General features: G+C 46.1%; 1 protein-coding gene across 1 annotated transcript; it reads right to left on the reverse strand.

Annotated features, from left to right (window-relative positions):
• Positions 1 to 25,965: 25,965 nt before the first annotated feature.
• LOC106607273 (SH3 and cysteine-rich domain-containing protein 2) lies at positions 25,966 to 41,815 on the reverse strand. Its single transcript, XM_045720595.2, has 10 exons — positions 41,465 to 41,815; positions 38,444 to 38,538; positions 37,078 to 37,168; positions 35,853 to 35,971; positions 35,287 to 35,365; positions 34,968 to 35,056; positions 34,764 to 34,852; positions 32,633 to 32,684; positions 32,094 to 32,231; positions 25,966 to 31,525 (listed from the first exon to the last, which is right to left on the reverse strand). Exons 1-10 carry the CDS (start codon positions 41,778 to 41,780, stop codon positions 31,427 to 31,429), a joined length of 1,167 nt encoding a protein of 388 aa, XP_045576551.1. The 5' UTR covers positions 41,781 to 41,815; the 3' UTR covers positions 25,966 to 31,426.
• Positions 41,816 to 60,948: the final 19,133 nt, after the last annotated feature.

The following is a 60,948-nucleotide window of genomic DNA, read 5'->3' on the forward strand; positions in this document are numbered from 1 at the left end:
CCTCACTAACTTTAAGCACCAGCTGTCAGAGCAGCTAAGAGATCACTGCACCTGTACATAGCCCATCTGTAAATAGCCCATCCGACTACCTCATCCCCATACTGTATTTATTTATTTTGCTCCTTTGCACCCCATTATCTCTAATTACACATTCATCTTCTGCACATCTATCACTCCAGTTTTTAATTGCTATATTGTAATTACTTCACCACTATGGCCTATTCATTGCCTTACCTCCCTTATCTTACCTCATTTGCACACACTGTATATAGACTTTTTCTACTGTATTATTGACTGTATGTTTGCTTATTCCATGTGTAACTCTGTGTTGTTGTATGTGTCGAACTGCTTTGCTTTATCTTGGCCAGGTCGCAGTTGTAAATGAGAACTTGTTTTCAACTGGCCTACCTGGTTAAATAAAGGTGAAATAAATAAATAAATAGATTAGGGCCTAATGCATTTATTTCAATTGACTGATTTCCTTGTATGAACTGCAACTCAGTAAATTCTTTGAAATTGTTGCTGTTGCGTGTATATTTTTGTTCAGTATATTTTTGTTCAGTGTATTTTTGTTCAGTATATTTTAAACAGTAAGTTTTTCTCTGTTGCCCCAGGCTGTGGCACATGCTGTTTCCACTAGCGTCATCGCATTGGCACAGCAGCTTCATCTCCCACGAGAATTAGACTAGCCAAGCTTTGTTTCAAGCGCAGGACACAGCTGGCTGGTTTGACCTGCACGTTTGGTTTTGTAGCGCAGACAAGAGCAACAGCGCAGATCAGAATCACACACGCTGTTAGTTGCAGCCAGCCCTTCTCCCATCAGACCAGGCTAAAATGCCACACTAATTGTTCCAGCCAGTCATGACCTTTGAAATAACATGCTGGATCTCATTACTTCCCTATTTACCTCACACAGTGCCGTGGAGGAACAGAGCTTTATACTCTGCTCTGGATCCATCTCAGCATCGAAGAATAGAATGGTGGGGTCAAATTCATTTTTTATTTTTTTTATTGTCTCCCTCCCAATTGCAGTTTTGCCAATTATATGGATTGAAATGAATTGCATTCAATAGCTAAGTGTTGGAGTGGAGATTAGAGCAATTTGTCATGGTGGCCTCACACATGGGAATGCGTAAGCAGTGCTGTTTCTGTATGAGATGTAGCGAGAGATACAGACAGACACAGTAGATGGAAGGAGCTGAATCCTGATTTGTGGTCAACTCAATATACTGAATGAATTGCTGCTGGCTTGTCGCCATGGTTCCATCCCTCACTCACACTAGATTCTTTGTAGAGATGTCCAGCAGGCAGGACAGCTGTCGTTGCACTAGATGAGTAGCTGGCTTGGCTTACAGAATGGCTGAGTGAGTGTGCTGAAGTAGTAGTCGGTTTAATATCCTGGTTGGGTGTAAGGATCCCTGAGTGAATAGATTGTACATTGACCAGTTGGTGAATTGATTGATTGGGTTATCTGGTACCACTAGGACTGACCTGAGAGCTGTAACAGAGGTGAGGAGGAGAGAGTGGGTTAGTGGGTAGCCTATAGTCAAATCCTCAATCCTCTTTGCTCAACTACACCAAACAGGTCATCTACATTATGTAACAAGACTCTACTGAACCAGCTATTCACTGCAGTAGTGGAGCAGCACTGGGATATTATGTGAAGGTTTAAATAACTTTGTCCCACATCCTTCTGTCTCAGTTGGAGGTTGATTAAGGAGAAATATGACAATCAGAGGAGGGTAGTGGCTACGGTAGAGTCGAGCATACATTTGGAGAACCCTGTGAAACGGACAGGGACTTAAAGTGAAGTAGGTTAGCCGTCACTCCTCCTCACCCTGATATAGCCCTACTACCTCCAGAATAGATGACCCACAACTGTGAGAGACCTCTTCTCCCCCTCCCTTTCTACCTCCATCCCTGGCCCAGTTTGAGAATATAGCAGCTGTAGCTGTCATGAGTAATAACATTGCTTCCTAACTAGAACCCAGCTTTAGTACTATTTAGACCGATTACCAGCCCCCCCCAAAAAATGTATCCTACTTAGTTCCCCCTGAATTACGATGTTGTCGTTTTCTGGTCCTATATACCATAATGGAAATATCGATTGCCTGGAAATGAAGATGCATTCCTGGAAATGTACAGTATAGATTTATATTATTATTTATATTATTACACACACACACACACACACACACACACACACACACACACACACACACACACACACACACACACACACACACACACACACACTGTCAAAATTATAGCTTTAACCATGTTTTGAGGCTATATAGTGTTTGTTTACAAACATTGGAGTGAAACAAACTTATATTTGGGGTTTTGATGGAGTAACGACAGTTGAACTAAGCTCCTGAGGCACCTCTAAGTTATATTCTTCAAGAATCAATGGGTCCATTTAATTCATATGTCCAACAATGTATGAAGCAACTGCAGATTGCTCCTTGAAATAAAGTGTTGCATTTTCAGGAATTGCTTTTAATGATCCATATGTTCAATCCATAAGTTTAAGATGGAGAAGTTCATACTTCTGTCACATTCCATGACGCTCAGTTAGGAAGTTAGGAAGCCAAACTGTTGAGAATAATCCCTCATATCAACAAGCTATAAAAGACAGTGATGTAAACCAATGGAGAGGCAGAGTAGCAGACGCTTCATGTTGGCATTCAGAGTCAATATAAACCCTACTTCCTTCCTGTATGTGAAATTGGCTTAGATGATTGGATATCTAGGCAGGGGGGCTGGGTTCCTAGGAAACAGGAGCCAGCATCACAGCAGGGGTCAGGAAACTGAAACCCACCAAGAAGGGGGCAGAGGTGCAGGGTGATGATTTACTGGGGAACAGTCAATCACGTCCCTTGGAGGGGTAAATAGTGAATTTGAAAGAAAATGTTGTCCCAATAGAATTTTGTGGATGAAGTTGTTTTTGTCTGTGCTGACTCACCACTCACTTCCATTTCCTACGTCACTTTTCTGTTTTGGTGCGTTTGTTTTTCTGTGGTTGTCTAGTGGCTCTGGATCTTGGATGGTGCTCACATTGTTCAGCTGTATTCCTGTTATAACAAACAAACAAACTCTCCTTGTCTTTCTGTCTCTGTCTCTGTCTACACTATCTTTCTCTCTGTGTCTTACTCTCCCTGTCTACTAATTTACTTCTGCCAAGGTCATAGCAAGGGCTTGTCAATCTCTTCTCTTCTTCCCTCTCATCATATCACATCTGACACTTCACTGTCACAGCCTTGTCTCTGCCCCTCTCACTCCTTGTTATTTTGCCAATATTTCTCTACTTGCACTTTTGCTTTCTCTGTTTGTGTCTGCTCTTCCATTCCTCCTGTGCCAGAGTTTATCTTCACAGTTCCCCCTCAGTCTGTATCCAGTTTACTCGTTCTCCTTCCTGCCCCCAACTTTTCATCCCCCTCTCATTGAAGTACTGTCAAATGCTTCATGAATATATGAAAAGGGCACCATACATCTCAGTTCCTCCCTCTTTCTCTCTCTCTCTGCCTCTCTCTCTCTGCCTCTCTCTCTTTCTCTCTCTCTGCCTCTCTCTCTCTCTCTGACTCCCCCTCTCTCTGCCTCTCTCTCTGCCTCTCTCTCTCTCGCTGCCTCTCTCTCTCTCTGCCTCCCTCTCTCCCTCTGCCTCTCTCTGCCTCTCTCTCTGACTCTCTGTCTGCATCTCTCTCTCTTCCTGCCTCTCTCGCTCTCTCTGCCCCTCTCTCTCTCGCTCTCTGCCTCTCTCTTTCTCGCTCTCTGACTCTATCTCTCTCTCTGCCTCTCTCTCTCTCTGCCTCCCTCTCTCTCTGCCTCTGTCTGCATCTCTATCTCTCTCTTCCTGCCTCTATCTCGCTCTCTCTGCCCCTCTCTCTCTCTCTCTCTCTCTCTCTCTCGCTCTCGCTCTCACTCTCTGCCTCTCTCTTTCTCTCTCTCTGACTCTCTCTGCCTCTATCTCTCTCTCTCTCTGCCCTCTATCTCTCTCTCGCTGCATCTCTCTCTCGCTCTCTGACTCTCTCTCTCTGGCTCTCAATACATTTTTTTATTTCAATTTCATTTCAATTCAAGGGGCTTTATTGGCACCAGAAACATATGTTGACATTGCCAAAGCAAGTGAAATAGATAATAAACAAAAGTGAAATAAACAATAAAAAATGAACTCTCTCTCTTTAGCTTAAAGCAAATATATTATAATTCTATATTTCTACTCAACTAGCGGAGGGAGACTATGAGGATGATATATATATATATTTGATTGTCTGGGTAATTGTGTGGTGTTGCCACTTCAGTTCACAGCACGGGTCAGATATCACAGGTAGCAATGCAATCCCTGATTAAATTGTGAGTGAATAGCAATGAGTTTTGACGTCGCCAAACTCCATGCATTGACAAGGGATTGATGGTGTAGGTTGAGGGGAACCCTATTATGCATTCTCTGTGGACCGGTATTTGCATAATATAGTCATTAATATGAAACTAGATTTTATGAAAGGACACAGTGACATTATTGATCTCGGCAGTGTATCGGGTTAATTTATGTCTGATTAGACTTGAGTTACTCTGCCATGGAGGACTGTTACCTGTGCTGCAACTGACATCTTTGTTGTGATTAAAAAGTGGGAGCAATTTCGGTTTGATTACATTTAGTTGGTTTGATTACATTAACTTTGGTCGTGATCCAGTGAATAATTTCCAAATAATATTTTTGGTACTCAATCAACGTCCCCTTCCTTATTCTCTCTGTTGTTCTGAATTGGAAACAAAAAACGGACAAATTTCAGTCTGTTGCAGTCAGTTCTGCAGAAGATACAATCAATGAATTACTCATGCATAGCCTATCCTCCTCTACCAAATGCTCTCTGTCTCAGCTTCCTCCTTTCCTATGCTTTATCTGCTGGGGTGTCTGTGGTAGCGCTATCTACTGGGGTGTCTGTGGTAGCGCTATCTACTGGGGTGTCTGTGGTAGCGCTATCTACTGGGGTGTCTGTGGTAGCGCTATCTACTGGGGTGTCTGTGGTAGCGCTATCTACTGGGGTGTCTGTGGTAGCGCTATCTACTGGGGTGTCTGTGGTAGCGCTATCTACTGGGGTGTCTGTGGTAGCGCTATCTGCTGGGGTGTCTGTGGTAGCGTTATCTACTGGGGTGTCTGTGGTAGCGCTATCTACTGGGGTGTCTGTGGTAGCGCTATCTGCTGGGGTGTCTGTGGTAGCGTTATCTACTGGGGTGTCTGTGATAGCGCTATCTGCTGGGGTGTCTGTGGTAGCGCTATCTGCTGGGGTGTCTGTGGTAGCGCTATCTGCTGGGGTGTCTGTGGTAGCGCTATCTGCTGGGGTGTCTGTGGTAGCGCTATCTACTGGGGTGTCTGTGGTAGCGCTATCTGCTGGGGTGTCTGTGGTAGCGCTATCTGCTGGGGTGTCTGTGGTAGCGCTATCTACTGGGGTGTCTGTGGTAGCGCTATCTGCTGGGGTGTCTGTGGTAGCGCTATCTGCTGGGGTGTCTGTGGTAGTGCTATCTGCTGGGGTGTCTGTGGTAGTGCTATCTGCTGGGGTGTCTGTGGTAACGCTATCTGCTGGGGTGTCTGTGGTAGCGCTATCTGCTGGGGTGTCTGTGGTAGCGCTATCTGCTGGGGTCTGTGGTAATGCTTTCTGTTGGGGTGTAGGTGGTAACTGGAGACATGCCTCGTTATCTCCCAGTGGCGAGTGTGTAGAGGGGAACCCTAGAGGTGTGTGTTTGACATGACCACCAAGGTGAGAGAAAGGAGAGGAGACAAGTATACAGGAGGCTGGTAAACTGGATTTGAAAATAACATTGTGAGAAATGTAGTAAGGATGACAAAAATGCCAGATACAGTGAGGGAAAAAGTATTTGATCCCCTGCTGATTTTGTACATTTGCCCACTGACAAAGAAATGATCAGTCTATAATTTTAATGGTAGGTTTATTTGAACAGTGAGAGACAGAATAACAATACAAAAATCCAGAAAAACGCATGTTAAAAATGTTATAAATTGATTTGCATTTTAATGAAAGAAATACGTATTTGACCCCCTCTCAATCAGAAAGATTTTCTTTTTTTATACAGGTAACGAGCTAAGATTAGGAGCACACTCTTAAAGGGAGTGCTCCTAATCTCAGCTCTGAGAAATGATTGCTGTATTTATTTTTGCTGTTGCATTATATCTCTCTGGTATTCCGTCACTATGTCAGTGAGGTGGTCAGGAGAAAGAAAAAATGAGGAGAGGAGAGAGACAAATGTAGTGTTTGTTGAGGTGTATCATTAATCTGAAATGAGGCGAGGAGGAGAGAGCGATGGAGATGGATATAAATGGTCTTTGTAAACAGAAGGAAAGAAGAGTGTAATTAATGGATAGAAGGAGAGGGTGAGAGGCAGAGAGATAGTCTGGAGTATTTGAAGAGTAGACTGATAAATGATTAGTGGAGGACAGAGAGGGACTTTGTGAGAGAAAGGTCATTTACAGCGAGACAGAAAAGGGCTTGACGTGTATTGTTCACTCAGAGAGTTCCGCAGTATAGCAGATTTCAAAGTGTTTTTGACACCCTGGGTTGACTCCTCCTGCTCCGTATCGTTCCGTTTCTCGAAACGTCAAATTTTGAAATTGCTCCAAATGTAAAATGTAGAAGGTTAAGGGTTAAGGTTTTGGATTGGGTTAAAACAAACATTTTTTAAAACGAGTGTCCACCACTGGGATTAAACACACAACCATGTGATCCAGAGTCATAGGATCACACCATCCGCCACCGATATCCACAACTGCCACAGCAAAACCCAAGCTTACGTGATGGTAATAGTGCTCACTGTTTCCCCTAAAGGCCGGTTTTAAAAGGCCTTTCCTGACGTCCTCAAGTCTTTTAAAAATATTTTTTTTAAATTGAACCTTTATTTAACTAGGCATGTCAGTTAAGAACAAATTCTTATTTACAATGATGGCTTACATGGATAGACGTCCAATTTCGAAGTCACTCTTGAGTGATCTGCATGGTACGCTACAGCCTCATGAGGAGGCTGAGGCTGAAGCTCATGTTTCATTAATACAGCGCAGCACGCAGGGAGAGAGGAGGCCGGGGCACCTCAGCTTAATTCGAGGAATGTGTTAAACAAATTCTATGCAGGGTAATAATAACACACCTAAAAAATACTGCCCCTGGACACCACCACTACTGATTCTGAACCAGTCTGTATCAGACCTACCACACCTAACACGGTCCCTGGACACCACCACTACTGATCATGGACCAGTCTGTATCAGACCTACACAGTGGCGACCCGTCATTTAAATATACTGTATATATTTTGAGGGGCTTGCCTATTTTGCATGTTATTTTGGCATTAATAGGTGTCACATATCAGTTTGCAAACAATGTAAAAAAAAATCTATATATCATTGAGTTAATAAAGCTGCATACAAACATGGTCTATTTTTTGTTTTCTTGAGTAAGGCAGCTCCAAAATGCAGGTGTTTCAGCCTAGCTCAGTGCTTTCTGTGTTGGTGGGTGAGACAGCAAAAAATAGGAGCATTGCGCCATGATTGGCTCAGTGTTCTGTCACTCATGGGGACACTACGTCATCGTGAAGTTTATGTCCTTAGTATGGGTAGACATCCAAAATTTCAGCCCTTTGGGTCCTGCCATGGAGTTATATGACAAGTGCCCTTCCAAGAAGGCTCAAGGTCATTGGCCACAGATAAAATGACATCAAATCACGTAACACACAATACCGTTCAAAAGTTTGGGGTCACTTAGAAATGTCCTTGTTTTTAAAAGAAAAACAACATTTTTGTCCATTAAAATAACATAAAATTGATCAGAAATACAGTGTAGACATTGTTAAGTTATGTTGTAAATAAATATTGAAGCTGGAAACACTCCTGTGTTCCAATGCCACGTTGTGTTAGTTAAACCAAGTTTATCATTTTAAAAGGCTAATTGATCATTAGAAAACCCTTTTGCAATTATGTTAGCACAGCTGAAAACTGTTGTCCTGATTAAAGAAGCAATAAAACTGGCCTTCTTTAGACTAGTTGAGTATCTGGAGCATCAGCATTTGTGGGTTCGATTACAGGCTCAAAATGGCCAGAAACAAAGACCTTTCTTCTGAAACTCATCAGTCTATTCTTGTTCTGAGAAATGAAGGCTATTCCATGCGAGAAATTGCCAAGAAACTGAAGATCTCGTACAACGCTATGCACTACTCCCTTCACAGAACAGCGCAAACCGGCTCTAACCAGAATAGAAAGAGGAGTGGGAGGCCCCAGTGCACAACTGAGCAAGAGGACAAGTACATTAGAGTGTCTAGTTTGAGAAACAGACGCCTCACAAGTCCTCAACTGGCAGCTTCATTAAATAGTACCCACAAAACACCAGTCTCAACGTCAACAGTGAAGAGGCGACTCCGGGATGCTGGCCTTCTAGGCAGAGTTGCAAAGAAAAAGCCATATCTCAGACTGGCCAATAAAAAGAAAAGATTAAGATGGGCAAAAGAACACAGACACTGGACAGGAAGATTGTAAAAAAACGTGTTATGGACAGACAAATCTAAGATTTAGGTGTTCAGATCACAAAGAAGAACATTCGTGTGACGCAGAAAAAATGTAAAGATGCTGGAGGAGTGCTTGACGCCATCTGCCAAGCATGGTGGAGGCAATGTGACGGTCTGGGGGTGCTTTGGTGGTAGTAAAGTGGGAGATTTGTACAGGGTAAAAGGGATCTTGAAGAAGAAAGGCTATCACTCCATTTTGCAACGCCATGCCATACTCTGTGAACGGCGCTTAATTGGAGCCAATTTCCTTCTACAACAGGACAATGACCCAAAGCACAGCTCCAAACTATGCAATAACTATTTAGGGAAGAAGCAGTCAGCTGGTATTCTGTTTATAATGGAGTGGCCAGCACAGTCACCGGATCTCAACCCTATTGTGCTGTTGTGAGAGCAGCTTGACCGTACAGTACTTAAGAAGTGCCCATCAAGTCAATCCAACTTGTGGGAGGTGCTTCAGGAAGCATGGGGGGAAATCTCTTCAGATTACCTCAACAAATTGACAACTAGAATGCCAAAGGTCTGCAAGGCTGTAATTACTGCAAATGGAGGATTCTTTGACAAAAGCAAAGTTTGAAGGACACAATTATTATTTCAATTAAAAATGATTATTTATAACCTTGTCAACATCTTGACTATATTTCCTATTCATTTTGCAACTCATTTCATGTATGTTTTCATGGAAAACAAGGAAATTTCTTAGTGACCGAAAGAACATGGTGTCACAGCTGTCGTCATGGAGAGAAGTGGACCAAGGTGCAGCGGAGTTAGTGTTCATCATTTTAATTCAAAAACGGAACACTATACACTTACAAAACAATAAACAACCGACAGCTAAACAGTACTGACAGCATATCACACTGAACAGAAACAATTACCCACAACCCCAAAGAAAAACACACACTACTATATAGGATTCCCAATCAAAGGCAACTCAACACACCTGCCTTCAATTGGGAGTCCAATAACCAACTCACACGTAACACAAACCCCTCTGCCACGTCCTGACCAAAACTAATACAATTGCTCCCTCTGCTGATCAGGACGTGACAGTACCCCCCCCCCCCCCCCCTAAAGGTGCAGACCCCGGAATGCACCTTAAAAAAGAAAACACAAAAAATCCCCAATACCCCAACAAAACCAATAAACAATACCCCCTAAACAATAAGGGAGGGAAGGGAGGGTGGCTGCCATCAACGACGGCACTGTGCTACACCCTCCCTCCCCAACCCACCTATCCTGGAGGTGGCTCAGGTGCGGGACGTGAACCTTGCTCCACCTTCGGCGTCGCCTACTTCGGTGGCGCCGATAGCTGCGCCGGGCAGACGGGCCACTCGTGCTGACCCTGGCAGACGGACCACTCTGGCTGGGCCGGAGGACAGGCGGGCCACTCGGGCTGGGCCGGAGGACAGGCGGGCCACTCGGGCTGGGCCGGAGGACAGGCGGGCCACTCGGGCTGGGCCGGAGAACAGGCGGGCCACTCGGGCTGGGTCGGAGAACAGGCGGGCCACTCGGGCTGGGCCGGAGGACAGGCGGGCCACTCGGGCTGGGCCGGAGGACAGTCGGGCCACTCTGGCAGACCCGGAGGACAGTCGGGCCACTCTGGCAGACCCGGGCAGTCGGGCCACTCTGGCAGACCCGGGCAGTCGGGCCACTCTGGCAGACCCGGGCAGTCGGGCCACTCTGGCAGACCCGGGCAGTCGGGCCACTCTGGCAGCTCCGGGCAGTCGGCCCACTCTGGCAGCTCCGGGCAGTCGGGCCGCTCTGGCAGCTCCTGACTGGCAGGCGGCTCTGGCGGCTCCTGACTGGCGGGCGGCTCTGGCGGCTCCTGACTGGCGGGCGGCTCTGGCGACTCCTGACTGGCGGGCGGCTCTGGCGACTCCTGACTGGCGGGCGGCTCTGGCGACTCCTGACTGGCGGGCGGCTCTGGCGACTCCTGACTGGCGGGCGGCTCTGGCGACTCCTGACTGGCGGGCAGCTCTGGCGACTCCTGACTGGCGGGCAGCTCTGGCGACTCCTGACTGGCGGGCAGCTCTGGCGACTCCTGACTGGCGGGCAGCTCTGGCGACTCCTGACTGGCGGGCAGCTCTGGCGACTCCTGACTGGCGGGCAGCTCTGGCGACTCTTGACTGGCGGGCAGCTCTGGTGACTCCTGACTGGCGGGAAGCTCTGGCAGCTCCTGACTGGCGAGGCTGGGCTGACACACTAGACGCCTGATGCGTGGGGCTGGTACTGGACGTGCCAGCCTGGAGACACGCACCTCAGGGCTAGTGCGGGGAGCTGGCCTGGGGCTCCATTCTTGCCCCGCAATACTGCCCTTGTGCCCCCCCAAAAAACATTCTTGGGGCTGCCTCTCGAGTTTACTTAACTCTTCCATAGCAATGGAAACGCTCACCCTTATCTCCGCCCACGTCCATCCTTCTTCCTCGTTCCTCCGCTGCTTGGTCCTTTGGTGGTGGGTAATTCTGTCACAGCTGTCATCATGGAGAGAAGTGGACCAAGGTGCAGCGGAGTTAGTGTTCATCATTTTAATTCAAAAACGGAACACTATACACTTACAAAACAATAAACAACCGACAGCTAAACAGTACTGACAGCATATCACACTGAACAGAAACAATTACCCACAACCCCAAAGAAAAAAACACACTACTATATAGGACTCCCAATCAAAGGCAACTCAACACACCTGCCTTCAATTGGGAGTCCAATAACCAACTCACACGTAACACAAACCCCTCTGCCACGTCCTGACCAAAACTAATACAATTGCTCCCTCTGCTGATCAGGACGTGACACATGGACTGATCACGTCAACGTCTTACTTTCAAAGTCTTAGCTAGCGATCAATATCATGAATCAAGTTGACAATCTACTGGAAATCCTTTTTAATCCTTGTCATACGAAGAGAAATTAAAGATAAAACGTATCGGTGCTCATCAGCTATTGGACATAAAGATTACACAACAAGTTGGAAATTGCAAATTCAACAATGAGTCGTTTGAAAGGAATCAGTGGCTAACTGCATGCAGTGCAAAGCAACCAGTAGCCTGCTATTCAATGGAGTGGCTGTGTGTGTTTTTTTCAGAATTCCCACCATAATTCCAGAGAACGCCAGACGTTGATGACAGTTTGATGACAAAACCACCGCGCCACCTTCATGTTTAAGTGAGCACAAGACAAGCCAAGGTGAGTCCAAAAATGTATTGTATGCTGCCACATAAATGATGTAATATGCAAGGGAGATATGTATACTGTAGCTAAGAAAGTAATACTAAGTGTATGTTGTGTAGTAAGCTGTTAGTAGCCCATGTGCCTCACCCTAATAGTTTTGTCTATTTTACATTTTTACATTTTAGTCATTTAGCAGACGCTCTTATCCAGAGCGACTTACAGTAGTGAATGCATACATTTCATACAATTTCATACATTTTTTTTTTTGCTGGCCCCCCGTGGGAATCGAACCCACAACCCTGGCGTTGCAAACACCATGCTCTACCAACTGAGCTACAGGGAAGGCTATCACCTCTTAATTTCACCTAACGTTACTGTTCTGACTCAGTGGTGCTGCATATGTAACCTATAACCTGTTTTTGAGAAATGTCATAATCTAATATTGTAAGAGGTTTCATTGTCTGCTTATATGCCCCCTTTATTTATCCTACGGTTCTGACTTGGTGTACAGGGAAAATACTGTAAGAGCAGCTCATGTTCTGCATTCTGTTGCTGTACATTTCAAAAGTGCTGAACACGTAGTTATATTGACTATGTCCGTCGTCGCTTGCTCATTAATGTCTTAATCGAAATTACGGAATGCCTCTTATCCGCTTGTCGTTCCCTTATGCCATAGTTTGTACATCTCAATAGTCAGTAGAAAGCACATTTGTTTAAGTAAGTCAGCGACATCAGCTATGTTATTTAAAAGGCAGTAAATGAGGCTGAATGGACTGTTTTGCTGCCAGACAAGGCTCCGCTGATAGCCAGGTGTAGCGGTGGTAAGGATTCACTTCATGGTGCTGAAAAGAAAGCTCTGCTGTTGGGACATGTAGGCACTAACAGTTTGTGGCAACCGCTTGTCACCGTTATGGTGCAATTCATGTAATGTTTAGTGCTGTGTTGTGTAGTGTCTTTTCTGGCATCCATCAAAAAACGTTTTGGGGAGTTTGCCACACCAAGAGTGAAATGCTAAAATCACCACTGGCCCTACAACACCCAACACTGTCCCTGGACACCGGCACTACTGATCCTGGACCAGTCTGTATTAGACCTACAACACCCAACACTGTCCCTGGACACCGGCACTACTGATCCTGGACCAGTCTGTATTAGACCTACAACACCCAACACTGTCCCTGGACACCGGCACTACTGATCCTGGACCAGTCTGTATTTAGACCTACAACACCCAACACTGTCCCTGGACACCGGCACTACTAATCCTGGACCAGGGACAAACCTTAAGGAACTAGGGTTAGGGTTATGGCTATGGTTAGGGTCGAGCCGGGATGTGGACAATACATTTTTTTACTGAGCTGATCTGTATCCTTACACTGAAAACAATCGCCATAGATTACACTTAATTATTGTCTGTCGTTATTTGATTGTCAGTGGATCAATTCAGTAGGTAGGCGGACAGGTCGTGACAGACCAAAAAGACAGCCACCAAACTGAAACCGCAACACACCGAGCCCAGTCACATCCATTCAGGATGTCTGATATAACCTGTGACTTGTGTCCATCCAAGGTATGACTTCTCCCCTGGCTACTGGCCTTGGTGTGACTCCTGCTGTTCACAGCTACAGTGGGAGTCAAAGTCAAAGGGACAGTCTGCCGTGAGACGTTCGTTTTTCTGTCGGTCTGTCACACAATACTACCACCACCACATACTCTAACATAACATTGTTAGACAGCAACATATATCTACTGTCTACAGAGTATAGGGGGTCTGTGTGGCTGGTACAGAAATAGACAAAATAACGTATGTACTATAATCTAATCTGTTTGTTATACAGTTTCAGTGTTGCTGTGTAACTGAGCTGTGCTGTGCCTCTTCCTGTGCGACACAGAAATTGGTCCCTGCGGTGTGTGCTTGGAGGTCCGGTGTCACGGTCATTTCATTCCCTTTGTCCCCTGCGGCTTGTCTCTCCTCCATAAAGTTAACATATCATGGTAATATTTGTCTTTGATCAAAAATAGATGTGCGACAGGACCAGAGGAGAGGGGAGGCAGAGCCACGATCAAAAGATACAACTATCCATTTCTTCCACTGACTGAGATGAGATCTGATTACTTTTATAGATTCACTTATTGGAGAATTAAATTATGGTGTGTGTGTGTGTGTGTGTGTGTGTGTGTGTGTGTGTGTGTGTGTGTGTGTGTGTGTGTGTGTGTGTGTGTGTGTGTGTGTGTGTGTGTGTGTGTGTGTGTGTGTGTGTGTGAGAGAGATCAAAAGAGAGAGAGAGAGATACAGGATTGTGAGAAATACACATACTGCATTGCATGTGTTACTGTGTGGGTGAAATATGGGGATAGCCTAATGGTATGTTGTACAGGAAGAACTCTTTATGCTCCTGTCAGCAGGTGTCAGCCATACAGGCCTGTGCGTGTATGTGTGTGTGTGTGTATGCCAGTATTTATGTGTGTACGTGTGTGTGTGTTTGTGTTTGTGTGTGTGTTTTTATGCCCGGGTGTGCCTGTGTGTGTAACCTCCGATTACCTGCTATATTTAGAATAGAAACTAATTTAACCAGCATTTAATTGTTGCGTGTGCTTTGAATCTCTGACAAGTTGTTGTTTGCATTGTCTATTGATTGTGCTTCCTCCTTTTCAGAGAATGGAAACAGAGAAAATTACATCAAGGACTATTAGCAGCACCATGCAGGACTGTAGTTGGTCGTTTCCAATTTTAAATTACCCATGAGCACCAACATGTGAAGTTCATAGGAGCTTGTCAAATCTGGTGTCAAATGAAAGATAAGAGTCTGTATTTTTGAGAAATTAAGGCATATATACATTAAACCCCGAGGGTCGAATACATCTAATTAGCATAATACACAAATCCCCATGTTTTTTTCCCGTTGGACATGTCTCAATCCTCTGCATCCGCCTATGTCGCACTCCCGCATCTGCGGTGAAAAGTGACAGAGCTAGAGCAGTGTTGGTCCCGAAATCGGTCTTCTCACAAAGCGTATGAATGGTGGCCTACAAACAATTATGACCCCTCTGTGCAAAGGTGAGACTCTGACGAACATGTGCATGTCGGTTGGTTTGCTCTAGGACCCCCACAGGCCTAACAAGGCTTGTCTGAAGTTCCCCCGGTACCAGAAAAAATGAATGGAAGTACATATGGAGACTGTTCAATGCCAAAAATATGGGATTAAATACATGTCAAAAAACAAACAAATGTTTCCTGATCTTTCTTATACACCACTTGACCAAAAGTATGTGGACACCTGCCCATTGAACAACATCTCATTCCAAAAGCATTGGAATTAATATGGAGTTGGTCCTCCCTTTGCTGCTATAAAAGGCTTTCCACTGGATGTTGAAACATTGCTGCGGGGACTTGCTACCATTCAGTCACAAGAGCATTACTGAGTTCGGGCACTGATGTTGGGCGATTAGGCCTGGCTCGCAGTCGGTGTTCCAATTCATCCCAAAGAGGTTCGATGGGGTTGAGGTCAGGGCTCTGTGCAGGCCAGTCTAGTTATTCCACACCGATCTCGACAAACCATTTCTGTATAGACCTCGCTTTATGCATTGTCTTGCTGAAACAGGAAAGGGCCTTCCCCAAACTGTTGCCACAAAGTTGGATGCACAGAATCGTCTAGAACGTGATTGTATGCTGTAGCGTTAAGATTTCCCTTCACTGGAACTAAGGGGCCTAGCCCGAACCATTGGAAAACAGCCCCAGACAATTATTCCTTCTCCACCAAACTTTATAGTTGGCACTATGCATTCAAGCAGGTAGCATTCTCCTGGTGTTCGCCAAACCCAGATTCGTCTGTCGGACTACCACATGGGGAAGCGTGATTCATCTCATCCGGAGTTCACGTTTCCACTGCTCCAGAGTCCAATGGCGGCAAACTTTACACCACTCCAGCTGACGCTTGGCGTTGCGCTGTCACGCCCTGACCTGAGAGAGCCTTTTTATGTCTCTATTTAGGTTTGGTCAGGTTGTGATTTGGGTGGGCATTCTATGTCCGTGTTTCTATGTTTGGGATTTCTTTGTTTTGGCCGGGTATGGCTCTCAATCAGGAACAGCTGTATATCGTTGTTGCTGATTGGGAGTCATACTTAGGCAGCCTGTTTTTCCTTTGGGTTTTGTGGGTAGATGTTTTCTGTATAGTTACTTTGCCTTATGGAACTGTGTAGTCGTTGTTTTGTTTATTTTGTTAAGTGTTCACTTTTGTTAATATTAAAAATATCAGCATTCATATTCCCGCTGCGTTTTGGTCCTGTGTTCACGACGACCGTTACAGATCTACCCACCATAAGAGGACCAAGCAGCGTGGGAACAAGGAGCAGAAGGTTCAGGATTCGTGGACTTGGGAGGAAATTCTGGGCGGAAAGGGACCATGGAGACAAGCTGGGGAATATCGCCGCCCGAAAGAGGAACTGGAGGCAGTGAAAGCTGAGAGGCGGTGGTATGAGGCAAGGGAGCGCAGCAGGCACGAGAGGCAAACCCCCCCCAAAAAATTTGGGGGGGCACACGAGAAGTTGGCCTGAGGCAGGAAGGAATTCTGAGCCAACTTCCCGTGCTTACAGGAGGCAGCGTAGTACTGGTCAGGCACCGTGTTATGCGGCAGAGCGCACGGTGTCCCCAGTACATGTTGAGCACCCGGTGCGCTACATCCCAGCTCCTAACATCTGCCGGGCGAGAGTGGGCATTGAGCCGGGGCGGAGTGTTCCAGCTCAGCGCATCTGGTCTCCGGTGCGCTGTCTCGGTCCAGGTTATCCTGCGCCGGCGCTACGTACTATGTCTCCGGAGCGCTGGGAGGAATCAGTTCGTCCTGTGCCTGCGTTCCACCCGCGCCGGGCTAGGTTGGTTATTCAGCCTGGAAGATGGGTAACAAGCCTACGCACCAGATCTCCAGTGTGACCTCACAGTCCAGTACACCCTTTTCCTGCTCCTTGCACTAGACCTGAGGTGCGTGTATCCAGTCTGGTACCTCCATTACGAGCCCCACGCATCAGGCTTCCTGTGCCTGCGCCCAGAGCCAGGCCTCCTGCATGTCTCCCCAGCCTGGTGAGTCCTGTGCCTGGGCCCAGAGCCAGGCCTCCTGCATGTCTCCCCAGCCTGGTGAATCCTGTGCCTGCGCCCAGAGCCAGTCCGGAGCCACCAGAGCCGCCCGCCAGTCCAGAGCCGCCAGAGCCGCCCGCCGGTCCGGAGCCGCCAGAGTCGCCCGCCTGTCCGGAGCCGCCAGAGTCGCCCACCTGTCCGGAGCCGCCAGAGTCGCCCGCCTGTCCGGAGCCGCCAGAGTCGCCCGCCTGTCCGGAGCCACCAGAGTCGCCCGCCTGGCCGAATGCCCACCCAGACCCTCCCCTATAGGTTGAGGTTTTGTGGCCGGAGTCCGCACCTTTGGGGTGGGGGTACTGTCACGCCCTGACCTGAGAGAGCCTTTTTATGTCTCTATTTAGGTTTGGTCAGGGTGTGATTTGGGTGGGCATTCTATGTCCGTGTTTCTATGTTTGGGATTTCTTTGTTTTGGCCGGTGATGGCTCTCAATCAGGAGCAACTGTATATCGTTGTTGCTGATTGGGAGTCATACTTAGGCAGCCTGTTTTTCCTTTGGGTTTTGTGGGTAGATGTTTTCTGTATAGCTACTTTGCCTTATGGAACTGTGTAGTCGTTGTTTTGTTTATTTTGTAAGTGTTCACTTTTGTTAATATTAAAAAGATGAGCATTCATATTCCCGCTGCGTTTTGGTCCTGTGTTCACGACGACCGTTACATGCGCATGGTTATCTTAGGCTTGTGTGCGGCTGATCGGCCATGGAAACCCATTTCATGAAGCTCCTGATGAACAGTTCTTGTACTGATGTTGCTTCCAGAGGCAATTTGGAACTCAGTAGTGAGTGTTGCAACCGAAGGACAGACGATTCAGCACTCAGCGGTCCTGTTCTGTGAGCTTGTGTGGCCTGCTACTTCAGGGCTGAGCTGTTGTTGCTTCTAGATGTTTCCACTTCACAGTAACAGCACTTACAGTAGACCAGGGCAGCTCTAACAGGACAGAAATTTGAGGAACTGACTTGTTGGAAAGATGGCATCCTATGACGGTGCCACTTTGAAAGTCACTGAGCTCTTCAGTAAGGCCATTCTACTGCCAGTTTTTGTCTATTGAGATTGCATGGCTGTCTGCTCGATTTTATACAGCTGTCAGCAACGGGTGTGGCTGAAATAGCCGAATCCACTAATTTGAAGGGGTGTCCACATACTTTTTTATATACTGTATAGTGTATCTCTCAGATATAGAAGAGATTCTTCAGAACAAACTTCCTTTTGATATTTTTGGGGACTGTTGTTCCATGTAGTGAATCTGTTATCAAATGTGTTTGTATGGGTTAATAGCAGTAAGGTCATTTAAAAAAACATATATTTTTGTTTGGGGGGGGGGGATACTTCAAGTGGTCTTAAAATTCCAAATCAAATAGCAAAATTATCCTTAGTATGACCTTTTTAAAACAATTCCATATAGCTTAGTAAAAACCCCTCCCCTGGCTTAGACAGGGCATAGACTCTGATGGGTTGAAAGGTTTTAGAAATACATCAAAACACAATGTTGAAGTAAAGACCCCTGCCAACTAATACCAACACATATTTCGTTTTGGATACACATTTTCCAATTATTCTCCCTCATTAGGAGGAAGGATGATGAATGTTCACAGAAGGAACAAGTAACGGTAGACCCATCAATTAGTAGTAGTGTTTTTACTGATATCAATTTGGTTTATGAATTATTAAGTGATTAAAACTAGAAATTGCTTTACCAAATCAGTAACGGGATTTTTGTTTAAATCGGTAATGGAATTTCTGCTGATGAATTGGCTACAATGGGAAATCATAGTAGTCACAAACCACAGTTGGGTTCACAAGTTTGGACAGCACAGTACAGCATAGTAGAGTACAGTAGAGTAAAGAAAAGTAGAGTATAGTTCAGTACAGTACCCAACTATCACAATTACGTTACTGTGGAATTGCCCAGTTGTATTGAGATGAATGGCTCTGTGTTGCACACTCAATTCCATTTCACCCCGAGAGAGAGAGAGAGAGAGAGAGAGAAGAGAGAGAGAGAGAGAGAGAGAGGAGAGAGGAGAGAAGAGAGAGAGAGAGAGAGAGAGAGAGAGAGAGAGAGAGATATATGGAGAGTGGAAGAGGGGAAGATAGGGAGGGAGAGAGAGAGAGAGAGAGATGGGGCACTGCTTTTTTGTCTCTAATCACTCACTATAATGAACGAGAGATAAGGAGCGAGGAAATGTACTATACTGTATAAGCACAAGATAATAACGATGACACAACACTCCTGAAGTCCCAGAGAGATGGACACTGACTTTAACCTTGTAGGTCTAATGAGTGTGTTGTGTGTCCGTGTACACGGGTTTGCAGTTATGTGTCTCCGTATGTGTGAGTGTGTATTAGAGAAAGTCGTGTCAGTTAATAACCTTCTCCTCCCTTTTAGCGTTCTCCTCTCACTCCTTATCTTGTCCTCTGGCGTTTGATCTGCTCTCCCACCTCCTCTGTTCCATTTTCACTGCCCCCTTTCTTTGGTGATGAAACGCTTCTTCTCGTGAATGCAGAGCCCTGTGATCAAGTCTGTGTCCTCCAGTCCTCCACACACACACACACACACACACACACACACACACACACACACACACACACACACACACACACACACACACACACACACACACACACACACACACACACACCCTCTCTGATGGAACAATGTGGAGGCTGAGAGAATAGGAGAAAACGGGAATGTACAAAAAGGTGAAAAGAGAGTGTAAAAGACAAACAACATGCCACACCACACCAGATGATGCGCCATCCGCCAATTTGTCCAGGCTCTCCAGCGTCTAGGACAGAACAGACACAAGCACACAAAAAAGCTATTCGTCTGTCCAGCCATCCGCTGCTTTCAAGTCAGTGCCAAAAGGTTGTCAGACAGTGATGGTAATAACTGCATGAGGCATTTTGAATAGCGATTTCAGACATTTTTTTCAGGGGCCACAAACAATGTGTGCCACCCTGAGGACCAGTCTGTCTGTGTGGGGCTGGCCAGTACTGACACCACCATGCAATGTATCAGAAACAACCAGATTCATAAAGCCCTATAATTGCCACTCGCTGTCTGTTTAGTACCTTTAGAGTCAGGAGATGAGCCATTATTAATGAATCATTTCATATTCAGTGCCCTCTCCTCTCCTTTCCTCTCCTCTCACACCCTCCTCTCCTCTTGCTCCACCTACTAATCCCCCTCTTCTCATCACCTAATGTGTCGGGGTGAATATAGATGAAGGCTTAACGGAGAACTCCTTTCAATAACTCCGATCACAAGTCCCATCAAGAGAAGGACCATATTAACTATGAACAAGAGAGAGTGAGTCAGTCGTTCCCAGTCAGCAGTGGTAAATCAGAAGAAGAGAGGGGGAAGGGAAGAGAGAGAGAGAGGAAGGGAGAAAGAAGGAGGCTGATGTGAAGGAAACAGACATTGAGAGAGAAGAGAGAGAGACAGAGTGAGACAGAGTGAGGGATGATATGAGTGAGAGTGTGTGTGAGTGTCTGTTTGTACGAGACCAGGGGTACAACTTTCACTGGGGAAAGAGGGGGACACATTCCAAAATTGCTTTTGCCCCCCCAGTTTTATAATTGGAATGTGATACAAAACGAGTCAATTGTGTGCTTTAGGACCATGCGGCCCTAAAGGTAGGCTGTTTGGAGTGTTTATCTGACTGGACCAAAAAAATATATACATATGTCCCCCCCACTTCTAAAACCAAAGTTGCGCCCCTGTACGAGACAGTGTGGGAGGGATTGAATAACATCAGTGTCAGAGACAGGCAGACAGAGAGAGACGGAAAACAGAGGAGAGGTGGAATTGTTTAACTACAAGTTTCTGTCCAGTCGTCCCCCACAGTAGAGTAGCACAGTTCATCAGTTGGAGGAGGACACAGAGGGCCTTGACTCACAACAGATGGGCAGCAGGCATCACAGTGAAGTGCTTATAGAAGCTGTTGAGTCAATGATGATGAATTACTACCATAGTGGTGGCTCTTCTGGGTCAGGACAGAAACTTACACTGAGTGTATTAAAGGAACACTCCACCCAAAAACCATCTTTTGGCATTTGTTTCATTAGTCCATTGTTGACATAGTCCCAAAATGTTTTGCTTGTCAGCAATCAAGTTTTCAAAATATGCAACTTTCAAAATACAGAAATCAACCCCATATGATGCATTTTGGGGATGATTTCTGTATTTATAATTTTTTGGGTATTTTAACCCCTTTTTCTCCCCAATTTCGTGATATCCAATTGCGATCCCATTAGAATCTTGTCTCATCTCTGCAACTCCTCAACGGGCTCGGGAGAGGCGAATGTCAAGTCATGCGTTCTCCGAAACATGACCCTCCAAACCAAGCTTCATAACACCCGCTGGTTCAACCCAGAAGCACCAATGTGTCGGAGGAAACAGCGTTCAACGCCCGGCCCGCCATAAGGAGTCGCTAGAGTGTGATGAGTCAAGTAAAGCCCTCCCCTAACCCGGACAACACTGAGCCAATTGTGCACCGCCCTATGGGACTCCCGGTTACGGCCGGTTGTGACACAGCCTGGAATCAAACCTGGGTCTGTAGTGACATCTCAAGCACTGCAATGCAGTGCCTTAGACCACTGCGCCACCCGGGCTGCCGAGTTCTGTATTTTGAAAGTTACATATCTTGAAAACTTGATTGCTGACAAGCCAAACAGTTTGGACTAATGAAACAAATACCAAAATATCAGTTTTTGGTGGAATTTTCCTTTAAGAACAACTGCTCTTTCCATGACATACACTGACCAGGTGAATCCAGTTGAAAGCTATGGTCTCTCCCTCCCCTCCCGAAGGACCCGAACCCTGGGACCATGCCTCAGGACTACCTGGCCTGATGACTCCTTGCTGTCCCCAGTCCACCTGGTTGTGCTGCTCCAGTTTCAACTGTTCTGCCTGCGGCTATGGAACCCTGACCTGTTCACCGGACGTGCTACCTTGTCCCGGACCTACGCTTTTCGACTCTCTCTCTCTACCGCACCTGCTTTCTCGAACTCTGAATGCTTGGCTATGAAAAGCCAACTGACATTTACTCCTGAGGTGCTGACCTGTTGCACCCTCTACAACCACTGTGATTATTATTATTTGACACTGCTGGTCGTCTATGAACATTTGAACATCTTGGCCATGTTCTGTTATAATCTCCACCCGGCACAGCCAGAAGAGAACTTGCAACCCTTCAGAGCCTGTTTCCTATCTAGGTTTCTTCCTAGGTTCCTGCCTTTCTAGGGAATTTTTCCCAGCCACCGTGCTTCTACATCTGCATTGCTTGCTGTTTGGGGTTTTAGGCTTGGTTTCTGTATAGCACTTTTTTTAAATGTATTTTTTATTACATTTACCTATATTTAACTAGGCAAGTCAGTTAAGAACAAATTCTTATTTACAATGACGGCCTACTTTGTGACATCGGCTGATGTAAAAAGGGCTTTATAAATACATTTGATTGATTGATTATTAATGTCACTTGTTAAATCCACTTCAATCAGTGTAGATGAATGGGAGGAGATAGGTTAAAGAAGGCTTTTTAAGCTTGAGACATGGATTGGGTATGTGTGCCATTCAGAGGGTGAATGGGCAAGACAAAAGATTTAAGTGCCTTTGAATGGGTTATGGTAGTAGGTTTTTCACGCTCAACAGTTTCCTGTGTGTATCAAGAATGATCCACCACCCAAAGGACATCCAGCTAACTTGACACAACTGTGCGAAGCATTGGAGTCAACATGGGCCAGCATCCCACTGGAATTCTTTCGACACCTTGTAGAGTCCATGCCCCAACGAATTGAGACTGTTCTGAGGCAAAAAAACCTCAACTCAATTCTTAATGTTTTGTACACTCAGGGTATGTTTTCACCTTAGGTGTAGTAAACTATCTTGGCCTTAAGATCAGGCTTTGCACAGGGCAGCAAACTTTCTTCAGATAGAAGGCTGCATGGAAGGCTATCTACCTTAATAGGGTTCCCAGGCTAGCTTTGCACTATCACGCTCACAGAAATCCGAAGATAAATTAGTACAGCAGACAGCCTGTTTATTCTCCTCGGGAGACGTGTCCTGCATACATGTCATTCATTCATTTTGGTTTGTAAGTTATGAACAAACATGAACCCATCAGGACTCCCAAAAACCAGGGGATGTTTGACAGACAGTGACATAATATACAGTGAGGGAATAAAATATTTGAACCCCTGCTGATTTTGTACGTTTGCCCACTGACAAAGAAATGATCAGTCTATAATTTTAATGGTAGGTTTATTTGAACAGTGAGAGACAGAATAACAACAAAAGAATCCAGAAAAAAGCATGTCAAAAATGTTATAAATTGATTTGCATTTTAATGAGGGAAATAAGTATTTGACCCCTCTGCAAAACATGACTTAGTACTTGGTGGCAAAACCCTTGTTGGCAATCACAGAGGTCAGATGTTTCTTGTTGTTGGCCACCAGGTTTGCACACATCTCAGGAGGGATTTTGTCCCACTCCTCTTTGTAGATCTTCTCCAAGTCATTAAGGTTTCGAGGCTGACGTTCGGCAACTCGAACCTTCAGCTCCCTCCACAGATTTTCTATGGGATTAAGGTCTGGAGACTGGCTAGGCCAGTCCAGGACCTTAATGTGCTTCTTCTTGAGCCACTCCTTTGTTGCCTTGGCCGTGTGTTTTGGGTCATTGCCATGCTGGAATACCCATCCACGACCCATTTTCAATGCCCTGGCTGAGGGAAGGAGGTTCTCACCCAAGATTTGACGGTACATGGCCCCGTCCATCATCCCTTTGATGCGGTGAAGTTGTCCTGTCCCCTTAGCAGAAAAACACCCCCAAAGCATAATGTTTCCACCTCCATGTTTGACGGTGGGGATGGTGTTCTTAGGGTCATAGGCAGCATTCCTCCTCCTCCAAACACGGTGAGTTGAGTTGATGCCAAAGAGCTCCATTTTGGTCTCATCTTTCCACAACACTTTCACCCAGTTGTCCTCTGAATCATTCAGATGTTCATTGTCAAACTTCAGACGGGCATGTATATGTATTCTTGAGCAGAGGGACTTTGCGGGCGCTGCAGGATTTTAGTTCTTCACGGTGTAGTGTGTTACCAATTGTTTTCTTGGTGACTATGGTCCCAGCTGCCTTGAGATCATTGACAAGATCCTCCCGTGTAGTTCTGGGCTGATTCCTCAGCGTTCTCAAGATCATTGCAACTCCACGAGGTGAGATCTTGCATGGAGCCCCAGGCCGAGGGTGATTGACAGTTCTTTTGTGTTTCTACCATTTGCGAATAATCGCACCAACTGTTGTCACCTTCTCACCAAGCTGCTTGGCGATGATCTTGTAGCCCATTCCAGCCTTGTGTAGGTCTAAAATCTTGTCCCTGATATCTTTGGAGAGCTCTTTTGTCTTGGCCATGGTGGAGAGTTTGGAATCTGATTGACTGATTGCTTCTGTGGACAGGTGTCTTTTATACAGGTAACAAGCTGAGATTAGGAGCACTCCCTTTAAGAGTGTGCTCCTAATCTCAGCTCGTTACCTGTATAAAAGACACCTGGGAGCCAGAAATCTTTCTGATTGAGGGGGGTCAAATACTTATTTCCCTCATTAAAATGCAAATCAATTTATAACATTTTTGACATGCGTTTTTCTGGATTTTTTTGTTGTTATTCTGTCTCTCACTGTTCAAATAAACCTACCATTAAAATTATAGACTGATAATTTCTTTGTCAGTGGGCAAATCTACAAAATCAGCAGGGGATCAAATACTTTTTTCCCTCACTGTAGGGCTTGTGATTAATTTATTTTCACTCGTTCACACTTTATTTGGATTGTCTGGAATCTCATACCATCAACAAACTATTTGTTGATAAGCAACTGCTTGCTAAGGTTACGGTTAGAATAAAGGTTAGGGTAAGGGTTAAGGTTAGGGTTAGGATAAGGGTGAAGGTTAGGGTTAGTTGAAATGTTACTGATAATCTGTAGAGCATCTACAGACGGACTATCCAAATAAAGTGTTACCTTTCACTCTGACATGGAGCTTCCTCTGGCACCTCTCTCCCTCAGTCTCATTCCACCCTCCCCACCCCCCCACTCTCTTCCTCCCTTTATCTCTATCTTCTCTCTCCCTCTCTGGCTTGTCAGATCTCTGCCTTTCAGCAGCCTCGTTGTAAACTAGGAAACGACATCACAACCCCTTACGATTTTTGTTCCTTGCATAAGCATCAAAATATTTAGTCCCTATATTTGCGTTTGTGACTTTGTGTGGGTGGGTGCCATTAAGTACTGTTTCACTCAGCATGCCTCCCTCCATGCTCTGCTCCTTATACACTAATTAGGTGGCTACTACAGGCACACAAGAGGACACCAAAATACCCCTGCTGCTGTAACACACCTCTGCCAGCGAGGGTGCCCACACCGCACATTCACACATACAGGCACACACACATACTGCACACACACAGACACACACACACCCTCTCTCTCTACTGTAACAGTGTGGAGGCTGAGAGAATAGGAGAAAACACACACACACTCATACTAAGGCACACACACTAGAGAAAGGCCAGATTACAGTCATTGGTAGTTGTAGAAGTAGGCCCCATTTCAGTAAAGCTTTTGTTAAGAGCGTCTGCTAAATGACGTAAATGTAAATGTTTTCCCTATACTTAGACAAGGACTCTGGAAGTCCATTGTCACACTATCCTACCCTGCAAAATGAAGTGTAGAGGTTCTTTCACAAAAGAAAGAGATGTGTTGGAGGAAAATGCAATGCATGAAATGTTGTACTTGTAATGTATTTGAGATTTAAAAAGGCTTCTGAAGTTAGTAATTTCCACCAAAAAAGTCAGACTTGATTTTCCCTTACGAAAAACGTATCAAAACATTTAACAATGTCCATTATATTATAATCCACATAGTAAATCACATTTCCAGTTGCTGTGGGATTATTTTCCTGCTGTAGCGAACTGGCTCAATTTAAGATCCTACATCTGTCGAGCGGAAGTGAGTGAGAACAATGGAGTGTGAGCAAAGAGGACATGATGCTGGTACTAAAGAGTAAAGTGGCTAGACGAGGGAGAATGAGAGCAGAGACAGTTACTCGCACAACACCAGAGTTTCATTCAGGGTTAAAGATTTTTTTATTGAGGCATGGGTTCTTCCAGTGATATTAACTAAGGCTATATCCCGCACACACACTAAAACATACACTTACTGTGCAGAGCCTTGTTTCCCAGAGCCTTCATCTTGATAGATCATCGTTAGAACGTTCTAAACGATGTGTCTTTAGTAGCCGAGGTGTTTTCCCAGATCCTTCGTTAGTAACGTGACTCTTAAAAACCTTTGCAGACCACTCGTGCCCAAAGTGCCCTTCTGCGTCACTTTATTCACAGATCTCTGCTAAACACAGCCTGAACATCTTGATTCTATCTGTCTGACTGTGACTGCTGATAACTTCAAAACGAAGTTGACTACAAATACAAAGTTAACAAAGTATTTGTTACAAACAAGTCAAGGATACAATTATGTTTCAAATGAAAACGGAGATGACTGCTTTAAAAGATACATAGGGTACATGGCCTATTTAGGCTATTTCAATCATATTGAAATGCATTTAATGTTCAATCAATTGAGTTCTATTTTGCTACTAGGCTACTATCTGTAATTTTTTGCCTCAATGTGTTTCATGATGTGTGACAACACTTGCGCAATGATGGACCCACTCTGTGAGTTAGTGCATTATTATTGGGCATAGTAAGCCAACTCAATAGCCTATTTGCAGCCATACTGTAGGTGGTAATATCTCATAGGAAGTGATCCATCGTCAGGATTGTGGGATAATTCTAATTCTAATGTTAAGGTAAGATTTGAATGGAGAAAGCTGATTTGAGAGTGCTGCTTTTCTTTTGATCCAACCAGTATCGACACATGGTCTAATGACGCGAACGTTATGCCTCTCTACATGCTTGTTTGGGAAACACTTTTAAAGGGTGACTGCACTTCCTAATTTGGCCTTGTTCTGGATTTGGTTCATTAGCAAATGCTAGCGGCCATGACTGAATTCAAACGTGAGTTGGTTTTGGGGTGTGGTTTAATGTGGGTGTCTTGTGTGTTCGCAGGTGGAAATAGTTAGCCAAATTATTTAGCCAATTAGCTTCAGCTAATCGGGGCAAAGGTGGTTTGACTTTGGATAGCCTATCTCTGGGGATAGTTAGGGAAATCAATAAATTACACAATGTAAATGGGACAATATTTTCATGTTGCATATTATTTTGTTGTCTCAGTAGCTCTTTCATGCAGTCAAATGACCTAGTGGCCTCATGAGTGGAATGTTATTCATATTTTTCATATTTTCATAATTAATCAACATTATTTTTTTTAAACTTCAGAAAAACTTGTGTTTCTATGTCAAAAAGTTTTGTTATATTTCAGTATTCTGTGATGTATATAACGTGTAATATTGGGATGCAAACTCAAAATGGAATACATTTCAACTCTATATCTGACATGGTACAGGTGTCTTCTTTTTTTAAGCCCATAACCAAGTGTGTGAGGTGTCTACTTTTGTTTCAAAGTAGATTTGTTTAAGACTACCAAGAAACACTCTGTGTGACCCTGAGTTAGCCCACTGCAGTAAAAGGTTAAATGCTTACAATATTTGCATATTTATTTTTACAATTGGTTTGAGGTTTTTAAGTCATAGAAATTTGGAGATATTAACGTTTTAAAATATTGTCCCAATATTGTGTAATTTACTAATGGTCCCTAACTTGCCCCATAGGGATATTGAATGTCAAACCAAATTGACTATGGGCATTATGATCGGGTCGCGTGCAGTGTCGCTTTGAATAGATGATTACTTGTGTGCTGCCAGCTTTGGGCATGTGGGCAGGATAAATAAAATAAAAACACAGAAAACTGTAACTGTACCCTTCATTCCGTGACATGCTATTTATGACCAAAATTACAGAGGCAGTATCTCTTTAAAAAGTTGGTTCGTAAATAACGACGCATCTGGTAAAATCGTCGTAATGCTTAAGTTACATCGCAACTGGGAAACGAGGCCAGGGCCTGTACACAGAAATGCTACATGAAGAGCGAAGCAAACAGGGTCCACAAAGGGTGACAGACTCTAAGTCTACATGAACACACCGGAAATGTACATCTTATGTGAAAATTCGACTATACTGTGGTCTTGTTAGCTCCTGGTCTGGGACTGTGAGGACCAGAGAAGTCCTCACTATACATAGGAACACATGGACCCAATGGAAGGAAAAAACAATATTCATCACAGTCTGTGAAACGTCATCCATCCACACACACACACAGAGGATATAGACTCAAAGATGATCATATTTTCATGCACAATGTGAGGAACAAAACATTAAATAATGGGTGCGTTCGTAAATTCGCTCTGCCTATCTACACTGATTTCAGAGCACTCTTGTCTGAGTGTGCCAGAGCATAAGTAATGAATTTACGAACACGCAACACCCGTTGAATATGGCCGGCGTCAGTAAACGTCGGCAAAGAAAGCATAATTAAATTGTTGCAGGCAGCACAGTTACAGTCACCAACGCTCTAGATAACATGAAAACAGCCTAACCAGCTCTGCTAGGGTGAGTAAACTGGTCAGAGTGAGGTGTTCTCTCATTTGTGTCTGTAAGTAGCTAGCAGGTTAGCCAAAGTTAGCCAGTTAGCTTGGGTGCTTGACTGTCGTTGTGGGGTCTGAACGCTTGGATCAACCCTCCTCCTCGGCCGGAGCGTCCCGCGTGAGCTCCGAGAGCGAAACCCTCTGAATTTACGAATGCCCAGAGCTCACTCTGGCACTCCAGATTGAATTTACGAACGCACCCAATATATTCATCATCGTACTTCTTTTACACTTCAGATGACTTAATGTATACACTGTACTCTTATATTACAGGAAGAGGGAGGGGACATGTTATTGGTCGTTAATGCCAACAGTGTGAAAGCTACGTGCTGCAACTCAGCAAGTAGATAGATATCTGTCTAAATCAATAAATAATCAGTACATTATGGAAACATTGAAATATAACCCATTATCTTATCATTAAACATGCTTACATCAACATGTACAATACAGCAGTCCAGCTACTCCTCCCACTACTAGCAGAGACAGAGGGAAAGAGAGAGAGAGAGCGAGAGACAGAGGGAAAGAGAGAGCGCGAGAGAGAGGGAAAGAGAGAGAGAGACAGAGGGAAAGAGAGAGCGAGACAGAGGGAAAGAGAGAGAGAGAGAGACAGAGGGAAAGAGAGAGAGAGACAGAGGGAAAGAGAGAGAGAGACAGAGGGAAAGAGAGAGAGAGACAGAGGGAAAGAGAGAGAGAGAGAGACAGAGGGAAAGAGAGCGAGAGACAGAGGGAAAGAGAGAACGAGAGACAGAGGGAAAGAGAGAGAGAGACAGAGGGAAAGAGAGAGCGAGAGACAGAGGGAAAGAGAGAGAGAGAGAGAGTGAGACTGACATTTGATCAATGTTGAATTGGTCAGCCATAGACAAAGAAACCTGCATACAGACACATTGATTTATGATGGTTCAACACCCGGGTCAACCCCTTTTGTCTACATCCCTCCATATCCCTCGCTCCCTGTCCCTCAGACCAGTGGGACCATGTCCGGTTGTCACACTTACAAGGTCTGTTCATCTTGTGGTTTTCCAGCCGACTGGCTCTTGGCTGTTGTTTGTTTACCAGCGGTGAACCAAACAGACAAGCCTAAAGACATGAAAACACTTCCCAAGTCTTCCACGGCTCCTCAGTGACCGTCTGCTAAATTGGCCAGAAAATTGAAACAAATTTAGAGCAGTTAAAAAAAAGTGTTGTTGTTGCTCCATTTGTTTCTTTTTTTAACAATGGCTCTATTCATAGATGTTTTCTACAGTCTAGGCTATTCAAACACTACTGAGAGAGAGAACAAAAGACATTGAAGTATTTATGAAAGTATTCACCGCCCCAATCTAATTTAATCTCTTGTATTTTTCATAAATAGGACATAGAAAAACACATTTTCTGAAGTGTGTGATTGACCTGCACAATAGAATGACGTGGCGTACATCCATGACCTTTTCGAACCTGCCAAGTGCGAGGTCAAATGTCAGTGAGTCAGCCAGTGAGTCAGGATCTGAGAGAGTGTGTGTCGAAATAGACCTAGTTTGTCCTGTCCTCTGCTGGCTGTCTGGTCTGACCAGGGTGTACTCTGCCCAGTGTCACCCACCCACCTGCCCGTCCATCCGTCCTTGCAGAGCAGTTCTGTGCCAGTGTAAATTAAGCTGAAGTCAAATCCCAGCCAAGGGACCAATGTGATAGCTGAGAAAGATGGAGAGAGAGAGAGAGAGAGAGAGAGAGAGAGAGAGAGAGAGAGAGAGAGAGAGAGAGAGAGTGAGAGAGTGTGGACCAAAGGAAAGGGTGAGAGTAAATGCAAACACTTACAACCATTACCAGTATCTTGAACATCTCACTGACACCGACATTGAAACAAGTACATCCTTCAGCATGCAATTATCTCCTTCACGGTCACCTCTTAAATGAATTACTGTGATCATAGTAGGCGTCCATCTGTGATGCTGCCACCAGGAGTGTCACACTTGTTCTAGTTCATCAGAGAAAGAACAAATGTTTTCTTCCATGCAGTGTCCAGGAACATTACCCCCACACACAACACAAATACATCCTCCTGACGAAGGTAACGTACTCTAATACTAGGTTCTGTTTGCTCCTAGCAGAACTCGGCTAGGTGTGCGGGCACGGCTCCCATACTCCCTTAAAGACCTTCATTTGAAAACACTACAGTTGACCAATGACAGACGAAAGGGCGTAGACGTCGGCTACCGAACTTCAACTTGCCCCAATAAAAAAATTGTGTGAGCGAACAGACAAAAAAAAAACCTGCCGAACACCAAAATGAACAAAAAACGGCACACATTTTAGTCATTATATATGCGCGAAACGGCGCGCCACGTTTCGACTGTATAGTGTGCGACGGCCTTAATCCTGCATTCTTCAGCCTCTTGATATCCAGCCATAGAGGACAGTGAAAAAGAACTGGTCAAATCACACACAGAGAGACCAGACTCACCAGACAGAAAATAGTCTCAAAGTTCCTTCCTTCCTGAGGGAAGTTACTGGAGTCCACAGCAGCCAGTCCTTCAGTCCTAAAATGGTGTGGACTAAAGACAAACCCAGTTCACTAATAGACTAAGGTACATTACAGCAGGAAAACATGGGGCATTGGGGGCTTAGATAATCCTCCACAACACCTAGGCCAACCCACTGTGGAAGGGAAGCCAACCCTTTCAAGTCCGGGTTGTCAGCTACATTGGGGTGGAGGAGACAAGGCCAGCAAGGATAAGGCTGGGGCATCCTCCATATCACCTGGAATTCACAAGCTGAACTGTCCCTGCTCCCCACTCAGTTTAGTAGGGTGGTGGGCCTCACGATGGTGGTGTTGGCGGACCCCCGGACTGGCTGGTCCTCCTCAGGCCTTAAAGGGGTGTGTGGGGAGGTTACAGGGTGCTGGTAAGAGAGAGAGAGAGAGACGGGGGCTGGTGTTGAGACAGAGGTTAGATCTCCTCAATGGATTTAGCAGGGACCAGTCCTCTCTTCTTCCCACTGCTCAGCTTCAGGAAACCCTCACTGTCCTCACTCTTCCCCACACAGATCTGACAGAGAGGGAGAGAGGAGAGAGAGAGAGACAGGGGAGAGAGAGAGACAGGGGAGAGAGAGAGACAGGGGAGAGAGAGAGACAGGGGAGAGAGAGAGACAGGGGAGAGAGAGAGACAGGGGAGAGAGAGAGACAGGGGAGAGAGAGAGAGAGAGGGGAGAGAGAGAGAGAGGGGAGAGAGAGCGAGAGAGACAGGGGAGAGAGAGAGACAGGGGAGAGAGAGAGACAGGGGAGAGAGAGAGGGGAGAAAGAGAGAGAGAGGGGAGAAAGAGAGAGAGAGGGGAGAAAGAGAGAGAGAGGGGAGAGTGAGCGAGAGAGACAGGGGAGAGAGAGAGACAGGGGAGAGAGAGAGACAGGGGAGAGAGAGAGGGGAGAAAGAGAGCGAGAGGGGAGAGAGAGAGAGAGAGAGAGAGAGAGAGAGAGAGAGAGAGCGAGTAGGAGGTAAAAAAAGACAAGGGTGTTTAGGAAGGTTCAAATAGAAAGGCAGTGGAAGCAGACAAGAAATAGATCGTTTTGGCACAACTACAGGGCAAAGGAAGAAAGACGAGACAAAATGAGTGTCTCACCTGATCCTCCTTCACTGGCATGTGGCCCATCCCTCGGCTGGCAGGGACAGGCTGGGTGACCCTCCACACCCTCTCCCCTGGGCGCACCCTCTGGACGAAGTTAGCAGGGAAGAAGCCCACCTTGTCTCCACACTTTCCCTGCCCCACAGATGACACGTAGAGTAAATATGACATATATTCAAATAAATACAAATAAATACTCATTACCGAGCCAATAAAGCAACCCTAGTTGAATTCATTATGTTTCCCTCTTAAAGTGATTTTCTGAGGAAATTATGTTTCTATTTCTGACTGCCTGGATGTTTAGGAGAGGCCAACAATATGGCAGGTGATATAGTTCATATTCACACGCCTAACTAACTAACTAACGCACTCACTCACTCACGCAAACACACACACACGCACACACACACACACACACACACACACACACACACACACACACACACACACACACACACACACACACACACACACACACACACACACACACACACACACACACACATTTACAGTGGTGGAGATTATTCATTGCCCACCTTCCACCACTCTTCATTAGAATCATCAGTGACCAGCACCCGATCACCAGGCCTGAGAGAGAGAAAGAAAGACAGAGAGGAGGATAAGGGAAGGGGGTGGGGGGGGGGTTAGGAGGGAAGAGGGGAGAGAAAAAGCAGGGAGGGAGAGAGCACATGAAAGCCAGCATTGAAGAAAAGTGAAGAGAACCATACCGGGAGAGTGTGTCCATGATTTCAAACAAATGTGACCACAGAGTACAGGGACTATAGACTGAGTGAGTACTGTACTCGGTGGTGTATCTTTGCACACAGCATGCTACCCTCCCGTGACTCAGAGGTGGCGGCTGGTGTCCTAGCGGTTAAGCGCGTCGGCCCGTAAACCGATGGGTCAATTGGTTCGATTCCCCGAGCCGACTAGCACGGTGTCTGACAAACAGTGACTCTGTCTTTCTCCCTCTCTACCTTTCTCTCACTCACAGACGCACATACCCGTGCAAACACACGCACACAATTTACACATACATAATAGCTCACAACTCACAGACCCTCACCCCCCCCCAAAAGAAAAACACACGCAGACATGCATGTACAACATAGATCTGGCACAACGACCGTATAAGCGCGTAACAGACAGTTATGGCTGAAGGCCGACATGAAAATAAAATAACCTCTTAAAGAAAAAACATTATGATGAATTCTTTTTTTGTGGCGCGAACAGCTGACTGGAGACGGGGCGGCCGGGCAGCGGTGCGGTCGAGTCCATATCTGCGGTAACATGGACTCTTAACAACGCAATGAGACTTTGTTTCTCCTTGCTGAAACAAGCACGGTGTTGTAGCAAGCGAGTCTTCAGTTGCCTAGGCTGTTTGATACTGTGACAGAATAACTTCCATGGTAATGTAGAATGTCCATTCAAATGATGTTGACTGATGTGGCTCATGCAATATAATGTCTTTTTTGTACTGTCAGTTGAGTTGAATCAACAAAGCACAGCACATATTGATGGGCACACTTCCTGCTTTTACATCCTGCTTTTACTTCCACCCATTATGCCACCATTGACTTGAATGGGGACGCCCATTCTATTAATTATATTTCTATGGCAGCACATGGAGTCGGGAGCGGAGCAGAGGAAAGGAGAAAATGTGTATATATATTTTTCCCAGGCTATTTGAACAGGTATTACAGTGACCGCGGTCATTTGGCTGGCCTATTACCATCATCCAAACTTCCATGACCGTCACAGCCCTATGCACAAGCACACAGCACCTAAAAACACATAAACATGAATCAGACTCATGTACACAGACTATCCAGTATCCACTGTCCTATATACAGAGCTAGTGTACTGTCCCCATTACACTAATTCTCTCTATGGAGTCCCTTGGGTGTCTGCTCTGCTCTCCCTGCTGCCCTATTTGATCGTCCTGGCCTGTCACACACACACACACACACACACACACACACACACACACACACACACACACACACACACACACACACACACACACACACACACACACACACACACACACACACACACACACACACACACACACACACACACACACACACACACACACACACACACACACACACACCCGTGAGACACCAGGTGGCTGTGAACCATCCCCATGGTGATGCACCTCTTTATTACCTGCTCCCACAGCTCTCTTCTCTCCCTAACACACATCCTGACCTTTATACTCTTCTATCTTTCCTTCCTCCTCCTCTTCCTCTCACTCCCTTCTACCCTCTCTCTGTTCTGCTGGCATTGTTTGCTTCTCTTTTGTCTCTCCCTTCCCCCACCCCCCTGTTTTTTCCTCTCCCTCTGTGTCTATGTCTGTTTCAAGCTGTTCTCTCGATCTAGTCCCTCCATATTTCTCCTCATCCTTTCATCTCTAATTCATTTTCTTTTCGGTGTCTTTATCATTCAGCTCACCCCCCCCCCCCCCCCCAAAAAAAAAGCGGACTGTGTGTATGCGTGGGCGGTAATTGTCGTTGTGTTTGATAATTAGCAGGCTGCACCTCCTTAAGGGTTCCTTCACATTGTCCCTTCTACAGATGGTACGGACGTTTGAATCTGGAAGAAATGACAGCTGCAGTAAAATACTGGGACGTACACACATACAGGCCCCATTCAATCACTCACTCTAGTCCGAGGTCGTGGTGCTCCTGAGGCAGGAACTTGTAGAGCGCTACATACGTGTGGATCGAGTGAACCTCAATACGCTTGGGAACCTGGATGGACACGGACAGGGAGAAGGAATACAGATGGAAAACGTTTTAGTTAAATATAGTGTCTCTGAACATAAGGTCAGCTAGCAGGAAAAGGACTGTGTGTGTGTGTGTGTACCTTCACGCTGGTTTCCTCTACAGGCTCCTGGAACTGCTCGCTGTCCCCACCCTCTGGTTCAGCCTTCTCGTTTTCACACTGAGGCAGGTCTGACAGACAAGGAGATGGGTCACTCAACCTGAACGATCAGGTCAGACAGCAAGCAAGGATGTACATGCTCAAGATACACACACACACAAATACATTAGGGCACACACACGCAAACAGACACACACACACACACACACACACACACACACACACACACACACACACACACACACACACACACACACACACACACACACACACACACACACACACACACTCGTGTTCTTACCCCCTGTCTCCTGTGGCATCTCCTCCTCCATGCTATACTGCCTCTGCTCCCCCTCCTCTCCTCCTTCCCCTCCGTCACCCTAAGAAACAGAGAAAAGAAATGGAGAAAAGAGGCATTTAAGACAACAAATCATAGAGGAAAAGATGGAACAGAGTGAGAGAGGACAAACTCGGGACACATCGAGACACTAAATGTGTTTCTGTAGTTCTCTATGTCATAAACCTTTCCCGCCAACCAGTAATCCCAGCAATTCTCCCTCCTTAAACTAGCATTCTTAGATACAGTATATCTCTATGACTCAGAGACTGAGAATCTGTTCTCAGTCAACTTACCTGGTAAAATCATTTATTTTTTAACAGCCTTCCTGTTGTACAGAAACACAACAGGACAAGAGAAATAGGCTCACGTGAAGGTGAAGGAACATGTGAAGATTGAATACAGGGTCACACGAAGGTGAAGGAACATGTGAAGATTGAATACAGGGTCACACGAAGGTGAAGACACCATCTATAGAGTCACTAATTAACAGGCTGTGTGTCCCCATGGTACAGGTGGCGACGTCATACCTGGCTGTGCGTGGGCGACTCGGACACGCTCCCAAAACTGGAGCGGCTCATCTGTGCCAGGGATGTCCCATAGCGCAGGGCTGCGTAAATAGGGTCCACCCCACGCCCCCGGCCTGCCCCTGAAAACACACACAGATATTTAAACCTTTACAGGGACACACGCACAGACACGCACACGTGCAAGAAGACACACACGCGCGCGCGCACACACACACACACACACACTCACACACACAATCTTGTAGAAGCAGCATCACAGATTGGGATCATGTATAACTGCCATCATAACTACCATTAAGGGAGACCCAGCCCAGAGCTCTAAATATAGCTGTAATGACACAGTCCCAGACAGACAGTGACCTGCTGAAGATCTGACAGAGGGCACCAGTAAAGTCCAAGGCTCTTTACATGTTTGCACATTGTATTTTCAGGAAGTGCATTGTTGTTTCAGTGTTCGGTGAGATGAAAGTCAAGCATTAGTGGTAGAAGCTGTATTGAGTTGGTGTGCTTTCAGAGTTTCAGTCAGAGTGACAATCAGTTGGGTCTGGTTCTCTATTCCAGGTAGAGCTCCATCAATTTAAACCTAGATTTAACTAAACTCGACTAAACCTAGATTTAACTAAAACTGAACCAGCCATTTCCCTGCTCGACAGTCACTGTAATGGCAGCCAGATGGGCTGTCCTGTATTACCTGATGTGTGTAATGACAGGTGATAATCCCAGCCTGCCCTGGCTCAGACCCAATGTGAGTCCCAAACAGCACCCTATTCCCTTTAAAGTGCACTACTTTTGACAGGGCCAAGGGGATAGGGTTCCATTTTGGAACACAAGCCCAGAGGTCAAAGCGACAGACCTGGGGTTATGGTGGTGGGAGGGAGGGGGCAGGTTAACGGGAACACTGATGGATGGAAGGAGGAAGGAAACAGGGAAGAAGGAAAGGACAGCAGGTGGAATGAGAGCTGACCCTTATTCACAAGGATCTATTCTATAGGTTGAAAGACATGAATCCCGTCCACTTCCTCGCAGGGCTAGGATACGACACACACATGCAGATGGACACGTGGAGAATACACCCGTGTCTTCATGCACGACACCCCACACATGGCTGCAGATACACAAATACACACACACACACACACACACACACACACACACACACACACACACACACACACACACACACACACACACACACACACACACTTTCTTCACTGGGCATGTTCACCTTGGGTGGGCTGCACCTCCTTGACGACAGCCAGTTGTTCGTTGACCAGCATGGGAGAGCTGAAGTTTCGCTTGAAGGCCCCGACCCCAGACTAACACACACAGAGGAGGGAGAATAATATGGATTTTCTGTTTACATTCATTCATTTTTATAGCCAGTGGTAGTGGGGTTTTATTCAGCTCATTTCTAGAATTACATTACAGTAACTGAAGTAGAGAAAGAGAGAGGACGAGATAGGGCGGACTTAGCAGCAACAGTCTGACCAACAGTTGCCAAAAGTCAATACATGAGTATCTTGCGAGAAGTAAGATTTCTAACATCACTGTGTTTTCTCTGGCTTCATTGTAAATCAATTAAACCTGCTGCCGGGGGTCTCGACACGCGCAACTATGTGCACACTCATCACACACATAATGAAACACTCACACAAGCACATAGCCTACGTACACTTTCACAACTGCACACAGAACACACAAACAATTTCACACTGAATTAGGCACGGGGACTGTTTCAATGGAGATATTGATTTCCATGTGCGCTGACATTGAGATGAGCTATCAGCACTGTTATAATACAGGGGCAGAGTAACAGGGATGAATGGTGTTCCTTTGTTCCTTCCAAAGATATTCTGGCTCATCGTAGATAATCCTATCACTCTCTTACCCCCCTCCCTCCCTCTCTTCCCTCCCTCCCTCTCTTCCCTCCCTCCCTCCCCCTCTCTCTCTCCCTCCCTCCGTCCCTCCCTCCCTCCCTCTCCCCCTCCCTCCCTCCATCACACACTCCCTCCCTCCCCCTCCCCCTCTCTCTCCCTCCCTCTCCCTCTCCCCCTCCCTCCCTCCCTCCATCACACACTCCCTCTCAACTTCTCAGTACAGTATTTTTTTCTACATCCAACAGCTCCTGAGTTTCTCAGGGAATCTCAAACAACGTTTTTCAGGGACCCTGACTTCCCCTGCATACCAATGGCATCTATCTGGCGTCCTTGAAGGGATCCAGAGAGATCCTGTGTGGTTTGAAACAGATAGGGAATATTTAGACAGAGTTCCGACAGGGGAGCTTCTGCCTTCTACCAGAGGGACCACTCTGACCACTGATTAACGGGCCGGTTTCAACAGCATCAGCAGTATCTGTGCACGCACAGCTGTACACAAATGCATACGCACGCGCATACACGCGCATACACACCCAAACACTGCTGCATACTCACTGCCCATTCCATATGTGTCCCCATACGGTTAGCACTTTTTCACTGCATACATGGACAGGACCTTGAGAAGCACTTATTCAGCCTTGGGGCCAGTACTGCAGGGGTTGCAGGGGGAGTGTTGTGTGTGTCCAGATCTGTAGACCAGGGCAGGGGACATACCTTTCCATTGCAGGGCTGCTGGGACAATTCTGAGGTGCACCACAGGTGAGCACCCATCTTACAGGTTTTACACCGAAGACCCTGTTTAGAGTTACCTACAGACAGACAGACAGACAGACAGACAGACAGACAGACAGAGAGAGAGAGAGAGAGAGAGAGAGAGAGAGAGAGAGAGAGAGAGAGAGAGAGAGAGAGAGAGAGAGAGAGAGAGAGAGAGAGAGAGAGAGGAGAGAGAGGAAGAGAGGGAGAGAGAGACAGAGAGAGAGAGGAGAGGGTTAAGAGAGAGAGGAGACAGAGAGAGGGGGGTGAGAGAGAGAGAGAGAGAGAGAGAGAGAGAGAGAGAGAGAGAGAGAGAGAGAGAGAGAGAGCAAAAAGAGAGGAGGGGGGGTTGAGGGAGAGAGGGAGAGAGAGACAGAATGTAGTAATAAATACGGTTGGCATGTGATCAGAGCAGGTTCCTGTTTGATGTAAATCTCATCTCAGTCATCCAGAGAGGGTTGATCAAGCACTGCCCTACTTCTATTGTGCTGGCACTGCCTGCTGAACTAAGCAGCGCATCATCAACGGTCCCTCTCAGAACGTGGAGAGACTGACAACCAGCTGGAGGCATTTGGGTTCGATTTGGTTTTTAGTCACACCAATTCTCATCAAGCATTATCTTAGGAACAAGCCTAGTTAGAGTGGAGAAATGTTCTTTGTCCTTTTTCTTGACATAATTAGTTTTGTTTTTCTTTGATATGTTGGCGAGTGAGAAGATAATCCCTGTCATTCAGCTACATTGTTTTGACTCATCCAAACTATTTATTTCCAATTCAAGGTTTACTTATTTACCGTGCCAAAAATATTGTTTAGAAGGATTTAGTCTAGAGCCCTATGATTACCAATCCATGACAAAGACGTGGAAACACAAACCAAAAAATACATGAACTGAACTGAATCTTCTATTTGCTCAAGCTCAGTTCTGTTACAAACTAGGAAAGGGAGGAGAGACTGGGAGAGAGATGAGAGACTAGGAGAGAGAGAGGAGACTGGGAGAGAGAGAGGAGAGACTGGGAGAGAGAGGAGAAACTGGGAGAGAGAGGAGAGACTAGGAGAGAGAGAGGAGATAGGAGAGACTTGGAGGGAGAGAGGAGAGACTAGGAGAGAGAGAGGAGAGACTGGGAGAGAGAGGAGAGACTGGGAGAGAGGGGCGAGACTGGGAGAGAGAGGAGAGACTGGGAGAGAGATGAGAGACTGGGAGAGAGAGAGGAGAGACTGGGAGAGAGAGGAGAGACTGGGAGAGAGAGAAGAGAGACTGGGAGAGAGGGGAGAGACTGGGAGAGAGAGAGGAGAGATTGGGAGTGAGAAGAGAAAATGGAGAGAGAAGAGAAACTGGGAGATATGAGAGAGACTGGGAGAGAGGAGAGAGACGGAGAGAGGAGAGAGACTGGGAGAGAGGAGAGAGGCTGGGAGAGAGAGGAGAGAGACTGGGAGAGAGAGAGAGGAGAAACTGGGAGAGAGGGGAGAGACTGGGAGAGAGGGGAGAGACTGGGAGAGAGGAGAGAGATGGAGAGAGGGGAGAGACTGGGAGAGAGAAGAAAACTGGGAGAGAGGAGACAGGGAGAGAGAGGAGAAACTGGAAGTGAGAGAAGAAACTGGGAGTGACAGGAGAGACTGTGAGTGACAGAGAGAGACTGGGAGTGACAGAGAGAGAGGAGAGACTGGGAGAGAGGGGGGTGACTGGGAGAGAGAGAGGAGAAACTGGGAGAGAGGGGGGTGACTGGGAGAGAGAGGAGAAACTGGGAGAGAGAGGGGAGAGACTGATATAGACTGGGAGAGAGAGGAGAGACGGGAAGAGAGAGGAGAGACGGGAAGAGAGATGAGAAACTGGAAGAGAGGAGAGACTAGGAGAGAGAGAGGAGAGACTGGGAGAGAGAGGAGAGACTGGGAGAGAGGGGCGAGACTGGGAGAGAGAGGAGAGACTGGGAGAGAGGGGCGAGACTGGGAGAGAGAGGAGAGACTGGGAGAGAGAGGAGAGACGGGAGAAAGAGAGGACAGAAAGATTGGGAGAGCGAAAGAGACTGGGAGAGAGAGACAGAGAGACTGGGAGAGAGAGAGAAGAGACTGGAGAGAGAGACAGAGAGACAGAGAGACTGGGAGAGAGAGAGAAGAGACTGGGAGAGAGAGACAGAGAGACAGAGAGACTGGGAGAGAGAGAGAAGAGACTGGGAGAGAGAGAGAAGAGACTGTGAAAGAGAGAGAGAGAGAGAGAAGAGACTGGGAGAGAGAGACAGAGAGACTGGGAGAGAGAGAGAAGAGACTGGGAGAGAGAGAGAGAGAGAGAGAGAGAGAGAGAGAGAGAGAGAGAAGAGACTGGGAGCGATGAGGCGGGCTACAGGACAGCTGGATCAGCTGGTGGGGTGAAGAAAAAAACGACAATGTAAGCAAAACACAAGCAAAAACAAAGAGGAAGACATCTTCTGCAATCAATCATGGCGACAGGAAGTAGATTTAGCAAAGAGGAAAAGAGTATGAGAATGTTAAGGGACCTGTACACAAGCAGCAGCATATCAAATCAAGGACACGTGAACACGCTAACTAGACTTGCCCTCAGCTTCTCAATCCAATCAAACTGTACGCTTTATGTCCGAAAACCAAGAATACAACCACGAGAGGAGTGCAATACCATTTCTGTGGTGCCTCTGCTATTCTCCTGCTTAAATTCCAATTATAGTCCACCTAATGTTTGCTTCACTGTTATCAATATTACATTGTTATTGCTATTGAATAGGAACAAATTATTCCGGTCATTAGGTACCTAGTCAAGTGCTGCCTTTGAAGTCTGTTCACTTAATAGTCAAGTGGATTGTAGTATAATGGATAGTGGCTGTGACCTAATAAAGTAAGAATACTGACCAGCTAGAAAAACAAGATCAAGCAACCAGGATAAATGGCTGAATGAAGCAACTAATTCTACATAGACACTGAGGCCTAATCAGGCTGGTAGTGTCGAGAGGCCTGGGGGTAAAGTAGGCACCTTACCCACGATCAGGTGCTTGCAGAGCTGGCAGTGGGTGGGCTTGCGGAACATGTGCTCCTGGAAGCAGTGGGTCACCTGCGTCAGGTGGGGCGGGGGCGGGGCCTTGGAAGACAGCGAGGGGGAGGAGCTTAGAGACGGGGAGTGGGAGCAGAGGGAGGGGTTGGGGCTGAGTGACGGAGAGAGGGAGGGTGAGCGTTCACTGGCGAGGGGAGAGCCAGGGGGCGGGGAGGGGGGTGGCGGGTCGGTGATGAAGTCCGGGGGGAGACGGGCGTCACTGTAGGACCTCTGGAAGAAGTTCTCCACACTCTTACTGCGCATCAGGGTCTTAAAGGAGAGGGAGCGTTTCAGACGCTGGAGCTGCAGGGAGGGAGAGAGGAGAGAGGAGAGCATGAGAACATTCACAACAGGTATCAACACGTCAGGGTATTTAATGGGTACAATAACAGGTACCAGTTGTTCCCCGAGAGGATGAACAAGCAATTTTCCATTGCCAATTCGTTTCCATAGAACATGTAGTTCCATAAACAAGCGATGCTGACTTACCATTTCATGAAAAAAACGACAGCACAAAAAGACGTTAGCACTCAGATCCATTTAGTTGGGTTTCATTTAAGGTTGCTAGCCGTAACCCACTGGGCATGGACGTCAATTCAAAGTCATTTCAAAGTCATTTTGTTGAAATGACGGGGAAACAACGTTGACTCAACCAGTGTGTGTCCAGTGGGAAGGCTTTACGTTGAGGTTTGGATGTGTAAATAACATTTGCCTGGTTCAGCGGGAGAAAGGCTGATGAAAAGGACCGAGCCAGTTTACCCAGCAGCCTTATCACCAGCTATCAGCAGCCAATCTCCTGGCTCCTTATCTGATTCAGTACCTTTATCAAACCAAATCAAACTTTATTTGTCACATGCGCCGAATACAACAAGTGTAGACTTTACCGTGAAATGCTTACTTACAAGCCCTTAACCAACAGTGCAGTTAAGAAGAGTTAAAAAATATTTACCAAGTAGGCTAAAATAACACAATAAGAATAACAATAATGAGGCTATATACAGGGGGCACCGGTACCGAGTCAATGTGCAGGGGTACCGGTTAGTTGAGGGCCTATTGATGATGTCATCACACCAGTCTACCTCTGGCCCATTGTCAGTGCGAGTGCTGGGCTTAAATGGTAAACATACACACACATCACACACACCTACTGTATACATGCAATGCACACATTCACACACATACACACACATACTTTCACACATACTGGGGTCAAGCTACCAGGCGGTGTCAGAGGAAGGCCCTAAAAATTGTCAAAGACTCCAGCCACCCTAGCCATAGACTGTTCTCTCTGCTACCGCACGGCAAGCGGTACCGGAGCGCCAAGTCTAGGTCCAAGAGGCTTCTAAACAGCTTCTACCCCCAAGCCATAAGACTCCTGAACAGCTAATCAAATATTTTACTCTGCTGCTACTCTCTGTTATTATCTATGCATAGCCACTTTAATAACTCTACATACATGTACATATTACCTCAATTACCTCAACACCAGTGCCCCTGCACATTGACTCTGTACCGGTACCCCCTGTATATAGCCTCCACATTGACTCTGTACCGGTACCCGCTGTATATAGCCTCCACATTGACTCTGTACCGGTACCCCCTGTATATAGCCTCCACATTGACTCTGTACCGGTACCCCCTGTATATAGCCTCCACATTGACTCTGTACCGGTACCCCCTGTATATAGCCTCCACATTGACTCTGTACCGGTACCCCCCTGTATATAGCCTCCACATTGACTCTGTACCGGTACCCCCTGTATATAGTCTCCACATTGACTCTGTACTGGTACCCCCTGTATGTAGCCTCCACATTGACTCTGTACCGGTACCCCCTGTATATAGCCTCCACATTGACTCTGTACCGGTACCCCCTGTATATAGCCTCCACATTGACTCTGTACCGGTACCCCCTGTATATAGCCTCCACATTGACTCTGTACCGGTACCCCCCTGTATATAGCCTCCACATTGACTCTGTACCGGTACCCCCCTGTATATAGCCTCCACATTGACTCTGTACCGGTACCCCCTGTATATAGCCTCCACATTGACTCTGTACCGGTACCCCCCTGTATATAGCCTCCACATTGACTCTGTACCGGTACCCCCTGTATATAGCCTCCACATTGACTCTGTACCGGTACCCCCCTGTATATAGCCTCCACATTGACTCTGTACCGGTACCCCCTGTATATAGCCTCCACATTGACTCTGTACCGGTACCCCCCTGTATATAGCCTCCACATTGACTCTGTACCGGTACCCCCCTGTATATAGCCTCCACATTGACTCTGTACCGGTACCCCCCCTGTATATAGCCTCCACATTGACTCTGTACCGGTACCCCCTGTATATAGCCTCGCTATTGTTATTTACTGCTGCTCTTTAACTATTTGTTACTTTTATTTCTTTTTTTTAGGTATTTTTCTTAAAACTGCATTGTTGGTTAAAGGCTTGTAAGTAAGCACTTCACTGTAAGGTGCATGTGACAAATAACATTTGATCTGATTTGACATATACACACACACACACACACACACACACACACACACACACACACACACACACACACACACACACACACACACACACACACACACACACACACACACACACACACACACACACCACACACACACACACACACACAGCATCCTTACCCCACGTATTGTACATGACGTGACTATCATTGGTTCCTTATCAGCTCTACTGACCGAGCTGTTCCTGAATGACTGATTAATGAACACGTGTCAGAGCCATCACTCCTGTATCCTGTCTCTCCAACCTGCATTGATTACCTAAATAAATACATGTCCCTCAACTGACTGATGCTCTCCCCAGGCGCAGGTCGACATTTATTGTTATGAATCTTGCTCTGGAGGCAGAACGGAACCTTTTTTGCTAGATGGGCCAGCTGCAAAGTCAAAATTGGCTATTATCTTAAAAATGTATGAAAAAAAATATGTGTGTTTTTTTTTACTTTTAATTTAAGGTTAGGGTAAGGCATTAAGATTAGCAGTGTGGTTAAGTTTAGATTTAGGTTTAAAACCAGATTTAATGACTTTTGTTGTGCCAGCTAGTGACCACTGCAGTGCTGCTTCCAGGGCAAGATTGATGACAATAAATGCCAACCTGCTCCTCAGGCCAGAGATATTGATGATCAGACATCATGTGGAGTTGGGTGTTATGGATGGTGCTGTGGTGAAGTGTCTGTCCCAGAGACACCATAGAGGTGAAAGGAGGAAGAGGAGCTAGCAGAGAGAGAAGGGCGTTGTCCTCTCCTCTGTCTGAAACTAAAAGAACAGACCAGGGTAGGCAGACACACCGTTGATCCACCACAGACACAGCTCCCTGCACTGCACGTACACACACACACACGTACACACTCTCTCTCTCTGTCCGTCTGTCTGCTGCTAGCGGAGGCTTACGCCTCTGTTTCTCAGGGAATAGGAGATGAAGACTGTTCGTCCAAGAGAGCGTGTGAGTCAGAAAGACAGATAGCTACCCAGTGTCCCTGTGTAAGTGTTAATGAGCACAGAAGTGTTGTGTGCGTGCACGCGGGTGCTTGCTTGTGTCGAGTGTGTGTTTCTCCCCGTGTCAAATCATTTGATTACAGTTGCTCATCTGAGCCTATGACGATTGGGAATTGAAGTGGAGAGGCGGTTTGGTTTGACACACCTGTCAGTGCGGCGCTCCCTACGTAGCTACCATAAGGTGCGGTGCAGCGCGTCAGCCGTTTGTCCAGAGCATGTTAAGTCAGAGGAAAGAAGCCTTAGTGTCATAGTAACAGAATCTAGATTCTATTTCTATGGTCGGTCGTAGCCTGCCGCCCGCGCCGTGCTAGAACACATGTCTCAATTAAAGCGTGTCTAATCAAGCCTCTGTGATGATCTTCCCAAATAGCACTCTATTCCCTTTCTAGCGCATATGGGCCGTGGTCAAAAGCAGTTCACTATAGATAGAATGGGATAGGGAAACCCTCGTTAAACTCTATTTTAGTTGAGACGGCCACAGCTTATTATCTGAGGTAACGCCAACATTAACCTAGAGTACTGCCAATTGGCTTCATGCATAGTAATCCACAGGGCTCTAGTTCATAATGCTCTAGTTCATAATGCCATAGTAATCCACAGGGCTCCAGTTCATAATGCTCTAGTTCATAATGCCATAGTAATCCACAGGGCTCTAGTTCATAATGCTCTAGTTCATAATGCCATAGTAATCCACAGGGCTCCAGTTCATAATGCTCTAGTTCATAATGCCATAGTAATCCACAGGGCTCTAGTTCATAATGCTCTAGTTCATAATGCCATAGTAATCCACAGGGCTCTAGTTGATAATGACTGTTTGATGTCATTTACCTGTGTATTATGTCCTTTGCATACAATACCTTAGGTGACCTAGCAACTGTACAAATCCAACCCATACATATTGGCATACATATTTAAAAATATATATATTTCACCTTTATTTAACCAGGTAGTCTAGTTGAGAACAAGTTCTCATTTACAACTGCGACCTGGCCAAGATAAAGCAAAGCAGTTCGACACATACAACAACACAGAGTTACACATGGAGTAAAACAAACATACAGTCAATAATACAGTAGAAAAATAAGTCTATATACAATGTGAGCAAATGAGGTGAGATAAGGGAGGTAAAGGCAATAAATAGGCCATGGTGGCGAAGTAAATACAATATAGCAATTAAAACACTGGAATGGTAGATTTGACAGTAGATGAGTGTGCAAAGTAGAAATACTGGGGTGCAAAGGAGCAAAATAAATAAATAAATACAGTAGGGGAAGAGGGAGTTGTTTGGGCTATTTATAGATGGGCTATGCACAGGTGCAGTGATCTGTGAGCTGCTCTGACATATGTGTGAACTAGTCGCTTAACTGCCATATTCAATGCCTATCCCCTGCAATTTCATGATAATACTGCCAGAAAGTCTAGGGAATACCAGCCTCTATACGCCCTGTGTAGTCACATGGGTCCTGCGTCAGCCAGGCTAAGAGAAGGGCTGCCTCAGTGGAAAAGCTTTCTCTATCTCGCTGTCTTTTCATTTCTCTCCCATCACTCCCTCTCCCTTTTTCTAACCGTTTCCCCCCTCTCTCTCTGCCATATATCATGGGCATCCAACCCACCACCTCAAGAAGAATCCCTCTGCAATGTCTGTTTGTCTAACTGTTCAACTCACAGGTCAAAGCTGTGCTGAGCACCAAACACTGTTGCAGCCCTGGGAGAGACAAAGGGTTGTTTATGGACAGCTCTCAAAATGAAAAACAAGGGAACAAACAGAACACACAAACACACACACACACACACCACACAAACACACACACACCACACAAACACACACACAAACAGGACACTATCACTCTCACTCACTCAATCTCTCTCTCTCACACACACACACACAAACACACACCACACAAACACACACACAAACAGGACACTATCACTCTCACTCACTCAATCTCTCTCTCTCACACACACACACACACACACACACACACCACACACACACACACACACACACACACACACACACACACACACACACACACACACACACACACACACACACACACCACACAAACAGGACACTATCACTCTCACTCACTCAATCTCTCTCTCTCACACACACACACACACACACACACACACACACACACACACACACACACACACACACACACACACACACACACACACACACACACACACACACACACACACACACACACACAAACAGGACACTATCACTCTCACTCACTCAATCTCTCTCTCTCACACACACACACACACACACACACACCACACAAACACACACACAAACAGGACACTATCACTCTCACGATCTCTCTCTCTCTCACACACACACACACACACACACACACACACACACACACACACACACACACACACACACACACACACACACACACACACACAAACACAAACACAAACACACACACACAGAGAGAGAAACATCCCTTGGGTTTTTCTCTGTCTGGAGATGTAAGAGAAACGATTGGCAGACGATACAGTATAAATAACCTGCTGGGAAACTTCCCTAAGTCTAAATGAATAATGTCGGAAGAGACGCCGTACGCACGCCACCCACACACACACGCGCAAGCATGCATGCACACCGCACATACACACAACACACATTTTCTATTTCTTATTGTTGCGGTTCACTTGTTAATCGGATGCAAGCAGCACAGGGGGAGGGGGCATTGGGAAATGTTGTGCTGCTTGTCTGTTAGAACATTATTCCAGTCAAGCAAAGGTCTCTGTGAGAAGTTTGATCCAAAGCTGCAGTGACAGATGCTTTGTGGTCTTTGAGTTGTTGTTGAATTTATCCCCCTCCAACATTTCTCCTCTCCTCAGAACCAGCCCTTCCTTAACTCTCTGACTCATGGGTTTGTTACGTAAAGATATGACACTCACTCACTCATCCTCGTTGCCCCGGCTGGCGCATAGGGCAAACAAGATATGACACACGAAGGTAAAGATATGACACAGCTCATTTCTACTCCAGTATTGGTTTTCTGTGTACCCAGTTATCTATTTTAACTTGTTTTAACTGTCTGGTATTGGTTGCTAAGGAAGTATTGTATCGGAAAGGCACATTTCAGCGCAAGCAAACAATCAAGTATAATCTTATTTTACCATCACCCAGCAATCCTCTCCCTGACCAGACCAGATTATTGTTCAGACTGCGGCAGGTTGACTGCGGCAGGTTGACTCGGCAGGTTGACTGCGGCAGGTTGACTGCGGCAGGTTGACTGCGGCAGGTTGACTGCGGCAGGTTGACTGCGGCAGGTTGACTGCGGCAGGTTGACTAGCTGGCCCTGGGGACACACAGGTGTCTTTATATTCCTCACCCCTGCCACCACTCTCTGTAGACATCCTCTGACCCAATATCTCCACTGCTGCCTCCACTCTGGGTTACTTCCATAGCTATTGGTTTAGAGTGCACACATTATGTCAATTCAATACAAAAATAAACCAGCGCCAAGTTGAAGTGCTACACTAGAATATCATTCTGCTGCAGTGATCCTGCTAGAAGCACCACCAGCAGAGGAGCTCCATCCCTCACCGCTAGATCAGGTCAGGCCAGTGGTTAGATAGAGTGATAGGTAGGTAGGTAGGTAGGTAGGTAGGTAGGTAGGTAGGTAGGTAGGTAGGTAGGTAGGTAGGTAGGTAGGTAGGTAGGTAGGTAGGTAGGTAGGTAGGTAGGTAGGTAGGTAGGTAGGTAGGTAGGTAGGTAGGTAGGTAGGTAGGTAGGAACAGTAAGGTATGTTCTGTAGGTAGGTAGGTAGGTAGGTAGGTAGGTAGGTAGGTAGGTAGGTAGGTAGGTAGGTAGGTAGGTAGGAACAGTAAGGTATGTACTGTAGGGAGGCAGGCAGGCAGGCAGGCAGGGCAGGCAGGTAGGTAGGTAGGTAGGTAGGTAGGTAGGGTAGGTAGGTAGGTAGGTAGGTAGGTAGGTAGGTAGGTAGGTAGGGTAGGTAGGTAGGTAGGTAGGTAGGTAGGTAGGTAGGTAGGTAGGTAGGTAGGTAGGTAGGTAGGTAGGTAGGTAGGTTGATCAAGAGATAGATAGATAGATAGATAGATAGATAGATAGATAGATAGATAGATAGATAGATAGATAGATAGATAGATAGATAGATAGATAGATACAAGTAACTACCAAAATAAAGGAAACACCAACATAAATCGTGTTAATAGGGCGTTGGTCCACCACGAGCCAGAACAGCTTCAATGCACCTTGGCATAGATTCTACAAGTGTCTGGAACTCTATTGGAGGAATGCGACACCATTCTTCCATGAGAAATTCCATCATTTGGTATTTTGTTGATGGTGGTGGAAAACACTGTCTCAGGTGCCGCTCCAGAATCTCCCATAAGTGTTCAATTGGGTTGAGATCTGGTGACTGAGACGGCCATGGCATATGGTTTACATCGTTTTCATGCTCATCAAACCATTCAGTGACCACAATAAACCATTCAGTGACGCTAAGCATGATGGGATGTTAATTGCTTAATTAACTCAGGGACCACCCCTGTGTGGAATCACCTACTTTTAATGCACCTTGTATCCTTCATTTACTGAAGTGTTTCCATTATTTTGGCAGTTACTTGTAGATGATAGATAGATAGATAGATAGATAGATAGATAGATAGATAGATAGATAGATAGATAGATAGATAGATAGATAGATAGATAGATAGATAGATAGATAGATAGATAGATAGATAGATAGATAGATAGATAGATAGATAGATAGATAGATAGATAGATAGATAGATAGATAGATAGATAGATAGATAGATAGATAGATAGATAGATAGATAGATAGATAGATAGATAGATAGATAGATAGGACTATTCTTTACTGCTAGGTTCAGTCAGTGTTATATTGAGTACTCTACTCTATCCTGCCAGAGAGAGAGGGAATTAGAGAGAACATTTGAACAAGAGGACTCATTTAAAATGCTGACAAGTGACCTAACATTATTCTAATGAAGATACAAATATCTGCAGAGTCTGTGTGGATGTAAGAAGTGTTGGTGCTGATGATGATGTTGATAGAAACAAAAGGTGGTCAGAGAGGAAGAGAGGAATAGTGGGGAAAGACACAAATGATCACGCTATGCAACAGTGTTTCTAAGGTCCAATTAAATGCAAGGGAATCCTATTGTGAGAGGATTCAAGTAGCCAATCAGGTACTAAGGGTAATATAAACACTTTTGTTCTTTATTATATATGCAAGAAAAACAGAAGCGACATGAAACTGTTGAATGTCTGCAGATTTCACTGCTAGACTAAAGCTGCTCATTATGCATGGCAACGGCAGAGTCCCACTTTGAATGAGAGATGCACGAGCAGTCTCTCTCTAGCTCTCTCTGCACGCACACACTCGTACATGAACCCAACTGATCAAACAATGGGCACACACAGAGCACACTCACAAACACGCTTTCTCTCTCTCTCTCTCTCTCTCTGTATTTATTCCAGATGTACTGTGCTAGGCTGTGTGAAACCAAGCTCCATATAAAAGGATAGCTGCTCTACCTGGCTGGCACCTCCACCCCCATCCCCCTCCTCTCTTCACCCCCTCACATCAGCAGTACCCGCTCCTCTCCTCCCCCCCTCACCTAGGAACCCACCATCACCTTCACACTGACAGCTCATCACCCGCCCGTTGCACTCTTCCGGTCACTGTCCGCACGCTAGACCCCGAGACACGGCCTGTCAATCAGAGAGTGGGAGAGAAGGGGGGGGAGACAGAGAGAGAGGGAGCGAGAGAGAGAGAGCGAGAGAGAGAGAGAGAGAGAGAAGGGGGAGAGACAGAGAGAGAGGGAGCGAGAGAGAGAGAGAGAGAGAGAGAGAGAGAGAGAGAGAGAGAGAGAGAGAGGGAGAGAAGGGGGAGAGAAAGAGAGAAAGAGACAGAGAGAGAGAGAGAGAAGGGGGAGAGAGAAGGGGGAGAGACAGAGAGAGAGGGAGCGAGAGAGAGAGAGCGAGAGAGAGAGAGAGAGAGAGAGAGAGAGAGAGAGAGAGAGAGAGAAGGGGGAGAGAGAGAGAGAGAGAAGGGAGAGAGACAGAGAGAGAGAGAGAGAGAGAGAGAGAGAGAGAGAGAGAGAAGGGGGAGAGACAGAGAGAGAGGGAGAGAGCGAGAGAGAAAGAGACCCAATTGCCAAAGCACATGCTACCAGCGGCATATCTGTAGCTTTTTTATGATATATGGATGTTTCCTTAACCTTGCACTGCTCCCTCCCTGCAGTGCGCCACAGTCCTACAGCAGTGCATCCCTGTCAGTGACAGGCAAGGTGTCGCATCAATAAACAACCAAGCAGTGAAGGTGTTACACCAATTAAAGTCCCCCCCCATCACTCTGTGGTCTCTGTCTCTCTAACACTAGAGCCCTGCCCAAAGGGAGGTAGAGAAGTATTAGAAGTGTCAGTGGGAACGACAGACACCATGTTATAGCACACCCCAAAGCAACATCTCCAAAACTAACTGAGGAAGAGCATATTGAATGTGAAAGTTTGGTGTTGTGGCCTGTCTTACTGAAGGAGTCATTACAGTTCATACAGTCCCCCTGAAGTCTCCTGTATCCTGTAGGCTTGATCAAAGCCACCGCAGTAGTTTTCGAAGGAGAGAGAATGGTGGTAAGTCAATCAATCAATCAATCAAATGTATTTATAAAGACCTTTTTACATCAGCAGATGTCACAAAGTGCTATACAGAAACCCAGCCTAAAAATCCCAAACAGCAAGCAATGCAGATGTAGAAGCAAGGTGGCTAGGAAAAACTCCATAGAAAGGCAGGAATCTAGGAAGAAACCTAGAGAGGAACCAGGCTCTGAGGGGTGGCCAGTCCTCTTCTGGCTGTGCCGGGTGGAGATTAGAAACCTAGAGAGGAACCAGGCTCTGAGGGGTGGCCAGTCCTCTTCTGGCTGTGCCGGGTGGAGATTAGAAACCTAGAGAGGAACCAGGCTCTGAGGGGTGGCCAGTCCTCTTCTGGCTGTGCCGGGTGGAGATTAGAAACCTAGAGAGGAACCAGGCTCTGAGGGGTGGCCAGTCCTCTTCTGGCTGTGCCGGGTGGAGATTAGAAGAGTGCATGTCCATTAAGGCCAGATTGTTCTTCAAGATGTTGATAGTGATGACAGTCTGCAGTTACTAGAAGGGTGCTATTTTCCTGGCTGCTGTCCACTCCCCCAGAATCTAATCTGCTCCTTGACACACACACACAGACAGACGCACACACACACACACACACACACACACACACACACAAACACACATGCATGCACACACACCTCAGCCCGTCTGGACAAGGCACGCCACTGTGAGCCAGCCCAGCGGCGACATTCTAGAGTCCTCCTCTCCTTCTCCCTCTTTGGCTCTCTGCCTTTCTCTCAATTTCTGACATCCTTCATCTAAGTTGGGACTAGTGGGAACACGCTGCAGGCAGCTTCAGGGAGCATCTGTTATCTGATGGGAGCCATTCTTCTCTATCTACCTCTCATCAGAATGGCCTTGTGCTTGTCTGATATCTGGTCACATCAAATAACTCAGGAGGCCTTATTTTTTGGAGTGGCTCTGATTGTGTGTGTGAAAGAGAAATAGATGGATAGAAAGATAAGATAGCAGGATAGATGGGGAGATGGGATGTGTGCAGCGTGTGTGTGTGTGTGTGTGTGTGTGTGCGTGCATGTGCGAAAGATTGACAGCAAGAACCCCAAATCCTGAGACCATCAGACCCTGTCTATAGGGTCCATACCCTTCCCCCTGATCCGATTATTTGGAGAGAATGGCTTTGACATTTACCACAGTGCTCAACTAATGGATTCTTAATAGACTACAACTGAGAAAGTGTCTTTGGGCACAAAGCTATTATATTTCAGGCATTTAAATGGGAGCTCCATAGGCAATTAACCTACTATTTTAACACTGCACGAGTCAACCTCAATCAGAACCATGGGGTTTAAGGTGAACAAGATAAATAATTGTGGCACTGACCCTTGATGCCTTTATACTACAACCTAAGCTCCCAGTAACGAAGGGAGAGATTATGGTAGTAGCTGACATTGAGGAATGAAGCTGGATGTTCAAATCCCTGATGAGTCGGGTCATTTTTGAATGGTGGTCTGATATTTTGGGTGCTGGTGGGAGAGTGAGTGCGTGTGAATAGCATAACCAATCACTCCCAGGCACAGACAGACAAGACAGACAGACAAGACAGACAGACAGACAGACAGACAGACAGACAGACAGACAGACAGACAGACAGACAGACAGACAGACAGACAGACAGACAGACAGACAGACAGACAGACAGACCACTCTGCGTGTCTGATGAGGCACATGCTCACTGAGCACAAAACAAAGAGAGGAGACAGGAGAGAGGAGACAGGAGAGAGGAGACAGGAGAGAGGAGACAGGAGAGAAATCATTCTACGTGGGTAAATGTGTTTCCATCCTAGTAGTGATGATATGATGGGAAAATGTTCTGATTGCAATGTCAGAGTGATGTAGTAAGTTGTATGCTATAAAATAAAATAAAAAGAGTCAGACTGTATGTACAAGCTCCCAGTCATTTATTGGGTAAACCACCAATGTTTTGGCATCACTGTGCCTTCTTCAGGGTGATGTAGTAAACCATAGTCATCTGGAATACAATAGAAATGTGAAGCATGTGTGAGCTGATTCAGTGTCTGTGTGAGAGTGTGTGGAGTGCATGTGTGTGTGTGTGTGAGTGAGTGAGTGAGTGAGTGAGTGAGTGAGTGAGTGAGTGAGTGAGTGAGTGAGTGAGTGAGTGAGTGAGTGAGTGAGTGAGTGAGTGAGTGAGTGAGTGAGTGAGTGGAGTGGAGTGAGTGAGAGTGAGTGAGTGAGTGAGTGAGTGAGTGAGTGAGTGAGTGAGTGAGTGAGTGAGTGAGTGAGTGAGTGAGTGAGTGAGTGAGTGAGTGAGTCTGTGTGGGCAACCGCAGGGTGCATGTGACGCGTCTACTACAGTAGTGTCTAGGTAGAGGTTAATTGCATGCCCCCTTACCACGTGCTTGCATACTAGCCGGCTAGCCCTTGTGATGAATTGGGGAGCAGCCTCCTGCAGTTGTGGAAGATACTGGTCGTCTTGGGTTTCCCCCCTTGCCACTGGAATTTCACCTTCCTACAGTGAAGTAGTGCTGTTGGGGATTGCGCACCCTCAGCGGCACCTTAAATAACTTCCTTTGCGCAGGTACCCACTTCTGACCTCGGTGAAGCCATCAACCAGAAACCGGACTAAAGTCTGGAGGCCTTGGGGTGGCTGGTGATGGGGACAGGAGTGAATGCACCGGAAGCGCTTAATCAGACACCTGCACCCCAACGGCATAGGGCTATTATGGTCGCCAGCAGCTGGGACTTGAGTGGCAACTGCTCTCGGCAGACCCCTGTGTGACTGAGCAGCCCTATTTAGGAGCCATACTGCTCACCCCAGCTGGGGAGAGGCCTAGAAAAGGTGGCCTAAAAATTGCCCACTCCCTCCATCCTGGATAGGCTACCGTACATATTTCAGTTCCACTCAGCGGTCAAGAAATGCTTAAGAAAATAATTCCCCTGAAACTGGCGACATGGAACATCAGGACTCTTCTGGACACTGACGATAACAGCGAAAGACCCCATCTGAGAACAGCTTTTAGTGCTGCAGAACTAAGGCGCTACAACATTGACATTGCTGCCCTGAGTGAGACCAGGTTCCTGGATGAAGGTTCCCTGAAAGAGGAGGGAGAAGGTTACACCTTCTTCTGGAAAGGTTACCCTCAGGGTGGACAACATCAGCATGGTGTGGGACTGGCAATTAAGAACAGCCTACCACCCAGCCTCACCGAAACACCTGTCGGCATAAGTGAAAGACCCACGCCTCTCCGTATCCCCCTAGCCAAGAGGCGTTATGCTACTCTTCTCAGTCAAATCAAATCAAATCTTATTAGGTCACATGTGCTGAATACAACAGGTGTAGACCTTACAGTGAAATGCTTACTTACGAGCCCCTAACCAACAATGCAGTTAAAAAAAAAGAAGGATAATAATAAGATAAAAGTAACATGTAATTAAAGAGCAGCAGTAAAATAACAACAGCGAGACTATATACAGGGGGGTATTGGTATGGAGTCAATGTGAGGGGGCACTGGTTAGTTGAGGTAATATCAACATGTAGGTAGAGTTATTAAATTGACTATGCATAGATGATGACAGAGAGTAGCAGTAGTGTAAGGGGGGGGGGGGGGGGGGCAATGCAAATAGTCTGGGTAGTCATTGACTAGATGGCAGATGTTCAGGAGTCTTATGGCTTGGGGGTAGAAGCTGTTTAAAAGCCTCATCTTTTCAGTCTCCTGAGGGGAATAGGTTTTGTTGTGCCCGCTTCAGGACTGTCTTGGTGTGCTTGGACCATGTTAGTTTGTTGGTGATGTGGACACCAAGGAACTTGAAGCTCTCAACCTGCTCCACTGCAGCCCCGTCGATGAGAATGGGGGCGTGCTCGGTCCTGTTGTCCACAATCATCTCCTTTGTCTCGATCACGTTGAGGAAGAGGTTGTTGTCCTGGCACCACACGGCCAGGTCTCTGACCTCCTCCCTATAGGCTGTCTCGTCGTTGTCGGTGATCAGGCCTACCACTGTTTTGTCATCGTCAAATTTAATGATGGTGTTGGAGTCGTGCCTAGCCGTGTAGTAATGAGTGAACAGGGAGTACAGGAGGAGACTGAGCACGCACCCCTGAGGGGCCCCTGTGTTGAGGAACAGCGTGGCAGATGTGTTGTTACCTACCCATACCACCTGGGGGCAGCATGTCAGAAAGTCCAGGATCCAGTTGCAGAGGGAGGTGTTTAGTCTAGAGGTCGACCGATTAATCGGCATGGCCGATTAATTAGGGCCAATTTCAAGTTTTCATTATAATCGGTAATCGCCATTTTTGTACACCGATTATGGCCGATTACATTGCATTCCACGAGGAAACTGCGTGGCAGGCTTACGACCTGTTATGCGAGTGCAGCAAGGAGCCAAGGTAAGTTGCTTGCTAGCATTAAACTTATCTTATAAAAAACAATCAATCTTCACATAATCACTAGTAATGATCACATCATTTTGAGCATGTGTGCAAATGCGCCTTTGTTAAATTATCACACGTTTGGCGAAGTAGGCTGTGATTCGATAATAAATTAACAGGCATCGCATTGATTATATGCAACGCAGGACAAGCTAGTTAACCTAGTAATATCATCAACTATGTGTAGTTAACTAGTGATTATATGAAGATCAATTGTTTTTTATAAGATAAGTTTAATGCTAGCTAGCAACTTACCTTGGCTCCTTGCTGCACTCGCGTAACAGGTGGTCAGCCTGCCACGCAGTTTCCTCGTGGAATGCAAAGTAATCGGCATCCAAAAATGCCAATTACCGATTGTTATGAAAACTTGAAATCAGTCATAAGTAATGCTGATTAATCGGTCGACCTCTACTCTCAACAGCCCCACATCTGCTACCCTTCACAAGGAATGGCGTGCATCGCTCAAGAAAGTGCAAACAACCTTGCATGCTCTGCCACAAATATTAAAACAAACACATACCTATTTATAGAACCCTCAATCAGAGGCAACGAGAAAACACCTGCCTCCAATTGAGGGTTCAACCCCCAATAAACTAAACATAGAAATACAAAGAACTAGACTAAACATAGAAATACATTAACATAGAACAGTGCCCAAAACCCCGGAATAATAAATCAAACACACCACTAAACACACAACCACCCCGAACCACATAAAACAAATACCCCCTGCCACGTCCTGACCAAACTACAATAACAAATAACCCCTATTACTGGTCAGGACGTGACAACAAGGGTGACAAGTCCATCTGCGGCAACAGCCGGGGGATATCCCTTCTGGCTGTTGCCGGCAAGGTCCTGGCCAAGGTGATGCTACACAGGCTGGTGAACAACATCACAGATGAACTGCTGCCAGAATCACAATGCGGCTTCAGAAAGAACAGGAGTACGCTCGACATGATATTTACGGCACGACAACTCCAGGAGAAGTGTCGTGAACAACATCAGGACTTTTCATGGCCTTTGTCCACCTCTCCAAGGCCTTCGACACTGTAAGAAAGGAACTACTATGGGGCATTTTACTCAAATTTGTCTGTCCAGACAAATTTGTCAACATCCTTTGCCAGTTCCATGATGGGATGATGGCTTGGGTGGCCATAGGAGGGCAGGAGTCAGTGCCCTTTGTAGTAAGCATCGGTGTGAGGCAGGGGTGTGTGCTGGCACCGGTACTCTTTAACATCTTCCTCCTATGTGTCACCCAGCTTCTCCACAAGGAGCTTGAGGACAACAGCGGTGTTGTGGTGGATTTCAGGCTGGAAGAAAACCTATTCAACATCAGGAGGCTCCAAGCACCGAAGTTTATACGGAGCGGGTTCTTGAGCTGCAGTATGCTGATGACTGTGCTCTTGTGGCCCACACTCTGGAAGACCTTCAGTCCGCCCTTGTAGTGGCTGTGAGGGTCTATAGCAGGATAGGACTGTCTATCAACACCACCAAGACAGAGGTGGTCTGCCAATGGAGATCCAGTCCTCCACCCACCATGCCTGTCTTCAACATTGAACACAAATCACTGGCAATAGTTCCGTCCTTCAAATACCTGGCCAGCATTCTCTCGGAGGACTGCAGCATCGACCTCGAAATTCAAAATAGGATCAAGCAAGCATCAGCTGCCTTTGGGAAACTCAGACGCAGGGTCTTCCAAAACAGGGATCTCAACCTCCACACCAAAGTCGCCGTCTATCAAGCTGTCTGCATCACCACACTTCTTTACAGCTGTGAAGCCTGGGTCACTTACAGTCGCCACAACAAGCAACTTGAGCGATTCCACATAAGATGCCTGCAGCGCATCCTGGGAATCACCTAGTGCAACCGTGTGCCCCATACAGAAATAGTTGCTAAGACCAACTGCAAGAGTATGGAGGCCATGGTCACCCAACACCAACTGCGCTGGCTTGGGCATGTCATTAGAATGTCTCAGGAGCACTTGCAGCGGAAGATCCTGTATGGCCAGCTACATTTTGGCACGCGGGCTGCAGGAGAAGACAAGGTGAGCGCTACCATCAGTCCTGTGTCATGCCAACAGTAAAGCATCCTGAGACCATTCATGTGTGGGGTTGCTTCTCAGCCAAGGGAGTGGGCTCACTCACAATTTTGCCTAACACAGTCATGAATAAAGAATGGTACCAACACATCCTCCGAGAGCAACTTCTCCCAACCATCCAGGAACAGTTTGGTGATGAACAATGCCTTTTCCAGCATGATGGAGCACCTTGCCATAAGGCAGAAGTGATAACTAAGTGGCTCGGGGAACAAAACATTGATATTTTGGGTCCATGGCCAGGAAACTCCCCAGACCTCATTCCCATTGAGAACTTGTGGTCAATCCTCAACAGGCGGGTGGACAAACAAAAACCCACAAATTCTGACAAACTCCAAGCATTGATTATGCAAGAATGGGCTGCCATCAGTCAGGATGTGGCCCAGAAGTTAATTGACAGCATGCCCGGGCAGATTGCAGAGGTCTTGAAAAAGAAGGGTCAACACTGCAAATATTGACTCTTTGCATCAACTTCATGTAATTGTCAATAAAAGCCTTTGACACTTATGAAATGCTTGTAATTATACTTCAGTATTCCATAGTAACATCTGACAAAAATATCTAAAGACACTGAAGCAGCAAACTGTGGAAATTAATATTTGTGTCATTCTCCAAAATTTTTGCCATGACTGTATAGTCTACTACTTCAAGGTCATTTTTTAAAAGTACCTTTCAAAATGGTGTCTCACAGTCAGGTAGCATTCTATGTAATCACAAACCTCATTTGAACAACTGAGGCTGAGCGTAGGTAGGCTACATCAATGGATGTCATGTGCTTTTATCTAATGCTGCATGCTAAAACCTTCATACCAGTCGGCATAGCAGGACAAGAATGCAAGAAAGAGAAGCAAGAAAGAGAGTGACGACAAAAGCAAGCAAGCGCAATTGTATGCGTTGCTATGGTGATTTCAGTAAACAAACAGTGCAAATCAACATTGGGTAGAAAACAACGCTATGGCAGAAGGCAAAAGTTGAAATAGTTTAACTCTGGCGGCAAGACCCGTCTACAGTGGCGTCTGACTGCATTCATCGCCAGACTCAAGACATTTACCATCGTTCTCTCATTGAAAACAATGACATCCAGTTTGCCGTCTACCTCCTGCCATCTAAACCCAGCATTAACCTCAATCTCAGCAAATACAAAAGTCAATGACACATGATAGACAATGATAGAAACATGCACAGCAAGGCAGTCTAATGACCAGAACATCAAGGGACAACATGCAATAGCTTGTTTCTATCATTTTTGACCCCAGGGGCCTTGAATTCTGGACAGTAAAATGAGTTTGCATCAATTGAGAAATTGCTTGGCACTCTGTAATCTCTTCCATTAAACTAAATAATTGTGAGTGGAGTAATGCTGTGAGTGTCTTGCAGTGTTCAAATAATTTACATTCAAAACTAAACAAACTTTCCTAATGGGCCTGATGGCAAGATAACCTGGACAGGACATTTATTCTAAAACATTCTGGAACCTGCGTGTCCCTTTGTAAAGCCTTCTTCATTTTGAGCATGTGTGCATAAGCGTAGCACACACACACACACACACACACACACACACACACACACACACACAGTAAGGGAGAGAAAAAGAACGTTCCAATCATCTTGCCCCCTTTACGTCACCTGACGTGAGTTATTTTAGTTCCCAATAGTGACGCAATTTACTGATGATGCGGTTTGAAATGCACCTGGCTGAAATCTACTGTGTTCAAGACATTTGGGTTTATTACGATTCAAATTATGAAAAAAAACTCTATATGTTATAATAAATAATATAAAAAAACTACAATACTGTAATAAAGCAGTAATTAACTATTCTTTTTTTCCTGATATTAAGTCAACAGTAACTCCATCTCAGCATCGTAAAACAAAAGAAAGATATCAATGTGATGGTGAAAGCAACAAGCACTTTTAACTTTCTCAAAACCAAGTCATACAGGCTACTGGTATGTGGTTGTGTCATGGCTTTCTGGACAAATATTACACGTGTTAACACAAATCAAACATATTCACCATGTGAAAACACCCGGAACAACCATTCAAACACCGTAATATTTCAAAATATCCACTATCTAGTCAGAAGAACGTACTGCGTAAAACCATCACACCACTGTGGACTGAGGTTCACATTTCTCCCGCTGGTTATCTTGCAAGGATAGTTGTTGTTTCACTGAGGTCAGAAACAGTTGCCAGCCAGTGAGACATGTGATTGTAGAATACTACTTGCCTTTGACACCGGTGTGATGGACAGGTTGCTTGGCGAGCGTTGGAGCTGCGTCTCGGTCTCCACCTCGCTGTTCTCCGTCATCATCAGTCTCTTCACGGGATGAAACAAGACAGTCGGCTGTATGTGGTCCGGGTTCCAGAATTACAGGACTGTTACTGCTGAATTCATTCAAATGTGAGTTAGTCAAAAGTACTGCCCAGTGTAGCCGTTGAAATTGGCTAAATAAAGTGTGACATCTCACCACGTCTTAACGATTCACGCGCGCGGGGAATAGGCAGGCTGTTGAGGATCATGCGGCACGAGAGGCACGGGGTTACATCCAATTAATATACATCACAGGTCTAAAGGCATTTTAGGTCAGGGCTGCAGAAAGGGTGCAGTCTGTGGAGGTATTCGAAAGATTGGACCTTAGTTACGCATCAGCAACTAACGGTCCTATCCTGCCCTGCGAGGCAAGTAACCTACGAACTGCTATTCTCCCTGATAGCACTATAGTAGTC

This window comes from Salmo salar, chromosome 06 (genome assembly GCF_965601325.2).
Source record: "Salmo salar chromosome 06, fSalSal1, whole genome shotgun sequence".
Taxonomy (NCBI): domain Eukaryota; kingdom Metazoa; phylum Chordata; class Actinopteri; order Salmoniformes; family Salmonidae; genus Salmo; species Salmo salar.

Coding starts and splice junctions, on each gene's coding strand:
- LOC106607273 (XM_045720595.2), bottom strand. CDS start 41,780: ATGCGCAGTAAGAGTGTGGAGAACTTCTTCCAGAGGTCCTACAGTGAC. Junction 37,169..38,443: donor AGCAGCCCTGCAATGGAAAG/GTATGTCCCCTG, acceptor TGTGTGTGTTAG/TCTGGGGTCGGGGCCTTCAA. Junction 32,232..32,632: donor CTAATGAAGAGTGGTGGAAG/GTGGGCAATGAA, acceptor TCTGTGGGGCAG/GGAAAGTGTGGAGACAAGGT.